Source organism: Nicotiana tabacum, chromosome 1, assembly GCF_000715075.1.
Source record: "Nicotiana tabacum cultivar K326 chromosome 1, ASM71507v2, whole genome shotgun sequence".
NCBI classification, from domain to species: domain Eukaryota; kingdom Viridiplantae; phylum Streptophyta; class Magnoliopsida; order Solanales; family Solanaceae; genus Nicotiana; species Nicotiana tabacum.
Genome location: NC_134080.1, coordinates 180,696,715 through 180,768,803, shown reverse-complemented (window position 1 = coordinate 180,768,803; position 72,089 = coordinate 180,696,715). Strand labels below are relative to the sequence as shown.

General features: G+C 40.2%; 1 pseudogene; it reads right to left on the bottom strand.

Annotated features, from left to right (window-relative positions):
• Positions 1–20,668: 20,668 nt before the first annotated feature.
• On the bottom strand, positions 20,669–47,808 carry LOC107765534 (very-long-chain aldehyde decarbonylase CER1-like; annotated as a pseudogene).
• Positions 47,809–72,089: the final 24,281 nt, after the last annotated feature.

Sequence of the window (72,089 nt, the reverse complement as noted above, 5' to 3'; positions counted from 1 at the left end):
TCAAGTTAGAACCTCCGATCTGATTCCCACTGAAAAGATGTCATTCCCCAAGGAATGGAATACGAAACGTAAGTATAGACCTATCAAGCATGTTTTTTTACTTAGACTTTTTCTTTTTCATTTGAACTAACTACCTTTTGATGATGAAGCCATTGATTGGTATCCAGGTGTGGTTGTGGACCTCCCGAGCTGGGTTTGGCAACTAGCTTCTACTCTCACATATGCCGAGCACATTTGGAGCGATTTGGTCAAAGGACGATGGGAGGCCAAAACCCACGGTGAGTCCATGTTATTTGCATATTCAAATCCCTTAGCGAAATACTCCTCAACAATAAACTTATCTTTACGCTTGTGCAGGCCTCGGAGATGTTGTTTCGATAAGGCCACCCCCACCTGGCGAGGGAGAGACCAAAAAACCTGCCAAGGACAAGAAACAAAGGATAGGGTCGCCGGCGAAGTCCCCGTAGCCAAAAAAGACCAAGCTTCGAAAACCTAGGGCATGTACGGTGGCCTTGACTCCGAAAGTTGTTGTACATCTTCCTGATGAGGATGAAAAGGCCGAGGACGAAGATTTTTGCCCGATAAAAACATGAAGAAGAGGAGTCACCGATCCTTCAAAGGATGTTGAGCCGGAGGCCACCGAAGTGCTTCATCCTTAAACTGAGGAAGTTCCCGAGGGGAGTTTGAGCAAGGTTCTCGAACCTACTAGTGACCGGGAAGTGCCCCACCCTGAAGGGCACTTGGTCGATGAACTCAGCGAACCCAGCACCCAGTTTGCTCGAAGGCGAGAGAAGGCCCCGATAGAGTCAATCAGGGTGACTGATGTAGATGACTCTCCGCCTGGCCCATCACTTTCTGACGGGAAAATAAGGGATGCCCAAGATATGAAGACTTCTGATATAGGAGCATCCCAAGGGGAAAAGGACATCTTCAACGAATATCTTACCGGGATTGAAGAAAGCCCCGATTTTGATTCCTCGTTCATCATCAAAGAGGCTGAGAAACTTCAAAACCAGGTAAATTTTGACTTAACAACTACATTCAGAGTTTGATTCTTGATTTTCTGACTTCTTTCCTTTTGTGTTTAGTTTGCAATACTCTTCGATCAGGCCTTTTCCAAGTCTCGAACTGAGCTTTCCCGATGTGAAGATGAGCTCAGGAAGCTTACGTCAGAAATGGACGAACTCAAGGTTCTCTATGCCAAAAGAGAAAGGGGAACTCAATGATCTTCAAGGTAGTTCTATGAAGGCTTCCCAAGAGTGGGCCGAGCTCATTGGAAAGGTAATATAGCCTTCGTGTGCGTATTTTGTACTTATTTGTTTTGGCATCTTATGTTCCACCTTTGTAGTTCCAGGAAAAAGCTAACCTGGTAGAGCAGCTCCGGGATGAGATTAAGAACAAATAGGTTGAAACCTTCAAGTGGAAATGATATATGGATCACTTGTCCTCTGAAAAAGACAGTCTTCGGGAATAGCTGGCCTCAAACGAGAGTCATCTTCGGAGTGCAAAGGAGAAGGGTCGTAAATTTAAGGAGCTTCATACTGAGACGACCACTGAGTTATCTAAGGTTAAGTCCGAAGTCTATGTATTCGTGTGTTCATACTGAACCGATGATGCAGCTACCAATGCTCGAGCTAGGGAGGTATCTGCTGTAGCTGAGCTTAAGTTATCCTACACCATCAATCATGCTCTACTGGAATCTCGAAGGCATACTCTCGAGGAAGTGCATACCAAAGGCTTTGATCTTTCTGCAAAAATTGAGAAGCTGAAGGTTTTGGAAGAAGATGCAGTTGCACTGCTCTCTACTGACGAGGATTCTGGCAACGGCTCCGAGAGTAGGGAGGATGAAGATGGAGTCCCCAAAGAGGAAAAGGCCCCCAAAGATCAGGATACTGAAAATCAAGTTGCCGAAGTTCAGACCATCGAAGATGTAATTCCAGTAAATCCTACCTTTGAACGAGTGACCCCGACAATAGACCAGGTCCTCTTTAATTTCTTTGTTTTATGTAAGGGCTCCATGGGGATGTTTTGTAAATGTGCTTTGTGAATATCAAGGAACTTTTGTTTTGACCTTGGTTTGTGACGAATCTCATTTTTCTTTTTTTTATAGAAAATTCTCTTGTACAACCTAAATTATCAACTTGACTGTTCGTCCGAACTTAGAACGCAATGAACTCCTAGGTTCTTTACTGGTTAATACGATGCCTCTTGAGGTCTTAGGTAATTATCGAGCTTAGATCGAGGTTGCAATGATGCGACCCTTGGACCCAAGTTGAATGAGAAAGAGGTTTTGACCCCTATTTTCTTGACCTTCGTCCGTTTCGACCCCACGTTTCTTAGAGTAAGAAATAATTTGGACCTCGATTTTTCTGAGCCTCTTAGAATGATGTCATACTCATGACATAGGCACTTGAACTGACCAGAAATGTCATGTCAACGCTCTTCCCCAGAACATCAAATGCGTACCAGTGTCGGTCGGCCACTTAAGCCGCCGAAATTATCACCGCCTTCTATAAATATGAGGTTATCCGATTTGAACAAAGACTATGTTCATTCACCATTTTTACTCTGGTTCTTTCCCCTCTTTATTTTTTCATCTAATCATCTGCTTCTATGATTCAAAAACCTGCAAGCTCCTGGTCACATGGTAGCAACTTTAGCAGTTGCGCCAAGGCTTTTCTTTTTGAAGTTTTGATTTGAAGCAATGAAAAGGGGGCGCAAAACCCTTCCCGTATTAGGAGATATGCCATGTCGCTTATCTCTCTTAACTTCAACCTGGTGTGGCACTTCACTCCTTTTTCTTTCCATGGTGTGAGTTGTTTCTACCATCCACTAACTTTTACATCCCACACCGGTATAACGTCTCAAGGAGTGGCTTTAGAATAGTTGTGCTGACAAGACCCATACTTGCCAAGTTTTTTACCATGCCACAATTTTCTCCGCTTGTTAAAAGTTTTTGCTCTTTGATAGGCTATAGCCTTTTTTCATCTATTGCTATCTCGGAGGAGGTTCCCATAGGCGCCGCTCTCGAGGATGTGGCCCTAAAAGTAGATTAGGTTCTTGGCTATTTTTTGCTTTCTTGTTCCTCTATAAGGACCCTTCGAGGAAGTTGTAAATATATTTTGTAACTTTCTCTTGGGAATACAAAAGGATTTTATTTTTGTCTTATATTTGGCATGTATTGAATCTTGTTCATATTTGTTGTAAATTTGATCCCATAATTTAAATGACCGGTTCGAGTTTTGGTTTGGGTCATGACGGCCCTTAGTTTTCTAACTGATCAATGTAATACTCCTTGAGGCCTTCGTTAACCCTTGAGCTAAGCTTAAATTGATGTGAGTAGGAATTTTTGGGTCCAATTTGAGCGAGAGCAAGGTCTCGAATTTGACATAAAGTTATCCCTTAGACTTCGTGGCAAGTCCCCGAGTGAGAATTTTCTCAAACTCGGGTAGCCTTTGGGCTTAGTGGTCGAGTGAGTATTTGCTCGAATTCGAAATAAAGTTAGCCCTTAGGCTTCGTAGATGGTCCTCGAGTGGGAATTTTGTCAAACTTGGGTAGCCCTTGGGCTTGGTGGTCGAGTGAGTACTTGTTCGAACTCGAAGTAAAGTTAGCCCTTAGGCTTTTTGGATAGTCACCGAGTGAGAATTTTCTCGAACTCGGGTAGCCCTTAGGCTAGGTTGTCGAGTGAGTACTTGCTCAAACTTCAAATAAAGTTAGCCCTCTGGCTTTTTTATATTGGCCCATAGGCTCTTTAAGTTGGGGCGATTCGGCCTCCAAAAATACCTATAATATTTCCCTCTTTTCGGCTAAAAGACTTAGTGAAAATTTTGTATGACTTAGCATGTGGTTTTTGTACCCCTTTGGGTTTTTCGAAGGTTCGATTGATTGGAACCTCGTTTATAATTTGATATGCCACGTTAGTCGAATACCTTTTAAGGTTTTTTCGAAGGCTGATGTTATTGAAGCCTTCACATTATTCAAGGGTTGATTATATCGAAGCCCCCTATAATATTCTTTTGCCGAGGGTAGCCTGATTTAACCGGTTTTTCAAAGTATATGAAGGCCTTTTAGTTTTATGGCGGAAGTCGGACGTCTCCGAGCCATATTATTTCGGCCATAGCCTTTTCATATGACCGTAGTCTTTTGTATGGCCATAGCCTTTAGTCCCCGAGCGTGATGGCATTGGCCTTAATATCGAGGGGATGCCTCTTTGAGGTCTTGCGAGCTCGTGTGTGCCTCTTTAAGGTCATATAAGTTCAAGTGTGCCTCGTTGAGGTCTTATAAGTTCGAGTGTGTCTCTTTGATGTCTTATAAGTTCGAGTGTTCGATGACTCGATGTGTCGATTGTTGATGAAAGTCCCCGAGTATTCGGGTGCATTTGGAGTTTTGTCCCTTGAGCCGTTAAATGTGAAAATAGTACACTTCTTCGAGGCACAAAGTGTTTTGATATAATAAGAATGCTTCTTCAAATAATTGATACATGTGTACATCCTTTACCACTGGGGGCTCGATTATTCTACATGGACAGGGTTCGTTTGACCATTTGGACCATTACAACATTCCCTTATCGAGGCCCTTCTTGGCATGAATTACTTTATTCAAGAATGCGTTCTCCGAGGGTGATGCCACCTAGTGTTTGAGGTTGATTGAAAAGAAACCTTGAATACTAGTTGAATATTCCTTAGTTAGCATATAGGTGTTGTCTCGTTAAAAAACCTTTCCGGTAAAATCCATTTGGGATAAAACCCGATCTAAGGGAAAAGAGTGCAACACATGCTTTAAAACCCAAGGTCTTGGAGCTGAAAGGGGCCTCGACGTTTCCAATTGAACATCTGCAAGGAGTTAGTTTTAAATATAAATGGAAAAGGGGAGAAGGTCATACCTCAGCAGTAATAGCGTTTGAGCAACGATACATTCCAATTGTTTGATAGTTGCTCGCCTTCCATTGTGCTAAGTTTGTAGGATCCTTACGACTCCGAGGACACGGCACGGTCCTTCCTAGTTTCCCTTTGTTTGGGTCTCGAGTATTGAGAGTGACTTTTCTTAGGACTAAATCCCTAACTCCGAAATATCGAAGGTTTGTCCTTCTATTGTAATAACTTTTGATTCTTTGTTTTTGGGTAACCATTCGAATTAATGCGGCATCACGTTTTTCATCTAGTAGTTTGAGAGAAGTGTTCATAGCTTCGTGATTTGAGTCCTCAGTGGTATGCTGAAACCTGACGCTAGGTTCCTTAACTTCGACTAGGATCAATACTTCGGATCCGTATAACAAAGAAAATGGGGCCTCCCCCGTGCTTGATTTTGACGTCGTTCCATATGCCCATAGCACCTTGGGCAATACTTCTTTCCAATATGCAATATACTTCGATGGGTAGTTATCTCCGGTGGGATTCCTATCATATCTAAGTGGGACCAGGCAAAGCAATCAATGTTATCGATAAGAAATTAAATGAGTTTTTTCTTGAGTTTGGGGGTAAATCCCATCCCCAGGTATACTTTTCATTCGGGAAGATGCTCGATCAATATGGCCTACTCGAGTTTTTCGACCGTGTACTTCATCGCATCCAATTCTTCGGGGGCAATGAAGGCTCGAGGGGTGAGTAAATCTTCTTTTTCATCCTCCACCATCTGTTCATCGGCCACCTGTCCCTGGGGCTCAACCAAGGGTATGGGTTGTGATTGCTATTTGGAGACCTAATTGTCCTTTGGCTTCTCCGATGTGGATGGTGTCGATACCGGTGCCAAGTCGTGTATTGCAAACATCTCCTTAGCTGTGTGCTACTCTCCATATATTGTTTTCACGCCATCCTTTGTTAGGAACTTCATCATTTGATGAAGGGTTGATGGCACTGCCCTCATGCTGTGGATCCATGGCCTTCCAAATAAAGCATTATACCTTATATCTCCTTCGATGACATGAAACTTGGTGTCTTGTATAGTTCCGGCCACGTTGACTGGGAGGATGATTTCCCCCTTCGTCGTTTCACTAGCCATGTTGAATCCATTCAAGACTCGAGAGGCAGGTATGATTTGGTCAAGCAGTCCGAGCTGCTCCACGACCCTTGATCTGATTATATTTGCTGGACTCCTGGATCCATGAGAACACGTTTAACTTGAACTTTAATTAAAAGGATAGAAATTACTAGTGCATCGTTGTGAGGCTGAGATAAGGCCTCAATGTCTTCCTCGCTGAATGTGAGGGTGTCCTTGGGCATGTAGTCCCGAGTCCATTTCTCTTTTGTGATAGATACTTTGATACATTTGAATATAGGTCCCTGTGGGACGTCGACTCCACCGATGATCATGTGAATGACATGTTGAAGTTCTTTAGGTTCATTCTTCCTATTTGCATCTCTTTCTCGGAAATGGTTCTTGGCCCGGTCGCTGCGAAATTCACGAAGATGTCCCTCATTGAACAACTGGCCAACCTTCTCTCTAAGCTGCCTGCAATCCTCGGTCCTATGCCCGTGAGTACCATGATACTTGCACAAGTTGGGGTACCTCTGAGAAGGATCGGTTTGTATAGGCTTGGGCCATATAGTATCCCTAATTTTGCCAATGTCTGAGATGATGCTTGAGGAATCGATGCTGAAGTTGTACTCCAATAATCGGGGTGCCTCCGCCGGTCCCAAGTGCTTATCAAACCCGGTTTTGCTCATGAGTCCCCGGGAACTTTGACCCCAATCTACTCTTCAATCATTCCGAGGTATGTTACACCTTGAAATGTTCCTTCAATCCTCGGCATATGACCAATATCTTTCTTTATTCGACCTTGGCTCCCTGTCGGCATTTACTGACTCCTTTGCTAGTAACCTGCTTGGATAAACTGAGCCCTAGAGGGCTCCCAACTGGTCATCCTCGACCCTAATTTTTTATTGGTACCTGTTATGCACATCCTCTCAAGTCACAGCGGGATACTCGATCAAGTTTTGCTTCAGCTGCTTCGAAGCTATCAAACCTCATTCATTCAACCCCTGAGTAAAGGCTTGTAAGGCCCATTCATCGGAGACTGGTGGTAATTCCATTTGTTCTGACTGGAAACGGGACACAAACTCCCTCAGTATCTCGTTCCCCCTTTGCTTTATTTTGAATACATCGGACTTCCTTGTTGCAGCCTTTATGGCACCGGCGTGTGCCTTTACAAATGAGTCTGCCAACATGGCAAACAAACCAATAGACTTCGGGGGTAAGTTATGGTACCAAATCATGGCACCTTTAGATAGAGTTTCCCCAAACATTTTTAGCAAAACAGACTCAATCACATCATCTTCCAAATCATTCCTTTTATGCCCTAAGTATATGCGGTGATGTTCTCGTTGGGAGTGGTTCCATTGTATTTTGGGATATCTAGCATTCAAAACTTCTTCGGTATGGGCTTCGGAGCCGCACTTTGGGGAAAGGTTTTTGCACATACTTCTTCGAGTCGAGTCTTTTCAAAATCGGAGGTGCTCCCGGTATATGGTCGACCCTAGAGTTGTATGTCTCCACCTTTTTGTCATTTTCTTCAATCTTCTTTTCTCCGGTCTTGATCTTTTTGGCGAGCACTTCGAGAATTCTCATAACCGTGGGGTCAATCCCCGAGCCGCTTTCAGCGGGCCTTTCAAGCGCTTGTTCAGCACGCCGAGTGTTCTCTGGTTCGGTGGTGTTTGGAGTTCTATTCTGACTCTGAAGTTGAGCGATGGCGACTTGCTGAGCTTGCACCATCTTGAATATCACTTGGAGGCTGACTCCCCCTTTTTCCATTCCTGGCGTTCCTTGGTCCCCTGGTCGGGCTTCCCTGTGTGCATTCCTTACGGGGTCGGTGCCTGCGTCCGTTTTTAGAGCGTTATGTGAACTGATATTAACTGGCTCTATATTTGGCACTCCCTCAGGGTTTATGGGTGGTACACCGACCCCTATACCATTGTTTCTCCAAGTCCCTTATTGTCATGAGCAGGTGTGTTTTGTGTACTAGACATATCTTAGCCTGAGATCAAAGAATCTTTGACAAGAAAAAGTGTGAATTATTAGAAAACTGGTACTAAAATAATCACTATTATCTTTAGCCCCATGGTGGGTGCCAAACTATTTACCTCGGAAAATGTGAGTAACAATTAAAGATAATTTGTGGTTTTAAATATATGTAATTTATTCCAATACTAGTGAATATACAAGTAATATTAGGTTTAAGCAAGAAGAATTGATGAACCAAACCAATGTTGCTGGAGCAGCGGGGACCTCGAGCTCGATAATCTCGGGGGCCTCGAGGTAAGCTAAGAACCAATAAAGTATGAACAATAAATTAAAAATAATAAAGCTGAAGAACAATTGTTGAGCAAGGTAAACGGGAAAAGCAGAGTAGATTATTCTATTGCAGTGAATGAGATATCTTTTACAAAGATTGGGGTCCCCTTTATATAGAAGGGGAAAACACTAATATGGTATATTTCCAATTATGGCAAAGAATTCTATTTGCACAGCTGTATAACAACGTAGTACGGACTTCTACTATTTCGTACAGATCTTATCCCTTAATTTATACCCTGACCCACATGTTCTTGAGAAATTCTCGCTCTTTCTTGAGTGTCATCAAAAATGTACTGCCCTCGAGGCAGATCATGGCGGGTCTTCGATTTGCTCCCCCGAAGTATGCATTTTCCAGCTAGATATGGTCTTTACTTTGTGCTACCCCGAACTCGAGCTCGAGGTTCCATTCGGTCCTCAAAATCGGGCTTTATGATCTCGACCGTATATAGATTTAATAAAAAAATGAAGAAAGTGAGTCTGCAGTTTCAGGTAAACTGAATCTCAGAGAATACTCAAATTCAAATGGTAACTGGAGTCGGATGGTAGGGATATGTCAGAGTATTGAAGGTTTTGACATAACAATGAAAGACGGGGCAAATGCTATGTTAAAATTACATTGGAGGAAGTTAAAGATGAAATTGATTACTATAAATCAAATATAATGTGCTACATTCTAGGATCTAATCCTCCCCAGCCAGCTATGGATGGCTATTTTTGCAGAGTGTAGGGAGCTATGGGGATAGATAAAATAGCCTAGGCAAACAGGGAAGTATTTATTGTGCAATTCCATTCAGTTGAGAACAAAGAATAAGTGGTAAAAAAGGGGATTAAAATATTTCACGAAAAGCCGATTGTAGTTAAACCATGGAGACCAGCCACAGAGTTTGACAATCAAGTGGTTGATAAAACTCATGTATGGATATGTCTAATAAAGTTAGATATAAAATACTAGGGGATAAAAAACTCTACCAAAATAGCAAGTATGATTGGGGGCCTCTAAAGGTTGATAGGGCAACCACGCAGAAAGAGATATTGCAATTTGCGAGAATTTTGGTAGAACTATCACCAAATTAGGAGTATCCAAGCACGATTTTATTTGAGATTGAATGTGGGAAGATAATAGAAAAAGAAGTCAAGTATGAACAAAAACCAGTCTTTTGCCCTAAGCGTGGGAACTTTGGACAAAATATGAAGGAGTGTAGAAAGAAAGCAAAGGAAGGAAAAGTGAACAGAGCAGAAGAAGAATGCAGAAATGGGAGGATAAGCTTAAGGGAACCAATGCCAATGATACTAAGGAGAAAATGAAGCAACAACATAATAAGGAGGAAGTAGCCAACAAAGAAATGAATATTAAGAACAATCATCAAAAGGTGGAGAATCCATAAAAAGAGCAACCAAATGAAATGAGCAACATACAAGGAAGGTAGACATGGAGGAAGAATAGTCCAATGATTGGCAAGTAGTTAAAGGGAGAAAGGCAGAAAAAAGGAAATGGAATAACTCAAACACATATGAAGCATTAATACAAAGAAACAATGAGGAAACAGAAGGGGAGGGTACAAATACTGGCTCTAGATGTGAATCCAAATAGTGAGGATAGCAAAGGAGGGAAGGATGGGGAATAAACCCCTTTCCCCCTCATAGATAACATCGGATTATATAATGCAGTGGTCTGAATGGGTCAACTAAATAGAAGGAGATGAACTTATTTATGCATGATCAACATGTTGGACTATTTGGACTCTCTGAAACAAAGATTGAGAGAGCTCATGCAATTAAAGCTTCTCTTAATCTTTGTACATAATGTTTATATGTTATAAACCACTCAAAACATCATGCAGGTAGAGTTTGGTTATTATGGAAACCTCAGTTTACATTGGGTCAATAACTGATCAATTTATTCATAGTGAGATAACTCATCTGAGCACAGATATGGTCTTCAGTGTGACCATGGTATATTGTTTAATGGTCAAGCATTAAGAAGACATTGTGGATAAATATAGAAGGTATAGTAGACAAGTTGAAGGGGCATGGGCTATAATGGATGATTTTAATTCTAACCTTAATCAAGAGAAGATAATTGGAAGGAAGATCAGTTTCTCTTAAATAAAGGATTTTAGAGAATGTGTGGCCTACCGTGAATTGGCAGAAACGAAATCATTTGGTTGCTTCTATACATGGAATAAAAAACAAGAAGGGCTAGATAAAGTTATGAGCAGGATTGATAGGATATTGATAAATGCAGAATTGGTAAATAACATTTTGTTGGTATTACTGTGTTCAAAATCAGAAAATCAGAAAAATAGAACTTAGAACAAAAAATGCAAAAATAATTTCGAGCCCACTAAATACACAGTGTGTCCTTAAGAAATTTAATCCCCTCATTATTGCCCAAGGTATACGGATTAATTCCTCCCAAGATAGAACGGAATAACTATTCTGTGATAGCGGCACTTCAAATCACAAAACTTCAGCAAACTCAACAAATGGAGCAAATCACACTTGACACTTATATTTATTTAGAAAATAATGCAACAATACAGAAAAGAGGGGAGAAGATTTCAGATTTTTCATGTCTCAATAATGAGGCCAAGCCTCTAAATTTATAGACAAAGGAAGGGTGAGATGGAGAGGTGCAATCCAAAAGGTGCCTCTTCCATTTTCCATTCACACCCCTTAATAAAAAATGCAACAATCCCCCACATGAATGGGGAATGAGCATATGTGTAAAAAACATGCATGAAAATATAGTGTCATTCGCAATAAAGGATTAATCACATCTGGATAAGTAGGTTTCCCTTTGAACTTTCCGTAGTGAACTTATGTCGGATATACTCGGTCAATCGGTAAATTTGATAACTTTGAACCGTCGAGCTTGGTGTATACCTAAACAATCATAAGTCACGCAATCAATCCTTAACCGTCTTTGGTTCTCACGGTTGTGTTTGTTTCAGCCATGTACACTGCCTGGTTTCATGAGTGCTTAGAGAACGGGCCTTTACTTTCATTCTCCTTAAAGCGGCTTACACTTTACACTCACATAGGTGATTTCTAAACGTGTAATCTTATAGACACACTATCTGGTCATATCCTGCCAGACTTAGCAAATCATTAAAAAGCTTTAAGCTTTATTGACTCATAAAAAAAACCTTAATGATTTACCTTGATTTCTGAACATTGTCTTCATCACGAGAATGGGTTGAGTTATTTGACAATGTTGAACCGTCATTCATAACTTTGTTTGATCTCTTTGAACCTAGCTCTTGGGATCTCCAGTCTGCTAGGTAGAGTTACCGCCATGATGACTTATCCTAGGCCTTAGCCCTATTCCCTTCGATGATCTTTCAACTACCTCTCTAGATAGGCCTTTTGTAAGTGGATCTGACACGTTATCTCTTGACTTTACGTAGTCAATTGCGATAACACCACTAGAGAGTAGTTGTCTAACGGTATTGTATCTCCATTGAATGTGACGAGATTTTTCGTTATACATAATGCTCCCTACCCTTCCTATTGCCGCTTAACTATCACAATGTATACATATAGGTGCCAATGGTTTGGGCCAAAATTGAATATCTTCCAAGAAATTTCGGAGCCATTCAGCTTCTTCACCGGTCTTGTCTAAGGCTGTAAACTCAGCCTCCGCTGTAGAGCAGTCAATGCACATTTGTTTGGACAATTTCCAAGACATCGCTCCTCCACCGACTGTTTAGAATCGGTTGAACCAGTGGTCTAATTTGCATCACTATACCCCGTTATTATCGTGGGATACTTATTATAGTGCAAAGCATAATCATGAATATATTTTAAATATTCCAAAACTCATTTTATTCTCCTGACAGTTCAATGCAAACTTTCTTATATCATAGACTAATACGTCTCAACATTCTATTGCATATTAGATTATTGACTACACTTAATGTAGCAATAATATATTATAACAATAGCTGTAATGATTGACATCAGTTGTGGCCACAACCTTATAATATATAACATACTTCGCAATCATCCGCCATGTGGCCACAACCTTATAATATATAACATACTTCGCAATCATCCGCCATTTTTCAAGCATTTGTATGTTATTTATTCATACGCCTATATGATATGCAAATTATAGTACCTCCATTCATGAAACAAATCCAACTTGCAATGGATTTTGGTCATGTTCATCGGTTGGTTCACCTCATTATAGACCAACATATTAATCCATTCGTTCATGAATGGTCATGTCCATACAAAAACATACAGACATATCTTTCTATGAAAAAGCACTAACCTTCAAAGTGATATCATTTCATAAAAGAACTAAATAATATAAATTTTTCAATAAAGAAAATGATCTTTCGAGAAAGGCACATGACCAACTTCTGAATTAGTAGTTTCATCAACTAGTCTTTATTAAGACTAAACAATTGATGAATTTACCAACTACCATATCAATGGGGTTCAAAAATTATATCATTTAGACATTACGTCTAACATTGGCTTTTGTCATGCATAAGCTAAAGGCCCCCACATTTTAAATATTTCATCAACATATAATCAAATAATGACTATATGATTTGACGTATTCTTAACGTAAACACATTAATTTTTTGAAACCATTTGACAATATTATTTGGTCAAATCCCGCATGCCATTGTTTGGGTGCTTGTCTTAGTCTGTAAAGTGACTTAACAAGTCGACACACTTACTTTTCTTTTCCAAGAACCACGAACCCTTCAGGTTGTTCCATATAAATTTCTTCCTCGAAATCTCCATTTAAGAAGGTTGTCTTTAAGTTCATCTGATGGATTTTAAGATCATACACGGCGACTAACGCTATTTACACCCGAGTAGATGTAATCCTCATTACCGGCGAGTATATATCAAAATAATCAAGACCTTCTTGTTGTCTAAATTATTTGACAACTAATCTTGCCTTATATTTGTCAATAGTACCATCAACTTTCATTTCCTTTATGAAAATCCACGTAGAACGCAAAGGTTTATTTCCTGGAGGAGTTCAACCAATTCCCAAGTATGATTACATAATATGGATTCTATCTCACTATTGACTGCCTCTTATCAATATTGTGCTTCCGAAGAAGACAATATTTCTTTAAACATTTGAGGCTCATTTTCCAACAAGAATGTTAGAAAATCCTGTCCAAAGGAAGTAGTTATCCTTTGACGTTTACTAAGTCTTGGGTTTTTTTCTAATTCAACATACTTTCCTTTGCTTCTTCCCGAGTTCGCTTAGATATTTCACTAGACGACTCACATTCCTTTTTATATGGATAAATATTCTCAAAGAATTCAGCATTATCTGGTTTGATTAAGTTGAAGCTCCTGAACTTGGATTCCCACAGTTTTGTTGTCTATCATTTTATAGTCTAGAAACTTGGCAACCACGAACTTCTTCAAGCATGCATCTTCTGTCTTGTACTTCTTCTCAATATTTAGGAACTTGCACTTTAGCGAAACAACCCCCACACTTTAAAATATTTAAGTTGGGCTTCCTTCCATTCCATTTTTCATATGGAATAGATTGCGTCTTGCTATGAGAAACTTGACTGAGTATTCGGTTAGTTGTAAGAACAACTTTCCCCCCCACAAGTTCTGGGGTAAACCAGAACTTATCAACAAGACGTTCATCATCTCCTTTAATGTTTTACTCTTTCTTTCCGCAATTCCATTAGATTGCGGTGACTAAGGGGCCGTCGTTTGATAAATAATACCACATTCCAAACATATTTCTTCAAAAGGAGATTCATATTCGACGCCCCTATTACATTGTTGAGCCAACCACAAGAACAATTGTTTGTGTCACGATAGAGTTAGACTTAATAAATGATGAAGTTTTTAATCTTCAAACCAATCTGACACATTCAGAATTAATACACGGTGAAGTTTTTAATCTTCAAATCGAGTAACATCTGATACAACTAGATCTAATACACGGTTAAGTTTTTAATCTTCAAACAGAATAATATGTGACACTATTAAATTTAATAAACTGTGAAGTTTTTAATCTTCAAACCGAATAATAAATTGGAGTAGAATATCACTAAGATTTTAATCTCCAAAACGAGTATAAAGTCACTTAGACTTTAATTTCCGACAAATGAGTAGAAAGTCACGAAGACTTTAATCTCAACGAACGAGTAAAAAATCACGCAGATTTTGATCTCGAAGTAGGAGTAGAAAATCATGAAGATTTTATTCTCCATAATGGGCGTAGAAAATTACAAGAATTTTAATTCCCTTTCCAAATGGTTTTTCAACTAAACCATTACAACACTTTAACTAGTTTGACCTCTTTCTCTAATCAAACATATATATATGTCCATCTTTATATATTATATGATCTCAAAGTATATTTTCAAGTATTACCTTACTCATGTCTTACAACCTTAAAGATACCATGCATACCACCAAATTGTATATCAACAACTAATAGCTTTTCCATTTGGTCAAAGAAATAACAAACTTAACGGTAAACGCATGTTATTTCTGCTCATGCATACAATTCTATATATATAAAATTATCACATAATAAACATCTACTCTAATATTTGTAGCAACTCGATCATAAATTACTAGAGTAGGAAATAATAAACAGATTATAAGCCAGAGTAAGAAGAACAGAACCCGGTTTTCATTTGTTGCCACTTTCTTTTTGGTTCGCCCCGTTGACGATATAGTTTTCCTTTGGGAGAACAATTTTGAGTCATAAACTACTGATAAGTGAATGGTCAAGTCCAAAATCCCTCACGATTTCAAGATGCAAGTAAGGCTTCCACCCATTGATACATGCTCTATAAAGAAATAGTATTTATGCCCTCTAATAACTCTCTCTTTTTCAGAGGAATCTGGTGCCATTTCTTTAGTTTGAATAAAGAGAAACGGCACTATCACTTCGTCTGTGACATTTCCATATAGATTTCAAAATTGCGACTGTTCGAAGAAAAATATTTTTCAAACTTCGACGCTCTAGAAACGGGTACTAAATTTTGCCAATTTGGCAGAAAGTTCATCAACTGGTAATTGCCAACCCAAAGGATCAAGTGTCATGCCATTTTCTTTCATGACTTGGGTGTATATTGAGAGTTTCTGCAATGACATTTCTTCCTTGTAGAAACATCCTCAATCACGAATCGTTGCACCGTTATCACGGTGACATGGAAACAAAGACAACCAAAATCTTTTCCTTTGCAGATTCAAAATCAAAATTGTTGCAGTGATGGAAATACTTACTGGAAAATCACGAAACTTTTTCCCCAACAAGAAAAATTAACCCAAAAAAAATAAAATCTGAAACTTATCTTAAAGTTTCTTCCTTGATGAGTTCCTCTCTGAATTTTTCTCTTTCTTGTTTAGTCTCCAACAAATAGATGTTAAGACAAACACAGAAAATAAATATTAAATTCCTTAAGATTGTTGGTATTACTGTGTTCAAAATCAGAAAAATAGAACTTAGAACAAAAAGTGCAAAAATAATTTCGAGCTCACTGAATACACAGTGTGTCCTTAAGGAATTTAATCCTCTCACTATTGCCCAAGGTATACGGATTAATTCCTCCCAAGATAGAACGGAATAACTATTCTGTGATAGCGGCACTTCAAATCACAAAACTTCAGCAAACTCAACAAACGGAGCAAATCACACTTGACACTTATATTTATTTAGAAAATAATGCAACAATATAGAAAAGAGGGGAGAAGATTTCAGATTTTCCATGTCTCAATAATAAGGTCAAGCCTCTAAATTTATAGACAAAGGAAGGGTGAGATGGAGAGGTGCAATCCAAAGGTGCCTCTTCCATTTCCCATTCACACCCCTTAATAAAAATGCAACACATTTTTGTATCAGAATTACCCTATATGCAGAAAGGTCTATTTGATTATAGCCCTACAATCAGGGGCGGATTTAGGGGGGCGCAAGGGGGTTCACCCTTCGTCGAAAAATTACACAGTTTATATAAGGCAAAATCTGTTTTTTACCTCTATATATTAAGTTTTGAACCCCCTTAACATAATCCAAAAGTATAGTTTAGTGGTCAAGGAGGTTCAAAATCTACATAAGGTCATGGGTTTAATTCCCACTAGCTACAAATTTTTTTTTTGAACCCCCTTCGTGGAGATCCTACCTCCACCACTGACTACAAATTTGTGGGTAAATTGAACCGGCTAAAGAAGTTATTGCAGAAGATCTTTATCTTACCAAAGAAGGCATGAAAAGTATTGTGGCCATTTGTAGAAACTACTTGTGGGATGGTAAAGCTATCACAAATAAAACCCCTCTGGTAGCATGAGATCTAAAAGGGGAGACTGGATTGCATGATATGGAATAAAGCTGCTCTAGCCAAATGTGTATGGAATATATAGCTCAGAAAAGTGACTCATTATGGGTGAAATGGGTAGACCGTATATATTTGAAAGGAACATAATGGTATCAATACAAACCACTACAAGGCTGTGCATGGTATTGGAAGAAAATATGTGATATCAAGACCAAGTTTGCTCCTAGTTTTTATCAGAATGGAGGCTTAATCAAAGCAACAAGTATATCGTGAAGAAGGAATATGAGTAGCGGAGAGAAAAGTTGGATCAATGGCCTTACAAAAGATGGATATAGAATAAAAACAATGTTGCTAAATATAGTTTTATATGTTGGTTAGTGTCACACCGGCAATTTCTGTCCGCCGAAATGCTGCCCGATGTGCGGCAGTCAAGTCCCCACTTGACCTCAGCCTTACCCAATTTTCGTTTGGTTCCGAGGTTCAACACTTAGAATAATTTAAAGGCAACAAGAAAAACAAAGGCAACACAGATTTACGGGAACCCTTTCCCAACCTTTTATAATAAATCAAATTACAAAGGAAAATCTCGAGTTAGGCAAGGTGCTGCCACCCTTGGCAGGCACCAACTCACAAAAATGGCCTACACTTGCACGAATTAGTCCTATAAAAGCCCCTGCCTAAGACTACTCGTACTGCCACTCGTTTGGCAAGGCAATGGCACATATTTTGCCATGCTCAAGCCACAAAATAGACAACCCTATGTCTATCTTTCAGACATTTCCCTCCCTAGGTACTTAGCCCGTTTTTAAGGCTGCTAACACACATATATATAGTGTAGTCAGCCCAAAGTGTTCCCTATGTTCAGTTGACATCCCCCAACTGATAGGAAGTGATCCCCATGATCAAAACGTGGGGAACATGTCTCTAACATGCCCCCAAAAACGTGCAAAGACTCAGCCTATAATCAGCAACTCTTGGACATGGGTAGTTGTAACCACCAACTGCTTGGCATGTGCACAGCACACTTGAAAACCACTTCATGTGCACTGCATGTGCGTGTTTCTTGGCCAGCTGCTGCACGTCTAAGGCTGACTTTGCGCCCAGCCTTAGCCTTTGACACTGCTCCCGCTCAATGCCATCGCCACAGCTCGTCACCCTTGACTTAGCCGCACGCCAATCCGCTGCCACAGTTGATTGTTCTTGTCAAGTCGCCCCTACTTGATCAAGTCTGCCCATTGTCAATGCTGATTTTAGCATCAAGTCACCAAGCCTTGATGCCCTTCCCTTTGCCAAGTCGTTTGCCCACAATTAACTTAGGTGCCAGCCCGCTCACCTAAGTCATGGCAACATCACATTGCCAATGCCACTGCCTTGGCACTAAGCTGCCTCACTTTAGCGCCGAGGTCTTTCCCGTTTTGGCTTGTCAAGCTCCCATCCAGCCCGCCTAGTTCCGTCAAGGTCTTGGCCTTGCTTGTACGCAGCCCACTCTTGCTTTGGTGTAGTCCGTCGCACCTTAGCCCTCAAATACAAGTGTAGTCCGTCTCACTTGCTTAGCAACAGTTTGTTGCCATTGACAACACCCCCGCATTGTCTTGCATGTTGATTTTCCCTCGCACATAGGCCAATGGCAAGGCCATCATGCCAAATCCTCGCCACTGCCGTGCCGCTTGCCGATCAGCTTTGTCAGGGGTCTAACAGTTAGTCATTCGACAAAGATTTCTCACATTAGATAGGCTAAATATGTTTGGCATTTGCCAAAGACATCACAAGTTCAGCATCCCTTTTGAGAATTACGTTGTCCTTGCCCTCAAGTGCAACGTTTTTGTTTTCTCATTGCATTTCTTGTCCGTCGTTCCCACAGCAAAACCAGCACGCCAACTGACTGATTTGAAAGAACCCACACTGATTTTTGGCACCCTCAAACTCGAAATTTCTGCATCACTGCCTTCCTTGCCTTTTCTGAATTTCTAAGCCAAGACAGTTCCTTCCACGAACAAGCACACTGACCCCTTGTCTTGCAGTCTTGTCCATGGCCATCTTGACCTCATCACGAACCAAACCAAACCAAGCCTAACCTGGCTTGCTCTGATACCAATTGTCACACCGGCAATTTCTGTCCGCCGAAATGTTGCCCGATGTGCGGCAGTCAAGTCCCCACTTGACCTCAGCCTTACCCAATTTTCGTTTGGTTCCGAGGTTCAACACTTAGAATAATTTAAAGGCAACAAGAAAAACAAAGGCAACACAGATTTACGGGAACCCTTTCCCAACCTTTTATAATAAATCAAATTACAAAGGAAAATCTCGAGTTAGGCAAGGTGCTGCCACCCTTGGCAGGCACCAACTCACAAAAATGGCCTACACTTGCACGAATTAGTCCTATAAAAGCCCCTGCCTAAGACTACTCGTACTGCCACTCGTTTGGCAAGGCAATGGCACATATTTTGCCATGCTCAAGCCACAAAATAGACAACCCTATGTCTATCTTTCAGACATTTCCCTCCCTAGGTACTTAGCCCGTTTTTAAGGCTGCTAACACACATATATATAGTGTAGTCAGCCCAAAGTGTTCCCTATGTTCAGTTGACATCCCCCAACTGATAGGAAGTGATCCCCATGATCAAAACGTGGGGAACATGTCTCTAACATGCCCCCAAAAACGTGCAAAGACTCAGCCTATAATCAGCAACTCTTGGACATGGGTAGTTGTAACCACCAACTGCTTGGCATGTGCACAGCACACTTGAAAACCACTTCATGTGCACTGCATGTGCGTGTTTCTTGGCCAGCTGCTGCACGTCTAAGGCTGACTTTGCGCCCAGCCTTAGCCTTTGACACTGCTCCCGCTCAATGCCATCGCCACAGCTCGTCACCCTTGACTTAGCCGCACGCCAATCCGCTGCCACAGTTGATTGTTCTTGTCAAGTCGCCCCTACTTGATCAAGTCTGCCCATTGTCAATGCTGATTTTAGCATCAAGTCACCAAGCCTTGATGCCCTTCCCTTTGCCAAGTCGTTTGCCCACAATTAACTTAGGTGCCAGCCCGCTCACCTAAGTCATGGCAACATCACATTGCCAATGCCACTGCCTTGGCACTAAGCTGCCTCACTTTAGCGCCGAGGTCTTTCCCGTTTTGGCTTGTCAAGCTCCCATCCAGCCCGCCTAGTTCCGTCAAGGTCTTGGCCTTGCTTGTACGCAGCCCACTCTTGCTTTGGTGTAGTCCGTCGCACCTTAGCCCTCAAATACAAGTGTAGTCCGTCTCACTTGCTTAGCAACAGTTTGTTGCCATTGACAACACCCCCGCATTGTCTTGCATGTTGATTTTCCCTCGCACATAGGCCAATGGCAAGGCCATCATGCCAAATCCTCGCCACTGCCGTGCCGCTTGCCGATCAGCTTTGTCAGGGGTCTAACAGTTAGTCATTCGACAAAGATTTCTCACATTAGATAGGCTAAATATGTTTGGCATTTGCCAAGAGAAAGCATGTCTATTATGTGGCATACAAGATGAACCACTGGAGCACTTACTCTTTGTATGCCATTTTTTCAGAACATGCATTGAGGCAAATACTTCAGTGGTTGGAAATAAGGCTGAGACAAATTGAATACATGGTATATGGAAGAAAATCAGTAGGGAAATCAAGGGGAAAATAATTAGAGCCTTTGTGATATCAGTTCTGGTAGCCATAGTATATGGGATTTGAAGAGCCAGGAATGAAGCACAAAGTACCATGGCCTTCCAAAGTATGTAGGTTTGAAATGAGAATGCACAACAGACACCGTAGAAAAGAAATAGGATGGATATAGAACTTGTACATATAGGTTTATAGAACAAATTAGAAAAATAGATTTAGAGATTCTTGTAGCTACTACCTGGGCAGATCTACCTGGTAGGGATTTCCAGGGGAGTTAGCAAACGAAAAATTTGCAAGTTTTGTTCTGGTTTTGTAAGTTTTTTTTTCGAGTGATGATGAATAAAATTTTCTTTCACGAAAAAAGACTTGACAATCATGTAACTAAGAAACATTAAGATAAAATTTCATTATAGATAGCCGAATGCGTTCGAAGAACAAGCAAATACATACCTCAACTATAAAGAAATGGATTCACTGATATATAGCATCCTTATAATGTTATAAGATTGTAACCCGAGCTAGCAGAACCAGAATTAATAGAGGTTAAATAACAAGTGTTAAAATCCAAACAAATTAAACTAAAAAGTCTTACATGTTACTAATAACTTGTAAATAACAACTGGTCAATTATACCAAGGATCGGAAAACGATTTAAGCCATTGATTCAGTGGCAGAAGTCAAGGTTAATGGGCGAAAACCATGATCAAGACTGGCTTTATACGCTTTCTCAATATCAAACATCTTGTCCCCACACTCGTGCTCACTCCATCCTTCCAATGCATGTAAAATCCCAGCTATTCTCCATGCACTCATAACTCTTCTCGGAAGCCAATTCTAGCGTTACAATAAATATGGAACACAAATATTGATATATTAGAATAAGTATGCAAATATTGAACAACAATAAAGAGGACTACCAAAATACGCTAGGTGATTTTCTTCTCATCTGTTTAAGTGCCCTTGGTCAAGGGCGGAGCCAATGTTCTGGTTACGGGTTCAGTGAACCTAGTAACTTTGATTCAAACCTTGTATTTGTCTTGAACAATTCATTGATTATTTACAATTTAATAATTTAGAACCCAGTAACATAAAATGCTTAGAATTCCGAACCCACAAGCTTGAAATCCTAGCTCCTCCTCTGCCCTTGATGGGCAGAGTTGACGATATATGCGCTGGTGGGAGATGGTAAATAACTGGTGGAATAGTCGAGGTGTGCTCATGCTAACCCAGATACTATTGTTTTCAAAAATAAAAAATAAGGGAGAGATCAAGTTTAAACTATTTCCAACCTCACAAGAGTCAACATTTTCAAGATGCTTGGAAGCGATCATGGCCGGGGTGTGGAAGTAGAAGCAATCTTTGCGAGCTTTCCTTGGTGGGAATTGTGAGAATGGAATGAACAATGTTCCTTTTGGTGCCTTCAATTGTTGTTCTTCACTCAATCCATCCCCTACTAGCCATGTCTACAAAATAAGAGTAAAGTTAATAATATATAATCATATCATTTGAGAGTTAACTTTTGGCATGTTAGCTGAAGATTAGAGGTGGCAAAATCAACTCATACTTTAGTAATATGTGCAACTAAACTAAATTTAAATGGGTTGAGTTATGACTATATTGTTGACTATTGATCCGATGCATTGAACTCGAAATGATCCATTAAGCTATTGGATCAACACAAATCATAGTGTAACCAATAGGTCAGAATACAACCAAAATTCAAACGTACAAAATTAAATTGACAGATTGAAGACAATGTAAAATTTGAAGAATTTAAGCTAAGGATTTCAGAAAGAAGCATTAACTTTCACATTTTGTTTTATCAATAAGCAAAATAAAAAATGAGAGGAGGTTGGTTCACATAGAGGGTTGGGTTATGAGTTATGACCCGTTGACCAATTTGGCCCAAACGAAATTGAAATAATTGAATCATGGTCTGTCTTAACCCGCATAAGTTTGACTCTGTTAGGAATAAACCCCCACAGAAATAATATTCACGGTAATAAAAGCGGAATAATAATGTAGCACCGAGATACGGTAATTAACAAGAATAAAAGAGTAACAACAACATCAAGATTTTTACGTGGAAAACCCTTTTAATAAGGGAAAAAACCACGGCCCCGAGAGGAGCAACTGATACCACTATAGTAAGAAATTTTACACTTTGTAGGTCCGAGTAAAATACTCCAAAGACTACTAAAACACTCAAAAGAAATAACCTTTCTTTTGATATTCTCACCTCACTACAATATCGCTCACACTCTATTTTCCTCATAGACTATTTTCTTATACCCTATCTATGAAACCTCACTCTTTCCTTCTCTCTTTGTTGGTGTGAAGAAATGAGAGTTGAAGCTCTCCTTTTATAGCTAAAGCTTCCCTCTCTAAAGCCTACAATATTTGACAATTTACACACACTTTTCACAATTCAACAAAGTTGGCTACCAAACCAAAGAAATTCATCAAGGTTGGCTACCAAACCAAACTAATTCAACAAGGTTGGCTACCAAACCAAACTAATTCAACAAGGTTGGCTACCTAACCAAACCAAGTCAACAAGGTTGGCTACCACACTAAAGAAACTTTTATTAGGCATATGCCTAATACTTCTTCAATGAGATGGACATCATCAATCTCCCCCTCCAGTCTCATTCATCTAGAGGAGGTAGCACTGTCTTCTAGTTTGAGTGCATGCCGACAAGTTCTTTACATAGCTCGAACTTGTTCCTTGGTACCACCTTGGTCAGCATATCTGCGGGATTCTCACTTGTAGAAATCTTCAAGACTTTTAGAGATTCATCATCTACCATTTCTCGAATCCAATGATATCTCACATCAATGTGTTTGGTCCTTGCATGGTACATAGAGTTCTTGCTAAGGTCTATTGCACTTTGATTGTCACAATAGATGACATACTCTATCTGATGCAATCCAAGTTCTTGAAGGAACCGTTTAAGCCATATCATCTCCTTGCCAGTTTCTGTAGCGGCAATGTACTCTGCTTCAGTTGTTGAAAGTGCAACACACTTCTGCAACTTAGACTGCCATGAGATAGTTCCCCCTAAAATTGTAAACAAATATCCAGTAGTGGATTTTCTGTTGTCAATGTCACCTGCCATATCAACATATGTATAGCCTTCAAGATTGGATCAGATCCTCCAAATCACAAACAATCTCCCGTGGTACCTCTCAGGTACCTGAGTATCCACTTGACTGCTTCTCAATGTTCCTTTCCAGGATTTTCAAGAAACCTGCTGACAACACCAACTGCTTGAGCAATATTAGGTCTAGTACATACCATTGCATGCATCAAGCTTCCGACTACTGAAGAATAAGGAACTCTAGCCATGTTCCCTTTCTCTTCCACTGTTGTAGGACACATCCTTTTGCTCAACTTTAGATGACTAGCAAGAGGTGTGCTGACTGGCTTAGCATTTTTCATATTGAAGCGTTCTAGTACTCGTTCAATGTACTTCTCCTAAGATAGCCACAACTTTCTACTTGTTCTCTCTCGAACTATCTTCATCCCTAGAATTTGTTGTGCTGGGCCCAAGTCCTTCATATCAAATGACTTGGACAAATCTCCCTTCAACTTTGTCATCCACATACAACAACAATATAATAAAGTTATTCTCAGAAAATCTTTTGAAGTATACACATGGATCAGAATAGGTCTTTAGGTATGTTTGACTTTTCATGAATGAGTCAAACTTCATGTACCACTGCCTTGGTGCCTACTTCAATACATAAAGACTCTTATTCAATTTGCACACCATGTGTTTCTTTACAGCTACTTCAAATCCTTTTATCTGCTCTATATAAATCTCCTCTTCCAAATCTCCATGAAGAAATGCAGTTTTCACATCCAACTGCTCCACTTCAAGATCTACGCTAGCTGCTAAGCTCAACATTGTTCGAATAGAAGTCATTTTGACAACAGATGAGACAATTTTGTCAAAATCAATACCTTTCTTTTATTCGAAGCCTTTAGCCACCAATCGAGCTTTGTATCTGACCAACTTGCCATTTCCATCTTTCTTGAGTTTAAAGACCCATTTGCATTTGAGTGGTCTTTTACCCTTTGGAAGTTCAACCAGCTTGTAAGTGCCATTTTTCTGTAGAGATTCCATCTCTTCTTGCATAGCTTTCATCCACTGGTTCTTTTCTGGATGGGACAGCACCTCCTTAAGACTTTCTGGCTCCCCCTCATCACTGATGAGGACATACTCTATGGAAGGGTACCTGCATGACTCTACCCTTGGCCTCTCTGATCTCCTCAGAGGTTGAGGTTGTTCTTCTCCCTGAGTGGGGTGCTCCACTTCCTCGACACCTTCATCAAGTTGCTCCCCCTGCTCAATAACCTCACCAAGTTTCTCCCCCTGCTCGGCAACCTCGTCGGTCGTACTTTCTGCATTTGTGGGATTGTCAGAAGTAGAAGGAATAGTAAAAAGGTTAGAAATTATACCATTCTTCGCCTTTTCTAACATATCGGCAGCAGTTCCAACTTTACTTTCTCGGAAGACTACATCTCTGCTTCTAATGACCTTCTTCTTTACAGGAGCCCACAATCTGTACCCGAAATCTTCATCTCCATATCCAATAAATATGTAGGGAACAGATTTATCATCCAGCTTTGTTCTCTGCTCTTTTCGTACATGTGCAAAAGCTCTGCAACCGAACACCTTCAGATGCGAGTAGGACACCTCATTGTTGGTCCAAACTCTCTCTGGGATGTCAAACGCCAACAGAACTGATGGACTCCTATTGATCAGGTAACAGGTTGTCTGAACTGCTTCACCCCAGAATGACTTAGGTAGTTTAGCCATTCTAAGCATGCTTCTCACCTTCTCCACAATGGTGCGGTTCATCCTCTCGGCTATGCCATTGTGCTGCGGGGTTCCAGGAACTGTCTTTTCATGTCTGATCTCATGACTTGAACAAAACTCTTCAAATTCCCTTGAAGTGTACTCACCTCCATTATCACTTCGGAGACGCTTTAGCTTTCGACCCATCTATATTTCTACTAAAGCATGAAACTTCTGGAAAACATGCAACACCTGATCTTTGGTTTTCAAAATATAAAACCATAATTTTCGTGAAGCATCATCAATAAAAGTAACAAATATTTGTTACCACCCATTGATTCAATTTCCATTGGGCCACAAACATCAGAATATACTGAATCAAGTATATTCAATTTTCTTTCAGACGATGTCTCAAATGAGACTCTATGTTGCTTACCAAATAAACAGTAGTCACAAGGTTTTACCGTTGTACCTTTGGCATAAGAAATAAGTGATTTCTTAGTAAGAATCTGCAATCCCTTCTCGCTCATATGACCCATTCTTTTATGCCACAAATTTGCAGAAATCTCATCTTGTGCCGCGTTCAATTCACCTTGGCATATTTCTGCATTTGTCTTGTACAACGTGCCACGAGCAACTCCCTTTGCAATCACCAATGATCCCTTAGTGAGTCTCCACTTTTGATTTGCAAAATAGCTCTCGTATCCATCTCGGTGTAACGACCCGATCGATTATTTTGAGCTTTTGCATTTTGATCGCCAGTTCTCGGGAATGACTAACCCCATGTTGTGTATTATGACTTATGTAAATCAATGGTGTTGGGTTTCAGGTTAATCAGAATGAATTTGGATGAATAATTTTCAGTTGAAGCTTGAAATTTGAAAGGTTTGACCAAGATTTGACTTGTTTGTATTTGATCTCAGATTTGAATTTTTATGGTTTGGTTAGCTCCGTTAGGTGATTTGGGACTTAGGAGCGTGATCGGAATGCATTTTGGAAGTCCGTGGAAGGTTTAGGCTTGAATTGGCGAAATTGAGATTTCGGCGTTTTCCGGTTGATAGGCGGTATTTTGATATAGGGGTCAGAATGGAATTCCTGAAGTTGCAGTAGCTTCATTATGTCATTTGGGATGTGTGTGCAAAAGTTCAAGTCATTCGAACGAGGTTTGATAGACTGTTTGCTCGAATTTGGAATTTGGAAGTTTTGGAATTCTTAGGCTTGAATCCGGGGGTGATTCGATGTTTTAATGTTGTTTTCAGCATTCCAAAGGCTGGAACAAGTTTGAATGATGTCATGGGGTGTTTTAGCATGTTTGGTTGGGGTCCCATGAAGCTCATATAAGTTTTGAAAGAGTTTTTGAAAGATTTTGCCGTTTTGAGCATAAGCATGTAATGATCCAAAGGTCCATTTTTAGTTCTAGAGATCGAAATTTGATTTCGAGACTTCCGGAATTTTGATAATGAATTATAGGACTGATCTAGAAAGTTTGGTCTAATTTCATCAAGTCCCGATTGGGTTTTTGACACGAAATATGAGTTAATTGTTTAACGAGCGAAATGGGTATTGGACTGAGCAAATGAGCTCCGAATTGAGTTTTGACTAAAGGGCTATCTTCGTATTATTATTTGTGACTCATAGGAACAAGAATCATCAAATTCTGAGTTCGTATGATGGAGTTAGAGCCTTTTTAGTGAAAAGAAAAGCTGCTGCAATTTTCTGGGCAGATTCTGCATTTTTCGCACGTGTGAACAGTAACCACACCTGCGTGAACAGTATTCGTGTACAGTAAAATACGTGAACAGTACCCCATATATAGTACCCATGAACAGTACCGTGAATAGTACCCATGAACAGTAAAATGCGTGAACAGTAACCACTGAAGTTCTAGACAGAATGTTGAGTTCTGAATCCCATTTTCCATTTTTACCAAATTGGAGCTCGGGGAGAGGCGATTTTTGGGAGATTTTCAAAGAAAACAACGGGTTAAGTGTTATTAACTTAATTTTGGTTAGATTACCCGAACCTATTACTAGTTTTGGCATTTAATTGGTGATTTTAGTTGGGAAAATCTTGAAAACCCTCTTGGTTTAATTTGAAGATTTGAGGGTCGAGTTGATGTCGGATTTTAGTAAAATTGATATGGTTGGACTCGTGGTTGGATGAGGTTTCATATTCCGTAATTTTTGTCGGGTTCCGAGACGTGGACCCCACGGGCGAATTTTGAGTGCAATTTCGGATTTTTAATGGAAAATGTAGAATTTCATATGGAATTAATTTCTATAATTTTTATTAAATGAATCGAATTATTGTGGCTAGATTCGAGGCATTCGGAGGTCGATTTGAGAGACCAAGGGCATCGCTAGCTAGAGGATTAGCCGGTTCGAGGTGAGTAATGATTGTAAATGATGTCCTGAGGGTTTGAAACCCCGGATTTGCACATCGCAGTGCTATATTAAGGTAAGACACGCGCTGGATGATGAGCGCGAGGTCGGGATTGTGACTTGGTTCATCCCGATTGATGATTTTACCGCATATTTGATTGAAACTTATTTGTTATCATCATGATTTGGACTGATTTCCATACTTGGGCTTCGTGCCAATTATTTGAATCCTTTGGGAATTTTTATCACTATTTCCTCACTGTTTTGACTTATATTTAAACTCCGTCATGTTGATAATTATTGTTTTACAAACTCATCCGCTTTTATGCAGATTTGAAAACTCAAATGATATTTCTAAATGGTATTTTGGGTTGAGAACTACTGTTTTACAAATGCCCGAGGGGCTTATGATGATTTCCGGACTGAGTGAGGCCGAGGGCCATATGTGAGGATATGCTGAGTGATATGAGGCCGAGGGCCTGAGATACTATTTATGCCATGAAGTGGCTTGAGTGATGTGAGGCCGAGTGGTATGAGGCCGAGGGCCTGAGATACTATTTATGCCACGAGGTGGCTTGAGTGATGTGAGGCCGAGTGATATGAGGCCGAGGGCCTGAGATACTTTATATGCCACGTGGTGGCTTGAGTGATGTGAGGATATGATGAGTGATGATGCCACGAGGTGGCTTGATATAGCGCTTGGGCCGTAAGGGGCCCCTCCGAAGTCTACACACCCACAGTAAGCGCGGGTACCCATTGTTCGGAGTGATTGATACTATGCCCGAGGGGCTGATATGAGTGATTGTGAGGTAGCCCGAGGGGCTGATATGAGTAATTGTGAGGTAGCCCGAGGGGCTGATATTATTCTGAGAGTGAGCCGTGGGGCTGTTACTGTTCTGCTATTGAGCCCGAGGGGCTGGCACTATTCTGATATTGAGCCCGAGGGGCTGGTTTTGTTGATATTATGCCCGAGGGGCGGTTTTTTGTACATGTTTTGACCTAGGGGCTGTTTACATTTCTATCATTTTTGTTACTCACTTGTAAACTACTTGCTTTACTTGTTGGAAAAAAGAAGAAGGGATTTTCACTTGATTTCTCACTGCTTTACTATTTAAAGTGATTTTACTGCTTCAGTATGGAATACCTTGTGTTTTTGCGTGATTTCTTACCTTCAGTCTTTATTTATTATTATTACTCACTGAGTCGGAGTACTCACATTAGTCCATGCACCTTGTGTGCAGATTCAGGTATGTTTTGGCTGATCGAAGGCAGAGTCATCAGGGTTTAGCAAGGTAGCTGCCGGCGTTCGCAGCACTGCTTTTCTCTCTCCTCATTTCATTAGTCTGTATTTGTACCCTTCAGGCTTTCAGTTGTATTTATACCCTAGTAGATGCGCATGACTTGTGACATCTCGGTTAGGGCTGTGTCGGGTTGTGCTTCCGTTAATTATATCATTAAATCATATTTAAACTGTTTATTAATGTTTAACTATTTTTGAAAAGGCGATATGGGTTTGTTGGCTGGCTTTGTCTTCACGAGAGGCGCCATCACGACCGGAGCGGAGTTTGGATCGTGACAAGTTGGTATCAGAGCCTAGGTTTCATAGGTCTCACGAGTCATGAGCAGGTTTAGTAGAGTCTCGCGGATCGGTACGGAGACGTCTGTATTTATCCTCGAGAGGCTACAGAATCTTTAGGAAAACTTCACATTCTTGAATAATTATCGCGCGTCGTTTGATTCATCTTGAAATGTAACTCTTTGAATTCCTTCCACGCGTTCGTATGCGCGCATGAGCGCTCAGTATCAGATGTGCCTTGAAGGCTTGTGATTCCCCGATCGAGGGGCGAGATGTGATCTCTGTGAGTTTGATGTTGGGCCAGTCTGGAGGACTTGAGGCCGAATATTTGCCTATGGATTGAGCACCGAGGTGCTGATTGTGTGAGCAAGTATTTTTGAACTTATATGTTTGGTAGTGTCCCTATTAGTGGGAGTGATGACTGGATAACTATGTGATGAGTATGTTAGTACTGCGAGATGTATCCATCTTGATTTGAGGTATAACCCCGAGTTATAGGTGTGCAAAGAGCCTTTCCATATGTCCTAGTTAGGAGTGAAGTAAATTTCATGTTGCGGTATGAGTTCAGACTCAGGAAGACTAAGTGACTGCGTAATGGTTATGACGGTGGAAGGTATACATAAATGTTAGTTTAAGGTGAAGAAGGTGGGTTATCTCATGCGAAGTGTTCTGAGGTTGTACGATCCTTATGTGTCTGTTAGATTTGCGAGTGAAGGATATGTGTTGCAACTTAAATTGGGTCGCTTAGTGAGTGGGTGTAACTGTTGCGAGATTTGCAGAAGAGTTAAAATTCTAGATGATCTGTGTTTTCACAAGCTGATAAAAGATTTGAGTTTAATCTCCTTATGGTATCATGGCATCAATAGAGTATAATCGTTATGAGTTATTGAGCGTGTGTTGATCTATGGCTTCGAGCCAAGTGGGGGAATCCGCTATTGAATAGTTGATTGCACGGGTATATGCTCTAATGGTTCCAATTCGAGGCGTATTTGTAAATCAGTTGTGGCTCGAGTAAAGGAAATTTCAATAAAGGATATGTTATGCTTTATGGGTGTATGAGAATCGGGGAATGACTTGAGTTGTGGTTGGTAACGAATGCTCGGTGCATAGAGCAGGAAGTTGCTTGGTTATATTGGAATGAAGTCACATTCTACAGTGTCGGAGTGCAAATGAAGAACAGGTTGTTCGGTCCGTTTAATCAATCTAACTGCGGTTTGAGTAGTGTGGATAACTCTAGAGAATGGTCCTATTGTGTTCAAAACTCTACATGCAATAATTGGAGGCTTCTAAGTTGTACTTATGGATAGAAACTGAGTTTTCTGTGGAAGATGGCAAGACTTGTGGTATTTTCTATATTAATTATGGGATTCTATATATCAGTATCGGAAAGGTGAAGGTAATGGGTTTAGGGAACACTTAAAGAGTATTCAATGGCTTAGGAGCCTTAGACGGTGTAGATTTATGCTTGGGTTTTGTGTGATAAGCCTAGGTTGAGGGAATTGTGGTGCTACAACAAGAAGGAATATCAAGTTGAAAATGAATCCGAAGGAATTTAGATAGATGGGGTATCTTGATAGTAGACCAAATCGGTATGGTAAGGATATGATTAATTCCTTGTGTGTGTTCGAGGTAATGAGTTCCTACAGCTATTTTGCAACAATGCTCTTGGGTTTTGATGGCTTGCTTAGCTTGGTCTAGTTAGAAGGATTCAGTCCTAGCAGTTGAATTTGTGCAAATGGAATTGGGAGAGTTCTTATTGATTTCTACCGTGGTTGGAGAGGTGCAATTTCTCCGAGTGTGAGAAGCATAATATGTAATGATTTTTCTTCTAGATGGTATCAATGGAAGTTCTTGGCTAGATGAGTTACAGTTCAGTTCTGAAAGGAAGTTCATAAAACTCTTAGGCAGCGGGTAGCCTCAGATGATTAAGGAAATGGTACTGCTAATTGGAAATGATTTGACGAGAGTCTATGTTTTAGTAAAAGGGCAATGTTATTAAGTTGATAGCACTTCGGTAGTATTGTGGCACCTTCTTTTTAGATCGACTGGTGATATTCGGGTTTGCTTGGTGGCAAAGGGAAATTTTAGAGTATCTATAGTGGAATGATTGGGTATTAAAGGTGTGGCATATATTCAGACGGCGAAATTGGGATAGGATATGGTGATTCATGTGCCGTATGGACGTGGAGACGGAAATTCTCATATTCAGGCTATGTTGTGATTGTAGATCGTGTGTATCAGCACTGTTTAGTGACTACCAAGATTTGGAGTCCCGAGTGGATCTTTCTTTGCTTGGTATGTTAGATTTTGGATGTGATGTTGGGGATTTAGACTGATCGTCTCAGTGTTGGGTTATTCTGGACTATTGTGTTATGGGCTAGGTTGGAAATGCCAAAGGTTGAGTGGCGATGTGCGTCGTGTTATGTTCTAGTGGAGTGGTTTATATTGCATAGACCCAGCGGACAACTGGGAAGGATTGCTTTTCGTAATTGGGCCTTCGTGATGGATGTCAGTGCAGAGGTTTCTACCATTGATTCAGTTCTGGTGTTGAGGGACTTTCCGAAAGCGTTTCTTGTGGTCGGGCATGTCGTCGGGCGAGGTTGTGAATTTCGATATTTATGTGATGTCGGGCACCGTATCGTATGGCTCCAGCATGAGTTATGGTAGTTGAAGGAGCAGCTTTAGGCTTCCTTGGTAAGGAGTTCGTTGGCAGGCCAATGTGGATGCGTGTTCTAGCTCGAGTCGGCTTGGTTGGCCCCGAATTGTATTGTTGAGGGATAGGTTGATTCGACCGTTATTGAGCTTATTAGTGATCTGGGGAGATGTATGAGTTGCCTTTCTGTGTTTCGAGACATTATGATTTATTGGTTATGGGCACATATGGTGCGGTTCTAATCGGAGTTTCATAATAGAAGTCGAGCGGGAAGAGTAATTTGGTGTTGCTCGGTGAACGGTGTATCGGTTATGTCCTATCGGGTGTGCATGGTGTATGTTATTTGCTTCACCGTGAGTATGATGAATTGCTTTGGTTCCAGATATCAAATTGTGCGTGGTTGTCAATTTCGAGCATAGTGACTTAAGGTGGTTCCATATGGAGCAGTGTTTAAATAAGGTCGCGCATTGCAGTGAATATATGTGGAGGTATGACCTTGCAGGTTAGATTCGTGCGTTCTGTTCCTATGATGTGAGACGGGTTCTCAGTCCTGCGTTGTGGTGGTACTGGTGAGCTTGAGGTACAACTCTTTCATTTGAATCATTTTCATGATTTGAGTATGTTCGGACCGTTGCTTATTGGTGCACGTATTATGCTAGATGTGGCTTAGGCCTCTATTGGTGTGACATGTCACCAGGGTAGTGTGTTGGGTAAGAGGAGATCGTTGGGATCATTAATGAAAATAAACGGATTCGATTTCAGCATGTTTGATGGGTAAACATCAAGGTTCGGTTCAAAAAAAAAATTTGCTATGGTAATTTCCAAAGGAGAAATGGCTTCATGAATGGTTGATCTGAGAAATGGTTATGGTTTATTGCGTGTTTCATTTATCGTTGGCAATATATGAAAGTGTTTGAATGAGACTTTAGTTGATAAGAGGTTTTCTATCGGTATTTGGTTGTTATGGGCAGCTGCTGTGAATAGAAGTTATTGCTGCGAGCGTTAGAGTTATATGGTATATCATGGGATTGCTCCCGAGGTTGCAGGCATGGGTTACTACAGCTAGTTTGGGTTTATTCAGAGTATAGGTGTGAGGTTTTGATCGTATCGATGGTTTCAGAAATGAAAAGGTGGTTCTATGGCTTATAGGCATGATTGGATTGTGCAATTTCAGTTGCAATGTGTTATCGGACCTATATGAGATAGGGTGACGTGGGGTCACCCCCGGGCATATGCATGGTAAGGTTATTCAGCTATGGGTTGGCTTCTAGAACAACTCTGTGTACATTTGAGGACGAACGTGTGTTTAAGTGGGGGAGGATGTAACGACCCGACCGGTCATTTTGAGCTTTTGCACTTTGATCGCCAGTTCTCGGGCATGCCTTGCCCCATGTGGTGTATTATGACTTATGTAAATCGTTGGTGTTGGGTTTCAGGTTAATCATAATGAATTTGGATGAACAGTTCTCAGTTGAAGCTTGAAATTTGAAAGGTTTGACCAAGATTTGACTTGTTTGTATTTGATCTCAGATTTAAATTTTTATGGGTTGGTTAGCTCCGTTAGGTGATTTGGGACTTAGGAGCGTGATCGGAATGCATTTTGGAAGTCCGTGGAAGGTTTAGGCTTGAATTGGCGAAATTGAGATTTCAGCGTTTTTCGGTTGATAGGCGATATTTTGATATAGGGGTCGGAATGAAATTCCTTAAGTTTTCAGTAGCTTCATTATGTCATTTGGGATGTGTGTGCAAAAGTTCAAGTCATTCGGACGAGGTTTGATAGACTGTTTGCTCGAATTTGGAATTTGGATGTTTTGGAATTCTTAGGCTTAAATCCGAGGGTGATTCGATGTTTTAATGTTGTTTTCAGCATTCCGAAGGCTGGAACAAGTTTGAATGATGTCATGAGGTGTGTTAGCATGTTTGGTCGGGGTCCCATGAAGCTTGTATAAGTTTTGAAAGAGTTTTTGGAAGATTTTGTCGTTTTTAGCATAAGCATGTAATGATCCAAATGTCCATTTTTAGTTCTAGAGATCGAAATTTGATTTCGAGACTTCTGAAATTTTGATAATGAATTATAGGACTGATTTGGAAAGTTTGGTCTAATTTCATCAAGTTCCGATTGGGTTTTTGACACGAAACATGAGTTAATTGTTTAATGAGCGAAATGGGTATTGGACTGAGCAAATGAGCTCCGAATTGAGTTTTGACTGAAGGGCTATGTTCGTATTATTATTTGTGACTCATAGGAACAAGAATCATCGAATTCCGAGTTCGCATGATGGAGTTAGAGCCTTTTTAGTGAAAAGAAAAGCTGCTGCAATTTTCTGGGCGGATTCTGCATTTTTCGCACGTGTGAACAGTAACCGCACCTGCGTGAACAGTATCCGTGTACAGTATCATGTACAGTAAACAAGAATAGTATCCGTGTACAGTACCCATGTACAGTACTTATGAACAGTACCCCGTATACAGTACCCATGAACAGTAAAATGCGTGAAAAGTAACCACGGAAATTCTGGACAGAACGTTGAGTTCTGAATCCCATTTTCCATTTTTACCAAATTGGAGCTCGGGGAGAGGCGATTTTCGGGAGATTTTCAGAGAAAACAACGGGGTAAGTGTTCTTAACTTAATTTTGGTTAGATTACCCGAACCTGTTACTAGTTTTGACATTTAATTGGTGATTTTAGTTGGGAAAATCTTGAAAACCCTCTTGGTTTAATTTGAAGATTTGAGGGTCGAGTTGATGTCGGATTTTAGTAAAATTGATATGGTTGGACTCTTGGTTGGATGAGATTTCATATTCCGTAATTTTTGTCGGGTTCCGAGACGTGGACCCCACGGGTGAATTTTGAGTGCAATTTCGGATTTTTAATAGAAAATGTAGAATTTCATATGGAATTAATTTCTATAATTTTTATTAACTGAATCGAATTATTGTGGCTAGATTCGAGGCATTCGGAGGTCGATTTGAAAGACCAAGGGCATCGCTAGCTAGAGGATTAGCCGGTTCGAGGTAAGTAATGATTGTAAATGATGTCCTGAGGGTTTGAAACCCCGGATTTGCACATCGTAGTGCTATATTGAGGTGAGACACGCGCTGGATGATGAGCGCGAGGTCAGGATTGTGACTTGGTCCATCCCGATTGATGATTTTACAGCATATTTGATTGAAACTTATTTGTTATCATCATGATTTGGGCTGATTGTCATACATGGGCTTCGTGCCAATTATTTGAATCTTTTGAGAATTTTTATCATTATTTCTCACTGTTTTGACTTGTATTTAAAATCAGTCCTGTTGATAATTATTGTTTTACAAACTCATCCGCTTTTATGCAGATTTGAAAACTCAAATGATATTTCTAAATGGTATTTTGGGCTGAGAACTATTATTTTACAAATGCCCGATGGGCTTATGATGATTTCCGGACTGAGTGAGGCCGAGGGCCATATGTGAGGATATGCTGAGTGATATGAGGCTGAGGGCTTGAGATACTATTTATGCCACGAGGTGGCTTGAGTGATGTGAGGCCGAGTGGTATGAGGCCGAGGGCCTGAGATACTTTATATGCCACGCGGTGGCTTGAGTGATGTGAGGATATGCTGAGTGATGATGCCACGAGGTGGCTTGATATAGCGCTTGGGCCGTAAGGGGCCCCTCCGGAGTCTGCACACCCACAGTGAGCACGGGTACCCATTGTTTTGAGTGATTGATACTATGCCCCAGGGGCTGATATGAGTGATTGTGAGGTAGCCCGAGGGGCTGATACTATTCTGAGAGTGAGCCGTGGGGCTGTTACCGTTCTAATATTGAGCCCAAGGGGCTGGCACTATTCTGATATTGAGCTCGAGGGGCTGGTTTTGTTGATATTATGCCCGAGGGGCTGTTTACATTTCTATCATTTTTGTTACTCACTTGTAAACTACTTGCTTTACTTGTTGGAAAAAAGAAAAAGGGATTTTCACTTGATTTCTCACTACTTTACTATTTAAAGTGATTTTACTGCTTCAGTATGGAATACCTTGTGTTTTTGCATGATTTCTTGCCTTCAGTCTTTATTTATTATTATTACTCACCGAGTCGGAGTACTCACATTACTCCATGCACCTTGTGTGTAGATTCAGGTATGTTTTGGCTGATCGGAGGCAGTGTCATCAGGGTTTAGCAAGGTAACTGCCGGCGTTCGCAGCACTGCTTTTCTCTCTCATCATTTCATTAGTCTGTATTTGTACACTTCAGGCTTTCAGTTGTATTTATACCCTAGTAGATGCGCGTGACTTGTGACACCTCGGTTAGGGCTGTGTCGGGTTGTGCTTCCGTTAATTATATTATTAAATCATATTTAAACTGTTTATTAATGTTTAACTATTTTTGAAAAGGCGATACGGGTTTGTTGGCTGGCCTTGTCTTCACGAGAGGCGCCATCACGACCGGAGCGGGGTTTGGATCATGACACTCGGTCTAAAGCAATTCCTGAGATCAAGTTCATCCGCAAATCAGGTACATGCCGCACATCCTTTAGAACCAATGTGCATCCGACATTTGTCTTGATACAAATGTCACCAATCCCCGCAATCTTTGAGTAACTTGTGTTACCCATTCTCACTGTGCCGAAATCACCTGCTACATATCTGCAAAAAAGATCTCTTACCGGTGTGGCATGGTAAGATGCCGCTGTGTTAACCACCCATTCCGACTCTGGACCTGACAAGTGCATGCATTCCTCTTCCTCGTTTATAAGAGGACAACATTATCATTGTTTTGCACCATGACGGTTGTGTTGTCATCATTCTTCTGGCCACTGGTTTCACCTTTGCCCTTCTTTGGATTTGGGCAATCTCTTTTGAAGTGACCTGGTTGATCACAGTTGTAGCAATTTCTGGCTCTTTGTTTGGATGGGTTCTTTGACTTCCCACGAGCTCCGGATCTACCATAGTTGTTCGAACTCCTTTGATAACTCCTGTATCTACCTTCTGTGATGAGAGCATGTCCTTGATTTTCGGGCTTCTTTCTCATCTTCTCATTGAGTAAAAGAGCCGATGTGACATCTTTCAACTCAATAGTAGTCTTACCGTGCAGGATGATTGTTGCCAAATTATCGTACGAAGATGGCAACGAGTTCAATAGCAAGATGACTTTATCTTCTTCCTCAATTTTCCATCCGAGGTTGGCAAGCTGTGTGATTAGCCCGTTAAACACATTTAAATGTGACAAAAAATTCATACCTTCACCCATGTGTAGGGCGTATAACTGCTTCTTCAGGTACAATTTATTTGTCAGCATTTTGGACATGTATAGGCTTTCCAACCTTGTCCAAATTCCACCTGTAGTGTCTTCATCAATGATGTTATTTACCACATCATCTAATAAGTGCAACCTGATTGCACTAGCAGCTCTTTCATCCAAGTCAGCCCAATCCTCAGCTTTCATGATACCAGGCTTTTTGGCATCAGCATCTAGTACCTTGTGTAATCCTTGTTGGATGAGCAGATCCCTCATCCTTCTTTGCCATGTTGAGAAACCGTTATCTCCGTTGAATTTTGCTACCTCGTACTTTACTCCGGACATTTTTATTTTTCACCGAGTATAGTACTACCGATAGTGAATACCATTTCAGTAAATGAGCAGAACCTGTGCTCTGATACCAGTTGTTGGGAATAAACCCCTACAGAATAATATTCACGGTAATAAAAGCAGAATAATAATGTAGCACCGAGATACGGTAATTAACAAAAATAAAAGAGTAACAACGACACCAAGATTTTTACGTGGAAAACCTTTTTAATAAGGGAAAAAACAACGGCCCCGAGAGGAGCAACTGATATCACTATAGTGAGGAATTTTACACTTTGTAGGTCCGAGTAAAATACTCTAAAGACTACTACAACACTCAAAAGAAATTACCTTCTTTTGATATTCCCACCTCACTACAATATTGCTCACTCTCTATTTTCCTCGTAGACTATTTTCTTATACTCTATCTATGAAACCTCACTCTTTCTTTCTCTCTTTGTTGGTGTGAAGAAATGAGAGTTGAAGCTCTCCTTTTATAGCCAAAGCTTCACTCTCTAAAGCCTACAATATTTGACAATTTACACACACTTTTCACAATTCAACAAAGTTGGTTACCAAACCAAAGTAATTCAACAAGGTTGGCTACCAAACCAAACTAATTCAACAAGGTTGACTACCTAACCAAACCAAGTCAATAAGGTTGGCTATCACACTAAAGAAACTTTTATAGGCACATGCCTAATACTTCTTCAATGAGATGGACATCATCAGACTCAACCCGCATATTCACCATCTCTAGTTTTGGATGATCAAAGTACAAGATTGAAAAGAATGAATTCCATTGTTTTTTTGTTTGTACATACCTTTGAAGTAAAAGTTATTGAAGTGACCAGATTAGTTGCAGCCTCAGGAGTAAGCCTTGCTTTAAGCATGTTGTAATCACTCTCACACAATGTGATAACCTATAACAATTACAGCAATATAAGTGAAACGGAAGTTGTTGGAGAAAATTATGCAATTTAGTGACTGAATATTAATTAATGATACCTGAATTCCATCATTGCACAAAGCAAGGGCAATGGAATAAGCTACTTTTGATAAATGGCCACCAAGAACTACTTGGGTAGTTCCTTTAGGAATTGAGTTTAGAACCACAGCAACTGCTAGGCTACTTCCATCAACCAACTTCACTTTAAGTTCTGGATACCTTTTTATGTATTGTTCACCATTCACATTTAGTAGCTCCTGTCAAATTTCATGTACAAATGCATTAGCTCAAGTAACTCATGACTTTCTCTAGCCAATATTTAGTGAATTACCTGCAGATAGAGGTGGCAAACGGGCGGGTTGGGCCGGATATGGTTCGGGTCGAAAACGGGTAATGCTAAAATGGATAAATTATCCGACCCGACCCATATTTAATACGGATAAGAAATGAGTTAACCGACGGATAATATGGGTAATCATATTACCATGACTTCTTGAATATGATCACTTTGGGGAGAATTCCTAGTATCTCAAACTTGAGGAACCCGCTTTACAAATGTAAAAATTAAACACATTAGTTATCCATTGGTTATCCATTTTCTAAATGGATAATATGATTCCTATTCATATTTGATCCGTTTTTAAAAAGTTCATTAACCAACCCATTTTTTAGCGGATAATATGAGTGAATAACTGTTTTCTTTTAACCATTTTACCACCACTAGCTGCAGATTATGGAATATCAGAGAATAAATTATTTTTTCTGATGATAGACAATTGATAACAGCAAACAAAATTTGAAGTGCAAACAAGCATCATTTGAATGAGTTTAAGTTTTATCGCACTGATGGGTGGAAAATATTCAGGCAATCAAGTCATTGATAAGGTAATTATATGTAAATCTTCATAATAAATATTAACTAATAACGTAACCTGCTATCACATGTTAAATTTATTGATAGCGTAGAAAAATCTATATAACTTAAATTCCATTTGAATCATTGACTTATTTTTTAACTTACCTGATTTAAAAGTCCTAGAGTCAAAACCTTTACGCCTTTCTGATCTGCTTCTATGATGGCTTTCTCCATCAAATTGCTAATAGACTCTCTTTGCCATGGCATAAAGTACTGCAACAAAATCAAGGAAAATGCAACAAATTTAGTTATCAAATTTATAATATACATGTTTAAGACTATAAATTCCAAATATCTTTTTTTCTTTCTTAAACTGTGTTCAATCAAACTACGCTGCATAAACGAAACAAAGGGAGTATGCAGTGCAAATTCTTACTTGTACGCGATATTTTGGGACGATCCAAGTTTGCAATTTGAGATTCTTGAATATGTTTCTCTCAACAATAAATGCATGGCCATAAAACCATGTAACCATCGTAGACCACAAAGTGATTGGCCACATTATTGGAAAATACCATTTTGAGGTGTGAGGTTCTGAGGCCAAGGATGCAAATCCTAGGCGGAGATGGTAGATGGATTCTGCAGTTGTTAGATGTGTTAAGTGCACCACATCGGGCGATTCGCCTACCCTCTCTAGTGATTTTTCATATAATGTATCTGAAGATTTGTCCAGTGTGTTGTAAATGTAGTCATACATTGGCATGAAAAGTGAGTAGTTTGTTCTGAATTGCGTGTGATGCAGTGAGTGGTACCTGTGTCATCAAAGAATTGAATTCATTCTGTGAAAATTGAAATTCTTCTAAGCTAAGAATTATTTTGTGATTAATTTCCTATATATCTAGCAAATCTTCAATAGAACCTTTTGTTTGTTGTTGGGATGGGCTAAAGTTTAAAGCAAAGTCTAATCTATGCTTTTTCTGGTTTAACTATCGGGTATCTAATTAATATTCATTAGTCGAACTAATTAGGATTTGTGCCATGTAGGGTTCATTAAAGTTTCTCCATTCCTACTGCTCTAAATAGCTATGAGTAACAAGTATACCTTTAAATGTGTTCAACTCACATCTTGGGGTCCCATAACCGTGGGGAGAACGTAAAGTTCATGGAAATAACTCGTGAAAAGATTACAACTTTTTGTACAGTACTAGTGTTTCTCTTAAATTTCAAAATTTAGAATGGAGTATTATATTTTCTCATTCTCAGTTAAGGAAAAGAGAGTTCATTTGTTTGCACAAATAGTTTTTAACTGAACACTAATTACTAGGCGTCAAATATTAACCAAGAGCATGCTACCTAAACAGTACTTTTAAATTTTCAAAATTCTCATCACCTTTTTACCGTAAGTTGAAAGGCATACAGAATTTCAATATCAAACTTCAAAAAAAAAAGAAATTCTTACATATATACTTTCAAGGTGATCCAAATTATAAGGGATAAAATAAATGAGTATAACGCAGCTGGAAAGAATGTGTCCATATCACCTTGTCCATGAATTGATAAGGTAGGCACGACAAGCATTCATTAATTCATGAAGATAAGTTGTTATCAACAAGATAACAAATTCCTTCCACCTTCATTGTATTCTATTATTTTTTCATCTTATCATTTGGACCACCATGAATGCATGTAAGGATTTGTTTTTTCATTTGGTATTGAAATTTTGTACGATCAAATGAAAAGTATTTTTTTTAAGAGAACGTTGGATTAGTTTGGTTGGTTTTTGGGAGGTGATAGACAATTGTTGGGGGGGGGGGGGGGGTCTGTAAAAGCTCAGCCCACTAGTGATATTGTTTGCTCTGGGTCTAAGCCCAGAGCCCTCATGGCCGATGTAGGACTCTGTCCAAAGTCTGGGGTGTTACATACACCCCTCTTATGAACTCAGCGTCCTAGACTCAGCTTTGAGGTTTACCCCGCCTAAACTCTTATCCATCATTAGCAAGGCTGACACAAAAGTGGCTCTAATAGTACCATCAGCAGCAGCCGAGCCCACTAGTGATATTGTCCGTTCTCGGCCTAGGCCCTCACGGGTTTAGAATGCGTCACTAGGGTCTAAAGTTTGTTAACTTATATATCAAGCATCCCTCGTGTTTTGTCGACGTGAGACTCTGTCTGGTTTCTTCACCTTTCTTTTTACTTCATAAATTCTAACTGCATTATGAGCAATAAGATTCTTGAAACCCTGAAAGAGATCTATTGAAACTCAGCTTAGGTACGATCATATATGTAATAATGTAAATGTGAGTCAAACAATAAGCGGAAAAGAACTAGTGTGGAATGCACAAGCACATATAACTAGTCAAATCTTGTTAAGGTAAATAAAACAAATTAAGAACTTTATTTATCATCTATCTGACATCTGCTCATTATTTTGAATTGGACGAATACTAGATAAGAATCTATTTGTACTTAATTGGTCTTGATAAAAGTAAGAAGGAAGGTGAAGAGACTTACGAGGGCGTATACATCAAGTACTTGAGAGGTGGAAAGACAGAGAGGAATAAGTTCAAAGTTGCAGTGTCCCAAGTTGTTCATAAAATCAATGTAAGTGATGTAACCCCCAAGTGCCACTATAGAAGCAGTCCCAGTAAGGATTGCTGTGAGCATTGGGATGGCAAACAGCGCGAAATACGCTACATGCTCTGCAAATGGATGAATCACAGCTGCCAAAAACAAGAATATTTATCAAACACATAGCTAACTAAATTACTCTCCCTCATCTTATATTAATAATCATGGTTACTAAAAATAGTTGTCTCAAATTATTTGTCATTTTAAAAGTTTAAGACAAAATTAATTATTTTTTTTTCTTTCTTACCCTTAATAATAATTGTTCTTGAAGATGGAGATAACATATAAATAGAATAAATATTCAATAAAAAGAGATTATATCTTAAGACATAAATAAGGATAGAATAGTCCAATCTTTTTTCTAATTAATATTTCTTAAGAGGCATGTAAAAGAGAAATACGACACATAATATGCGACAGCGAGGAAGTACTACTAGTAATATGATTTGCATTTAAGATATGTACAGTAACAGTTTAAAGATTATTATACTATGAAGTTTAATATGTAATATAGTAGGTTCAATGACGCATGCATGACTTTTCTTAAGCGTGCCAATTAAGACTAGTTCCTCCTGTGGTTATTAATGACGTATTTTTCACAGATATCCTAGGAACTACAAATCAAAGACTAATTTTAACTTGTAATAATACTAGCACTGAAACCTTTGCTTGATACTGTATTTTGACTGGGGATAAAAGTCACCCAAGGGCATGTATTAATGCAAACGCTTAATTTTTTTTAAAGGGACAAGCAATAACATATTTTATAATTATACCAAATAATTTATTTTGCATATTATCTATATGTACATATTTAGTAGAAAATTTCGACGAAGCGGTGTCATGTGACACTGCTTGGGGAAAGGTAGTACTATTATCAGTAGAAAATAAATTATGTACATAATTTATTTTGCATATTATCTATACCTAAGCAGGTTAGTACTATTTTTACCAAGTTACTAATTAATGCTTATAGTTGTATAAATATTTTTACATTATCAGCACTCGTAACATAAACTCATATGAAGAATTTCTAGAAAAATTATACTACCAGTGCAGTTTAATATATTATAATAGGTTAGTTTCAAATTTTATCAGATTTCTGTAAATGATGATCATAGAGATTTATCTATAAATTATCTTACAAGCTATATTGTTCGAATTCTTCAAAAATATGACGGGGTGGATCCTCCAAGGCAACGCAGGAGAATTCGATCAACATAACTTACAAATGACGTGGTTATGTGAAGATATTTATTAGACTCAGTACATAGAACCTAAACCCGTCTGGTTTATTTGCCTAGTTTGCGGGACAAGTGCCTGAAGAAGGACCACCGCTGCCTTTATAACATGGTATTCCTGCTCAAATGGGCCAAAGTCTCCCGACAAATTAAAGGCCCCCCAGCATTAGGTACTAATCCACAGGACAGCCAAAGCAAATAGTTAAATGAAACCCCAAGGTTGTCACGTCCAGCTGATATGCAGTTGAAAACATTTAAGAAGGATATGTAGTTTTCAATCACTATATATCTCATTGTCATGTGTGTTTGTCGGATCAATTTACTCCTAAAATATGTTCTGTTGTTGCGTATAGATTCAATCTATCTGGTGGGGTGCAGTTCAAGCTGGAAATTAAAGTTGGCCACCTATGATGGCTAGCTAGCTAGCTAGCAGGCAGGTCTTACTACTAATAATGGCATCTTAAAATATTATCATTGGAGGCCGATTCAGTAATTTAAATTTAATGAGTTTAACGTTCGGGTTCTTACTATTAAATCCACTACATTTTTAAAATTACGAGTTCAACGTTTACTATTTTCCTAAAAAAATATGATTATTTATTTGTGTACACACATTATTTCGAAAATACTAGTTTAGTTGAACCCGTTACCTATATACTACATACATCATTGGTTATACCTTTAGTCTTAGGAGTCTTATAACTTCTGGCACTAACAATGCATAACAATTTACGCCATTAGATAACACGATCTATTGCAATGGATAGTTCACCTGATTTAGTAATTTAGAAAATAAGGTAAATAACCTACTATAATGAGTTAAAATGCATTGAAAAGGTAAACACATACTATTTCATTCCACCATCAATGTATATAAGTTCAATATATTTTCAGTTAAACAGAAGTAGGAAATGGGAGATGGCTTACAAGTTATGGGCTCAGTGACAATAGAGGAATGGTGATGAGAGTGATAGCGAGAGTAAAGGAAATGATGGTGCAAAGCTCTGTGAAGCCAATAATAGAGAAATTCCACAGGACCAATATGAATCAAAGCTGTCAAAATTATCCCATCAGTCCTCCAAAATGGAATATGGTGAGACTGCTCCAACTTCATGTATCCATAATAGAATAAGAGACCATTAAATATGATCTGATCATCCCTGCAACACATAAGATCGATAGACAATAATCATATTCTTTGCACTTCAATTTGCATTTAGATTTTTTTTTTGGAGCTAAAAAGAATATAAATTGTATACACTCCTTGACATATGGAAAAAAAAGTGTAATGGCAAATATGGGCAAAAATTGATTTAAGTTGTAATTAAGTTCAAAATCCTTTTTTTTTTTTTTTTTTTTTGTGTAGGAGAAATAGGGGAGGGATGATAAGATTGGGAATCAAATCCTCATCAACAAGGTGAAAGTTTAGAGGTACCTAACCAACTGAGCTAATAAAATTCCCCATAAATAAGTTCAAATCTTAGGTATTTGTCATTTGTGTGTTTTCTAAAAATCCTTTGTTAAAATTTTTTATTCCGCTGCATTTAAAAAAAAAAAATCAAAATCGGTTCAGCGCCAAGCTGTATGTATAAGATATATTTCTCTATAACAAGGTATAGGCATGCCCCCCTCGATATTTTAAGAGGATACTCCTAAACTGTTGGATCATAAATTTCATGCTCAAAAAGGTCTTATAACCATCTCTAACCACTTAAATTATAAATAATCAACGGATATATAATATATATATAATTAATATATGCCGGATAAAATAGTAAACAGTGAATTTGATTGGCTACATGGAAAAAGATCCCATTTAATTATACACCGCCAGAGTAGATATCTTCCTCCTTACCGGCGGAAGGAGGCCAAAATGACGTACCACCCATTCCTAAATGTTAACAACTTAATAGTAGGATCTACTCGCAAAATTAGGGCCATCGTATACAAGTATTTATGATCAAATAAAACATAGAAAATAATTGTAGACATTGTCGCCGAGACATTATCAAGAACTGAATAAAAGATTTTTTTTTTTTTTTTTTTTTTTTTCTTTTCATGCATGCTAGGAGGAGGACCAGGGGAGAGTGGGTAAAGCAGAGAGGGACAGCGACAGATGCAATAATATAGTTCGAACGGAGTATAATTTATTATTACTAGAATATCAAAAACTACTAAATTACGTGCTCCTAATTGTAAAAGTGTAATAAATCAAATGACGAGAATATAAATATTTAAATCCCGAATCCTTTTTGAGAGAGGGTACAGGTGCTTACCAATTTCTTTCTCTATCAACTTGGTCAAATTCAATGCTCTTATCAACAATCCGATTATCTCCCTTGGCAGTTCTGTAACGAGATAAAGATATCCATATTTGATTGTGAATCATTCTTGAGAGTAGAAATGGGAATATAATAAAGTTTACAATGTCCCTCTGCTTTTCATCTTTGCTCAAGAAGAACGAGTGTATGCTATGAGCCACGAATGGTGCCAAAACCACATACTTCAGTCAGAAAAAATAACAAGCTGTTAGGAGTATGAAAAATTATTATTAATTACATGTATAATTCATGCTAGCATTTACTTTCCGAAAAGAATTGAAAAGAAGAAACAAGTTAGAATAGAGTCACAAAATTGAAAATGACAAGACATTGTATCACGTGCTATACATATATATATAACTAATAAGTTGCTTGTTCTCGTTGTGTAGTAGTGGAAAGATGGGGTTAAGTATGACACAAAACCGATGGAGCCTTTTCAGTACTGAATTAGATATTTTCTAACACAAAGCATAAATATATGAAGTATACGAAATAACACTCAAATAATATTAATAATATTAAATTTTAAATCCATAATTTAAGAAGTTCAATAAATTTATTGATAAGAACTTAAAAGTTGAACTTATCAAATTTGAATAATGAATCGTCCCCTCCACAAATATATCTCTATCAATTTGTTTGATGCATTGAAGGAACATATTTTCCTTACAGTAGAGGAGGAGAAGGAGAAGGAGAAGGAGAAGGAGGAGATTCATTAACATAAACGTAATTGTGCTCTAATATAATAAAAGAGAAATACATACAGGACTTTAAGAAAAACTATGAAAAATGAAGTTATACCTTGAAGTTGCCAAGCCATGTCCATGGCCATTCAGTGAGAATGCCTGGTTTAGATGCCATGGATTTTTGTTTTTGTTTTGCTACCTTATCTTGTAAAGAAAGTAACTAGTACAACTTCTTTCAGCTAGCTTGCTTCTTCGCCTCCTCTCCTCTAAAAGTCTCTGATTGGGCTGCACTTTATAGAACCCTATAATGGAGCCCATCCCAGCATATTCAATATTTTACACCGTCTCAAAATTCTTTACTTATCACAAACCGCCATGTGTCCCTATCACATCACTTTTTTCTCTAAAATATTCAACACCCGATGTTTTATTTTTTTGGGTAATTAACAAACTTTTATTTACCAGTAATATTTACAATGCTGTGCTCAAGCTTAATTTGGACATAAGCCATTGAATTCACTGTCCTCGTGACCAACTACCATACTACTAGGTATGACATCTAAGTGCACATTAGGATAGTAGTTAAGCTCCATCAATCTTTGTTGTAGTCGCAACTTAGTAGCTCCTCGACCATGCACATCTTGTGTTATTATTTTACTTAGCACTACTGCTAATCGCTGCTTTTCTTGAAAAATTCTGCCATTCCTCTCTTGCCATATATAGTACAGACTGCCTGCAAGAGTTAGTTTATATAGTTCAGCTGTTGTGTTCTTCCCCTTGTATTGTCTTTCAGCCCACTCGATCTCACTTGTCCATGTCATCGCTTGTCTATGAATCCTTTGCTATTGTAGCATTGATGTTCATACTCTTGAAGAATAAGAGCAGTTAAAAAATAAGTGATCAATAGTTTCCTTTTCAGTGTTACAGAGTGCACAAATTGTATCTTCCACATAGCCTCATCCCCTCAATCTATCTTTAGTTAACAGCCTTCTATGTGCAGCCAGAAATACTGTGAAAATCCACTTTGGCAACCCAGCATTATTGCATACCAGTTTCCTCCATGACACTCTAGCAAATTCACCTCTAATCTTCACATACATGGTCTTGATGGAGAACTTTCTCATTCCCTCTACATCCTCCTCTGTATAACCAGCTTCCTCAAAGTATTGTTTGGCTTTCAGCACCTTCTGTACAATCCATGAGGCTTGCTTTGGGTCAATGCTCCACAGTGATTCTGTTTCTTGTAGTATACATGTATCCATTGAACCCACATCTTATCTTTTTTCTTGGGTCAATGTTCCATAGAAGCTTGCATATAGTTGCCTTATTCCATGCCTCCATATCAAGCAAATTTAGGCCACCTGCTGCTTTAGGCTGGCACAACTTGTCCCATGATAATAATGCTTTCTTTGATACTTCCACACCTTCAGTCCATAGAAATGTTCGACACACACTTTCAATAAACTGGATCAGCTTCTTTGGCAACAGAAACACCTGGGACTAGAATACTTGAATAGAGAAAAGTACACTCTTAATTAGTTGAATTCTTCGTGCATAGGATAGAAACCTTGAGGTCCGTGACTGAATGCTTCCTAGCATCTTTTCAATTAGAGGCTGGCACTGTACCAATGGTAATCTCTTGGAACTGAGTGACACTACCAAGTATCTGACTGGTAGTGTCACTTTTACAAAGCCTAGGACTTGTAAAATCTCCTGGTGCTTGTCATCATGCACTCCACCAAACAATATAGAGTTTTTGTCAGCATAAGCCACTAAACCTGATGCCTTTGAAAAATCATGAAAACACGGATACAGTAGCTAGATAGATATAGTATCTCCTCGGCAGAACATCAATAAGTCATCAACAAAACTCAGCTGCACTATGTTCATTTTGCCACATTTAGGATGGTTTGAAATTAGGATCCCTCTTGAGTGTCTTCAGTAGTCTAGTTAGATACTCCATAGCCAATACAAATATATAAGGAGATAGGGGATCTCCCTGTCTCAGTCCTTTCCGATGTTTATACTATTAAAATAATTTAACTTGGTCTTAAAATTAAATTATTTGGTTTAAAATAAACATCATGCGCAATAAGTATATTTCTTTTTACTATCATTTAATTACTACCGCATTTCACTCGCCTGTGAACCAAACCAAGTTAATTTAGATATATACTTTCTCTCCATTTTATTTTGTATCTTAGTTTGATTATGCATGAAATTTAAGAATATGTAGAAAACTTTTTAATTTTGGAATCTTAAATTAAACGTGCATATAGTAATATACTGAAGGTACTCTTTGAATATTATGGTCTAAACATGCCATTGCATTCCTATAATTAGGGGTGTATATGAACCGGGTTGGTTTGGTTTTGATAAAAACCAAACAAAACCAACTATATCGGTTTGGATTGGTTCGGTTTTATCGAGTTTTTGGGGTTTTCGGATTTTTTTGTTACATGAATATTATTTCAATCTTACTTTGTTAAAATTATAGATAAAGCTTTGATAAGTGAATATATGTTTAGTAAATATGGAAAAAATTAACAAACATATGATCTATTAAAATATTTAATGGGAGAATTTTTTTAGTAACACATGATAGTTATTTTCTTTGTTAACAATAATTTTTCGTTAATTTGCGCTTTCAAGGTTAATACATGAGAGGATCCCAAATATTTCTACATTTTCTAAAGAAAATTCACTATAAAATTTTTAAAATATAAATAAAATTTATTTTTACTCAATACCAAACCAAATCAAACCAAACCTAGTCGGTTTTTTTAATCAGTTTGGTTTGATTTTTCGGTTTGGTGCGGTTTTCCGGTTCGGTTTGAACACCCCTACCTATAATTAAGAGACGATGTGTCAATAAAGTTAAATAAAAATAATACTAGAATTAAAAACTTATATAAAAAAATATTGTTCCTTTTTAAACAAACAAAGTAGTAAACAAGAAACTAATTAAGACACATAAACTAAATATGAAGAATAATTGAAGGTGCAGACACTAAACAATTGGTAATTAATATGGCTCAATGGTAAAATGTTTATGTTGAAAACATATGTGATGCATAGATTGATAAAAACAAATATCAGGTGCAATGATTTTACCTAAAAGTATTAATCAACGGATTCAACAATTGTGGTCTTGGAACTTTATTACTGTAAGAGCTACATCACGTTGCAGCCGCGACTCCATTAATTTAAAGATAGACTAGACCCATGAGGTTCAACATAAGTAATTAATGTGTCACACCTAACAAATATTCGATCAATATTATGTGTGCTGGATACAATGTATGTTATACAAAGTGCGAAAAATCAGCACCCAAGCATACTAATATTATCTCTCACTTCAACCTGCAATAATATAAGAGGAAAACGTCCGTCTTTCAAATATATTTTTTTTAACTTTAACTTCAAATAATTTTTTTAAACTTGGATTAAATACTGTTCAAACACCTGCTAAACATTTCAAATCTTTTTAATACACTAGAAAAAAGGGATATACAAATTATGCAAACACGGTCATCGTATAAGAAGAGCTGATGCGGAATAATGCAAACACGGTCATAACTTTTGCAAGTTAAAATGGTATAAAAAAAACTTATCTTTTGTAATGCCAAGTTAAGTTAACGAAATGTCTAAGCATCACCAAAAGTTACCAATATAAAGTGTACTTTAACCTTCTAGATATTTCAATGGAAGTCCCACCGGCGAGGTTGGATTGCGACTCGTTTTTGTTCAACTCGTTTTCCATCTGGCCCGACTTGCCCATTCGTCTCCATTATTTTTCTCTATTACAACAATAATAATGACTACTACTCAATTTTAATAGCCTATTTGGCCAAACATCAAAAGTATTTTGTTGCCAAATGTGTTTTTATATAAAGTTAAAGTTTTGGCCAAACTTTTAGAAAGGAAAAAAAAATGTGTTTTTATATAAAGTTAAAGTTTTGGCCAAACTTTTAGAAAGGAAAAGAAATGTATTTTTGAGCAAAAGTAGAAGCATTTTTTTAGAACTGAAAAAAAATAGTTTCTCCGAAAAAGCTCTTTTCAAAAAATACATTTCAGAAATAGACACTTAAAAGTATTTTTTTAAAGTTTGATTAAACATTAATTATTATTCAAAAATAATTTTAAAGTAATTAGTCAAATATAAATTATTTCTCATCAAAAATACTTTTTGAAAAACACTTTTTAAAAATACTTTTGAAATAAATTAAATTTAAAAACTTGGCCAAACAGGCTATACGCTTGTTGAGTCACTTTTTTCTTCTAATTGTTTACATTTTCCGTCAGAAGCGTTTGTGCACATATATGTATAGATTTGTATTAAAATTTTTAATTTGTAAATATTAAATTCCTCGTGGTTGTAAATCTACGCATGGGTAAAATAAAGACACGAAGATGCACTTTCAATGTCAAAATTTCTGGACAAATTGTGAACAGAGGAGTCCCTATTAAAGCAGCCTTTGTTTGGAAAACTTTGATTGATGTATTTATGAGTCTCACCAGCAAAAGAAATAGGGGAGCTTTAACACAGGTATCTTGGTAGGGGTATGTCACTTATTTATTGGTACAGCAATAGAAGTACCGAGAAGCAAAAACAACCACTAGCTACACTGTCCTACTGACCAATTGCAATTCCATCGAACGTTTCGTACTTCACATATCATGTCTTTAGTGCCTATTAATTCTTGTATATCGTGCAGCCATGAAAATTACTTCCTCTATTTCAAAAAAAGATTATTTTAGTTTAACTTATACACCAACTTTAATAAAGAAAGTAAGACTTTTAAAATATATGATCTTAAATATGTCGTAACATTAGTGTGGCCGTAAAACTTTTAAAATTTATGGTCTAAAATCTACCATAGCATTTGTATGACCATAAATACTTTTTATTAAACAAATATTGGAAGGTGCCAAACTTTTTGAAACAAACTAATAACGCAATATTGTCCGTCTTTTTTAAACAAAAGGAGTATTATATGGTGTCATTGACTGGTCAACGAATTCAGTTAAGAATCATGAAAAATTTTCGATTTAAATTTCTTGCATAAATTCTATTGTACGTTAATTCTTTCTATTTATCCCAGCCTTAATAGATATAATTAACTGATTTTTATGTGTCACGATCCGGATTTCCCACCCTCGGGAGTCGTGATGCCGCATACTAATGAGAGCTAGGCAAGCCAACCCTTAACTATCTAATTCCTTACCAAATTACTTCCTTTTAACAATTATGAGCAATAACATAAAAACAACAGAACTTTAAATAATTAAGCGGAAGATAACCATGAAATATCTGAAGGCTACGTCTATTACAACTTTTAAACCCTCAAATACCCCAAAACCTGGTGTCATAGTGTCACAAACTATCTAAGAGTTTCTACATACAAAGTCTGAAGAAATGCAATACACTGTTTCTGAACAAAGGAAATAAAACAGGAAATAGAGATAGAGGGAGACGCCAGGGTCTGCGGACGCCTACAGGTATACCTTGGTTCTCCAGATGGACTGAAGGAAGCCCTCCAACTATTGTCCGAAAGCTGCTCCGGGATCTGCACACAGTGCAGAGTGTAGTATCAGCACAACCGACCCCATGTGCTGGTAACTGCCTGGTCTAACCCCGGTGACGTAGTGATGAGGCTAGGACCAGACTCCAGATAAACCAGTGCAGTTATATAACATATGGCGGAAAAGTAACAAGTAATAAGCAATTTAAAGCTGGGGAAGGGGAACATGCTTCGGGGGTAGCTGACAAAACAAAATAACAAGAAATAACAAGGAAGCTAAAAATATATCTTCTAACATAGATAAAGAGAAGTAAAGACAGCTTTCACTTTCAGTTTCCATCTTGTTGCAGGCGTGCAACCCGATCCCATTTCTCATATCTTTTGGTAGGCGTACCACCCGCTCCCATTTCATCATATCTTGTGGTAGGCGTACCACCCGCTCCTATTTTATAATATCTTGTGGGAGGCGTACCACCCGCTCCCATTTCATAATATCTTGTGGTAGGCGTACCACCCACTCCCATTTCATAATATCTCGTGGTAGGCGCATACCACCCGCTCCCTTTTAGAGTTCATCACACAATCACAAGAAATCCTGGCAAGGGAACATAAGTGAAATAATAACTTCCCGGCAAGGGAACAAAAGCAATATAATAATTTCCCGGCAAGGGAACAACAATATCGAAATAGTCATCACGGCAAGGGAGAATCAGCTATAACCAATCTCACTTAGTTGGTACTCAGTTCAATTAATGGAAATGCTCAATCATAGAAGATCATTAATTAAATCATACAAAGTGTCATTCAAGAACACAACAACTTTCAATTTAAGACCCACGGTCATGCTTGACACCAATGTATAGATACTCGTCACCATGTCTATACGTCGTACTCAACAAGAAGCAAGTAGCAAGTATGACTCAACTCCTAATCCCTAAAACTAGGGTTAGACCAAATACTTACCTCGAAGCTTTGAACACCACTCAAGCCTCAATTATAGCTTTACCCCTTGATTCCACCACCAATCCATTCGAATCTAGTCACAAGTTACTTAGTTACATCAATAAGTGCTAAATGAATCAACCCCAATGCATGAAAATGAGTTTTTCTAAAGTTTTACCCAAAAAGTCAAAATCACCCCCGGGCCCACGTGGTCGAAACCCGAGGTTCGGACCAAAACCCGATTACCCATTCCCCCACGAATCCAAATATATAATTTGTTTTGAAATGGGACCTCATATTGAGATCCAAATCCCCAATTTAGAAAAAACCTAGGTTCTACCCAAAACACCCAAATTCCCCCATGAAAATCTTTGATTTGAAGTTGAAATCATGTTAAATGATGTTAAGGAGTGAAGAAAATTTAGAAATCACTTACCAACATTTTGGAGAAGAAAGGTTGTTTGAAAAATCGCCTCTTATGTTTTTGGGATTTTGAAAAGTGAAAAATAGCTGAAATTCCCGTTTATTTATACCCCTTTCAGACCCCCTGTGCGGACCGTATAACATGGACCGCGGCCGCACAGGCCTTCCTGAAGACCTACAGTTCAGCACCCTGTGCGGACCGCACAAAGGCGACTGCGGTCGCACAACCTCCACCGTGCTCCGCACAAAGGCGACCGCGGCCGTGCTGGCCCCTCCACGGTCGTACGCGATTTCTCACGGATCGCACTAAAGGGTTCATAGACCTGCAACTTCTTGAACCTGCAATATCTGACTTTCTAAGCCTAAGGTATCCCGGAACCTACTCGAAACTCACCCGAGCCCTCAAAACTCCAACCCAAGTATACACACAACCTCAAAAACATCCTACGGACATATTTGTGTAATCAAATTACCAAAATAACATCACGAGCATCGAATTAAACCTCGAGATCAATGAAATTTCTCAAAACTCTTTTAAACATCATATTTCTCAATTAAGGCCTAGATCGCGTCAAACGACGTCCGATTTTAACATAAAATTTAACAAGAATGACTCAAGTCATATATAAGACCTGTACTGGGCGCCGGAACCAAAATACGGGCCCGATACCATTGCTTTCTAATCAGTTTTCATTACAAATTTTCTTAAACAATTTCACTTAAAAATTTATTTCTCAGGCTTGGGACCTCGGAATTCGATTCTGGGCATATGCCCAAGTCCCATATTTTCCTACGGACCCTCCGGGACCGTCAAATGACGGGTCCGGGTCCGTCAAATGACAGGTCCGGGTCTGTTTACCCAAAACATTGACAGAAGTCAAATTAGCTCATTCTATAATCGAAACTTATCGTTTTTCACAGATTATCATATTTAAGCTTTCCAACTACGCGCTCGGACTGCAAACGCAAATCGAGGCAACTTTAATGAGGTTTTCAAGGCTCGAAGACATAGAAATCAACTGAAAGCAAGTGATGACCCCTTGGGTCGTCACATTCTCCACCTCTAAAACAATCATTCGTCCTCGAACGGATAGAAGAAGGAAGTACCTGAGTCGGGGAAAAGATGAGGATAACGGCTACGCATATTGGACTCGGACTCCCAGGTCGATGCCTCAAGAGGCTGACCTCTCCACTGAACACGAACAGAAGGAAAACTCTTCGACCTCAACTATCGAACTTGCTGGTCTAGAATAGCTTCCGACTCATCCTCATAAGACAAGTCCTTGTCCAACTGGACAGTGCTGAAATCTAACATGTGGGTAGATCGCCGTGATATTTCCGAAGCATAGACACATGAAACACTGGATGCACAGCTGATAAACTCGGCAACAGCGCAAGTCTATAAGCCACCTCTCCCACTCGATCAAGAATCTCAAACGGTTCAATGAACCTAGGTCTAAGCTTGCCCTTCTTCCCAAATCTCATCACGCCCTTCATAGGCGACACTCACAGCAATACCCGCTCACCAACCATAAAAGCCACATCTCGAACCTTGCGGTTTGCATAACTCTTCTACCTAGATTGAGCTGTACGAAGCCTATCCTGAATGATCCTGACCTTGTCCAAGGCCTCCTGAACCATATCCGTACCCAACAACCGAGCCTCTCCCGGCTCAAATCACCCAACCGGAGATCGACATCGCCTACCATACAAAGCCTCATAAGGTGTCATCTGGATACTCGACTGGTAGCTGTTATTGTAGGCAAACTCTGCTAAAGGCAAGAACTGATCCCACGAGCCTCCAAAGTCAATAACATAAGCTCGGAGCATATCCTCCAATATTTGAATAGTCCACTCGGATTGCCCGTCCGTCTGAGGATGAAATGTTGTACTCAACTCAACCTGGGTGCCCAACTCTCGCTGAACTGCTTTCCAGAAGCGCGAGGTAAACTGCGTACCACGGTCCGAAATGATAGATACCGGCACACCATGAAGACAAACAATCTCCTGGATATAAATCTCAGCTAACCTCTCAAATGAATAGGAGACTGCCACAGGAATGAAATACGCTGACTTGGTCAGCCTATCAACAATGACCCAAACTGCGGCGAACTTCTTCCGAGTCCGCGGGTGTCCAACAATGAAGTCCATAGTAATCCGCTCCCACTTCCACTCGGGAAGCTCAATCCTCTGAAACAGTCTACCAGGCCTCTAATGCTCGTACTTAACCTGTTTAAAATTTAAACATCGAGCCACATATGCAACAATATCCTTCTTCATTCTACGCCACCAATAATGCTGCCGCAAATCCTGATGCATCTTCGCGGCGCCCGGATGAATAGAGTACCGGGAGCTATGGGCCTCCTCTAAAATCAACTATTGAAGCCCATCCACATTAGGCACACAAACTCGACCTTGCAATCTTAAAACTCCATCATCACCTAAGGTAACCTACTTAGCACCTCCATGCTGCATCGTGTCTCTAAGGACACACAAATGGGGATCATCAAACTGTCGATCACGGATACGCTCCAATAATGAAGAACGAGCGACCGTGCAAGCTAATACTCAGCTAGTCTCAGAGATATCCAATCTCACAAATCGATTGGCCAAAGCCTGAACATCCAACGCAAGCGGCCTATCACCGATCGGAATATAAGCAAGACTGCCCATGCTGGCTGACTTTCTACTCAAAGCATCGGCCACCACATTGGCCTTTCCCGGGTGATATAAGATGGTGATGTCATAATCCTTCAACAACTCCAACCACCTTCTTTGCCTAAAATTCAACTCATTTTGCTTGAATAAATACTAAAGACTCTTATGATCCGTGAACACCTCACACGCCACACCATACAGATAGTGCCTCCAAATCTTCAATGCATGAACAATGGTTGCCAACTCTAAATCATGAACCATATAGTTCTTCTCGTGAATCTTCAACTGCCTTGAAACTTAGGCAATGACCTTGCCATCCTGCATCAACACTGCGCCAAGCCTAATATGGGAAGCATCACAATAAACTGTGTAAGGCCCTGAACCAGTGGGCAGAACTAACACTGGTGCCGTAGTCAGAGCTGTCTTGAGCTTCTAAAAGCTCGCCTCACACTCGTCCGACCATCTGAACTGGGCACCCTTCTGGGTCAACCTGGTCATCGGGGCTGCAATAGATGAGAACCCCTTCATGAACCGATGGTAGTAGCCTGCCAATCCCAAGAAACTCCGAATCTCTGAAGCTGATTGCCACACCCTAACCTCGGGAGGCGCGACCGGTGCTCAATCGAGGAAACCCAACTGAGCAAGTCTTATCAAACACTTCCTACCCAACTCGATACGAATAAGGAATCCATGCTTTCATTCATTTGTTTAGACGAGAAAAGATAGTACATTCTACAAGGTTAGTTTATTTAAAATCACAACATTAATCCGTAATTAAGTTCCCAAGATTACATACAATTATACTTTAGCAAAACGAGAATTTGAATTACATCATAGTTCGTAGACCCATCCAATGCCCGTACATAACCCACACATATGTCTACGGAGCCTCTAAGGATACCCAAAACAGTGATAACAACGCCAACGACAATGCCCCGGCTATACCTCAAAATAGACATCTATACCAAAAGGTATATCACAAAACCCCTTGAAGGAGGAAGGGGCTCACCAAGAGTTTGAGAAGAGGATGCTCCGCTACACGCGATCGGCACTATCCGCTATGGAGCCACCTACATTCATTTAAAAATGTAGCGCCCCTGGCAAAAGGGACGTTAGTACCATGGAATAGTACTAGTATGTATAACTAAACACCATCTACTTAGAAAGAACTTTCATACAAGAATAAGAAATCACAAGTATAACTCAAAACTTTAAACGATCACCACATTATCAAATAAAACAATCATACAACTTTCACATCATTTTCCCATAGATTTAGTTTGGGGCATTTCACACTATTCATTATTTGTTCACAATATCACCGCTATCTTGAGCGGAGTTCGATCTTGACTCGATCGTCTAGGTTGCCTCAATTGAGACATACGCTTCAATCACAATCTCATTTTCCTTCTTTTCCGAAATTCATTCACAATACCTTTCCAATACCACCGCTATCTTGAGCGGAGTCCGATCTCGACCCGATCGGCTAGGTCACCTCATCAAGGCATTGTTCCCTTCTCATAAATCAATTCATTTCAAATATATCATTTCATAGGCACTTGAAGCCACGACTTATCAAATCATTCTTGGAACTAGGCCGCATTTTACATCGTTCCCAATTTTCAATATTAGCTTTGCCAGTTAGGACAGTAGGTGCACACAAGAGTAATTTAAATTGTATACATAGGATAAGATTTCACATAGATAGAACAATATATTCAGCTGCAATCTCAATTTAAGGTCTAAACATTTCCAATACATAATTCATACCTTTGCCCCTTTCAAGCTGTCAAGATAGTACGTTGATTATGTTGGGACACATTTTTCACACACATAAGGTTACAACACCAACTCATGTAAAACAACAACCAATGCAACAATTCATCTTTAATCTTGCCATGCCCACACAATCACCGATGAAGCTCAATTTTTAAAAGACGGGGTTTTGGCCATACATACCTCAACTGAGCTTTCCTTAATCCTATAACGTTCCGGAATGTTCGCACCTCAATCTATTTAAGCAATATAGCACAATTTAACTCATAATCAAGAAAAGATCATAATCTAATCTCTCTTGAGCATTTTACCGAGCAATTAGTGTTCATTAAGGCCTTAGGGTTCTTTTTATGCAAGATTACACTAGCCCATTACCCATGCCTTCTCTTATATAATTCCTCATACTCTTCAAGAACACATGCATGCAATGCAAACCCCCTTATCCCCATGAATTACCTCACTAATGACCCTTTGTAGCTATGTGTAAAAATGAGAGCTGAGGTGATGAAGCCTTACCTCTTGGGATGAAGGTTTAGGTCCCTCACTTGATTATCTTCAATGATTCAACAAGGATTTTTGGATCAATATTGGTGAAAGTCACTTCCCCTCTCTAAAACCCTCTCTCTCTCTCTCTCTCTAAAAGCATCAGAAAAACAAGCTCAAATGAGCTATTACACCGTATATAACGATAGGGGGTCAGGTTTAAAATTTAGAAAATTGGAGCCCCGAGTCGGATCTGCGATCGAAAAGCTGACATGCGGTCCGCATAATGGACCGCAAAAATGGTCCCCAAGACCTGAACACACTGCCTGGGTATGCAGCAGTTCTGCGGTCGCATAATGCACTGTAGAACAGCCCTTCACAAAATCCTAAGGGAAATATGCTACGACTATGCAGTCCGCATATCGGTTATGCGATCGCATACTTGACCGCATAGTTGACCTCAAATTTGACCAATACATTGAATCACTTTGTGGCGATTATGCGGTCCGCATACCTGATATGTGACCGCATTCTCGACCGCAGAATCGTATTTTCTGGAAAACATTATTTCTTGAATTTTTATAGCATAGATCAGTCCAAAAAGGTCTGAACCGCGGCAAGCTAGCTCATCGCAAAGAATTTTACGCATCTCTAACACATCATCCTAATTGCCACTACGAGCTTTTGGGTTTAGGGTGGAAATTTTTCACGGGGCCTCACATCCTCCACCACTTAAGATCATTCATCCTCGAATGAGGATCAAGGTTTGCTTATTAGCGATCTCTAGGCAACCTACTGCTTACATACTATTAGTCTCCAAATTTGGTCAACTCCCTGAATTTCCGAAAATTTCGCCAGAGTTTCCTTTGTCTCTAAGCCTTATCCACCTGTCAGAGATCCCTAGAACATATCCTAACAGCATGACCATATTTCATAATCGTAACATAACTTGTACAATCATCAACCATGGCCATATATGCAATATTTTACCAAAAAAGGGACAATTTTACATAGATCAAGTCTAAAGATAAGAGTTCATAGGAGCTAAATGCATAAAAGCTATTACATGACTATTCAAATAGACGTGGATACTTCCTTTTCATTTCATCCTTGGCTTCCTAAGTGGCTTCCTCAACTTGCTGGTTCCGCCATAATATTTTCACGAATGTAATTTCCTTATTTCTCAATTTCCGAACCTGCCTATCAAGAATGGCAACTGGAACTTCTTCATATGACAGTTTTTCATTTACCTCAATAGTTTCAACTAGCACAATAGAGGACGGATCTCCCACTACCTTCCTCAACATGGACACATGAAAGGCCGGGTGTACTAATGACATTTCGGGCGGCACCTCGAGCTTGTATGCCACTGACCAATCCTCTGAATGATTTTGTATGGTCCGCCATACCTCAGACTCAATTTTCCCTTCTTTCCAAATCGCATGACACACTTTATAGGGGAAACCTTCAAAAATACCCAATCATCTTCTTTGAACTCCAAATCTCTGAGACGAACATCCGAGTAAGACTTTTGGCGACTCTGAGCAGTTTTCAACCTCTCCTTAATAATCTTGACTTTCTCCATGCACGAGGTCTGACCCTATAAATTCCGCTTCTCCAACATCGAACCACCCAATGGGAGACCTACATCTCCTACCATACAGTGCCTCGAATGGTGACATTTGGATACTAGCATGGAAGCTGTTGTTGTAAGCAAATTCTATGAGTGGCAAATGGTCATCCCAACTACCCTTGAAATCAAGAGTACAAGCACACAACATGTCCTCAAGCGTCTGAATAGTCCGCTCTGCTTGCCTATCGGTTTGTGGATGAAAAGTTGTGCTAAGATTTACCTGTATACCCAAACCTTGCTGAAACTTCTTCCAAAAGTTGGCTGTGAACTGAGCCCCTCGATCTGAAATGATTGAGACTGGAGTGCCATGTAACCTGACTATTTCTTTGATATACAACTGAGCATACCGTTCCGCTGTGTCGGTAGATTTGACTGGCAGGAAGTGCGCTGACTTTGTGAGTCGATCAACAATAACCCAAATTGAGTCGAACTTGCACGGAGTGCGTGGTAACCCTACCACAAAATCCATGTTGATCATCTCCCATTTCCACATTGGAATTTCTATGCTTTGAGCCAATCTACCGGGCCTTTGGTGTTCGGCCTTTACTTGCCTGACAATTCGAACATTTTGCCACAAAGTATGCCACATCGTTTTTCATGTTATTCCACCAATAAATTTCCTTGAGATCATGATACATTTTCGTGGAACCTGGGTGCACGGAATACCTAGAAGTGTGAGCTTCTGCCATGATCCTTTCCCGAAGACCGTCAATATCAGGAACACATAGGCGGTCTTGGTACCGTAGGGTACCATCATTCATGCCAAAGGAAAAAGCTGTGGTTTTGTGTTTGAGAATCCCCTCTTTCAGTTGTGCTAACAACGGATCCACGAATTGCTTCTCTTTCACCTATGCCACAAGCAATGATTTAGCCCTATTATGCATAATTACCCCTCTTTCATTAGAGTCCACAAGGCGAACTCCCAAACTAGCCAACTGGTGAACCTCCCTGGCCAACAGCCTCTGATGGGCCTCCAAGTGAGCTAAACTTCCCATGGTTTTCGACTAAGTGCATCTACCACAACATTATCCTTTCCCGAGTGACAGAGAATATCAAAGTCATAGTCCTTGAGTAACTCTAGCCATCTTCTTTGCCTCAGATTCAACTCTTTCTGCTTGAAAATATATTGAAGGCTCTTATGATCCGTAAATACATCCATATGGACCCCATACAAATAATGTCGCCAAATCTTTAGTACAAGCACCACTGCTGCCAACTCTAAGTCATGGGTTGTATAGTTATTCTCATGATTCTTGAGTTGCCTAGAAGCATAGGCTATAAACTTGCCGTGTTGCATTAACACACACCCAAGCCCGATACTCGAAGCATCGCAATACACTACAAACCCCTCTGTACCCTCTAGTAGGGCTAACACCAGTGTTGTTGTTAATCTTGACTTCAATTCTTGGAATCTCTTTTCACAAGCATCAGACCACTGGAATTTAACTGCTTTCTACGTCAATTTAGTCAATGGAGAGGCAAGAGTAGAAAACCCCTCCACAGACCTCCGGTAGTACCTAGCCAAGCCTAAGAAACTACGAATCTCAGTTGGAGTGGTAGGTCTAGGCCAATTCTTCACTGCTGCAATCTTTTGAGGATCAACCAGAATTCCTTCCCTGGAAATGACATGGCCCAAGAACGCGACAGATTCAAGCCAGAATTCACATTTCAAAAATTTTGCATACAATTGATGTTGCTGAAGAGTCTGCAAAACTGCCCTGAGATGGGCAGCATGGTCCTCCCGACTTCGAGAATACATAAGGATATCATCAATAAACACTATTACAAAGGAGTCTAGAAAGGGTTTGAAGACTCGATTCATAAGATCCATGAAAGCTACTGGGGCATTTGTTAGCCCAAAAGACATTACCATAAATTCAAAGTGCCCATACCGAGTTCTGAAGGTTGTTTTTGGAATATCTTGCTCCCTTATCTTCAATTGATGGTACCCGGACCGCAAGTCAATCTTTGAGAAACATGTAGCACCTTGCAATTGATCAAATAAGTCATCTATTCTAGGCAGAGGATATTTGTTTTTGATTGTGACCTTGTTGAGTTGCCGGTAGTCAATACACATCCACAACGATCCATCTTTCTTTCTTACAAACAAGACTGGTGTGCCCTATGGCAACACACTCGGCCGGATGAAACCCTTCTCTAGCAAATCCTTCAATTGTTCCTTTAGCTCTTTCAATTCTACCGGTGCCATTCTGTAAGGTGGAATTGATATAGGTTGCGTGCCTGGTATCACATCGATCCCAAAATCAATCTCCGTGTCCGGTGGACTCCCAAGGAGTTCATCTGGAAAGACGTCCGAAAATTCATTCACCACTGGTATAGACTCAAGGCTAAGCACCTCGGTATTGGTGTCCGTGACCTGAACTAGATGATAGATACACCCCTTCTTGATCATTATTGCGGCATTAAGGTAGGAAATAAACCGACCTCTAGGCACTACATTATCTCCCTTCCATTTAATAATGAGCTCATTAGGAAATTCAAGCTTAATGGTTCTAGTCCGACAATCAAGTTTGGCAAAGCATGAATAAAGCCAATCCATTCCCATTATTAGATCAAAGTCGACCATCCCTAACTTAATAAGATCAGCCGCGGTATCCCTACCCCGTACCGTAACAACACATCCCCTATAAACTCGAGCAGCTGTAATAGACTCACCAACTGGGGTAGACACCAAAAAGGGCTCATGAAGCTGATCCGGCTCTATCCCGAATCCCATAGCAACAAAAGGGGTAACATAGGACAAGGTGGAACCAGGGTCAATAAGTGCATACACATCATGAGATTGGACAGTCAGAATACCTGTAACAACATCTGGAGAAGCCTCTACAGTCTGGCGACCACTCATAGCATAAAACCGGCTGGGTCCTCCTGAACTCTGCCCACCACCCCTAGCTGCACCATGCCCTATGGGTGCTGGGGTACCTCAAGTTGGAGAGGGGGATGAGGATGTAGCATCTGCTGGACTGGATGGCTGATTTGTTCCCCTACCCGCTCCCTGGCGGGATACATTATAATGTCTCTGAATATGACCCCTCATCCCACATCCATAGCATATATGTAACTCAATATAGCAAATTCCTGAGTGCATCTTCCCGCACCTGGGGCACGGGGACCTTTGCTGCTGGTGGAACCTCCCTCCTAACCGACCCCGTTGATGGGATCCCTCGTTGCCCTGACCGGGCCTGAAACGACTCCACTGCTGCTGGCTGGGCCTTGATGGTGTTGCACTGGATGAAGACTATGCAACAGACTGGGAAGGCCCTGATGATCCTCCCCTGAAAGCTGATCTTCCCCCACCTAGTGACTCTCTCATGTTGCCCGTAGACCGGGCCTTGATATTACCCTCTCTCTCTATTCTGTTCTTCAATTTACGGTTCTCTGTGGCCTGAGCAAATGCTACTATCTTCCCATAATTCATGTCAAAATTCAATGCAGCCGTAGAAACCTCATTAATTGTCAAAGAATTAAGGCCCTAAACAAACCGACGCACCTTGGCTTCCATTTTGGGCAACATATGAATGGCATACTTGGACAAGCGAGCAAACTCCATGGGGTACTCCCACACACTTCTGTTACCTTGCCTCAAATTCTCAAATTCTGCTGCCCGGGCTACCCTTGTCTCAGCGGGCAGGAAATGATCAATGAAGGCATCAACAAACTCGCTCCACCTCGCCGGAGAGCTCCCCTCCCCACGTGAATCTTCCCACAACTCAAACCATGAATAGGCCACCCCTTTCAGACGGTAGGCAGCCAACTCTACTCCCTCTGTCTCAGTCGCACGGGTCTTGTGCATCTCATCAATAAAATCCTAAGGGTCTTCTTCTGGATTGGCACCCGTAAACACTGGAGGGTCTAATTGAAGAAACATGTTCACCCTGGAACTAGTAGAATCCCCTTGCTGGCTGGATGAATTGGGCGCAACATTTGACCTCTGAGCCTGAGAGGCCACTAGCTGGGTCAACATCTGAATGGCTCCCCTAAGATCCCCATCAGAAATACCAGAAACGGAAGCTGGGGCTAGAGGCGGGGTAGAAGTATCAATGGGAGGGATAGTGGTACCCTCCTCAGGTGTAGGAACTGGGGCAGTCTACTCCGGAGTAGAAGAATCCGGTAGAGCAATAGCATGGTGGCTACCCTCACCCGCATCATCAAGCAGGGAATCATCAGTCACTCCTGAGGTGGCATTAGCATTGGTCTCCTGGCCAATTCTTGCTTTCTTCTTAGGTGTCATGCACTGAAAGATAGAACAACACACTTAATTAGAGAGGGAACAGTTTCACCGTAAGATCCAGAATATTAAAGAAAGGTGTTATTCCTAAATGCCCAAATAGCCCCCAACTTATGGATGTGGTCAACTTCACACCGATAAGAAAGACTCTACTAGACACGGCTCCGAGACATCCTAGGACACTTTAAAACCTTAGGCTCTGATACCAAGTTTGTCATGCCCCAACCTCGGGAGGCGCGACCGGCGCTCAATCGAGTAAACCCAACTGAGCAAGCCTTATCAAACACTTCCTACCCAACTCGATACGAATAAGGAAACCATGCTTTCATTCATTTGTTTAGACGAGGAAAGATAGTGCATTCTACAAGGTTAGATCATTTTAAATCACAACATTAATCCATAACTAAGTTCCCAAGATTACATACAATTATACTTTAGCAAAACAAGAATTTGAATTACATCATAGTTCGTAGACCCATCCAACGCCCGTACATAACCTACACATATGTCTACGAAGCCTCTAATGATACCCAAGACAGTGATAACAATGCCGGCGACAAGGCCCCGGCTATACCTCAAAATAGACATCTATAAATAAAGGCATATCAAAAAACCCCTTGAAGGAGGAAGGGGCTCACCAAGAGTATGAGAAGAGGATGCTCCACTACACACGATCGACACTATCCGCTATGGAGCCACCTACATTCATTTAAAAATGTAGCGCCCTCGGCAAAAGGGACGTTAGTACCATGGAATAGTACTAGTATGTATAACTAAATGCCATCTACTTAGAAAGAACTTTCATAAAAGAATAAGAAATCACAAGTATAACTCAAAACTTTAAACGATCACCACATTATCTAATAAAAGAATCATACAACTTTCACATCATTTTCCCATAGCTTTTAGTTTGGGGCATTTCACACTATTTATTATTTGTTCGCAATACCACCGCTATCTTGAGCGGAGTCCGATCTCGACCCGACCAGCTAGGTTGCCTCATTTGAGACATATGCTTCAATCACAATCTCATTTTCCTTCTTTTCCGGAATTCATTCACAATACCTTTTCAATACCACCGCTATCTTGAGCGGAGTCCGATCTCGACCCGATTGGCTGGGTCGCCTCATCAAGGCATTGTTCCCTTCTTATAAATCAATTCATTTCACATATATCATTTCATAGGCACTTGGGGCCACGACTTATCAAATCATTCTTGGCACTAGGCCGCATTTTACATCATTCCTAATTTTCAATATTAGCTTTGCCAGTTAGGACAGTAGGTGCAAACAAGAGCAATTTAAATTGTAAACATAGATAAGATTTCACGTAGATAGCACAATATATTCAGCTGCAATTTCAATTTAAGGTCTAAACATTTACAATACATAATTCATACCTTTTCCCCTTTCAAGCTGTCCAGATAGCACGTTGATTATGTTGGGACACATTTTTCACACACATAAGGTTACAACACCAACTCATGTAAAACAACAAGCAATGCAACAATTCAACTTTAATCTTGCTATGCCCACACAATCACCGATGAAGCTCAATTTCTAAAAGACGGGGTTTTAGCCATACATACCTCAACCGAGCTTTCCTTAATCCTATAACGCTCCGGAATGTTCGCACCTCAATCTATTTAAGCAATATAGCACAATTTAACTCATAATCAAGAAAAGATCATAATCTAAGCTCTCTTGAGCATTTTACCGAGCAATTAGTGTTCATTAAGGCCTTAGGGTTCTTTTTATGCAAGATTACACTAGCCCATTACCCATGCCTCCTCTTATATAATTCCTCATACTCTTCAAGAACACATGCATGCAATGCAAACCCCCTTATCCCCATGAATTACCTCACTAATGACCCTTTGTAGCTATGTGTAAAAATAAGAGCTGAGGTGATGAAGCCTTACCTCTTGGGATGAAGGTTTAGGTCCCTCACTTGATTATCTTCAATGATTCAACAAGGATTTTTGGATCAATATTGGTGAAAGTCACTTCCCCTCTCTAAAACCCTCTTTCTCTCTCTAAAAGCATCAGAAAAACAAGCTCAAATGAGCTATTACACCGTATATAAAGATAGGGGGTCAGGTTTAAAACTTAGAAAATTGGAGCCCCGAGTCGGATCTACGATCACATTTGCGATCGCAAAGCTGACATGCGGTCCGCATAATGGACTGAAAAAATGTTCCCCAAGACCTGAACACACTGCCTGGGTATGTAGCAGAAATGCGGTCCGCATACCGTTCTGCGGTCGCATAATGCACCGCAGAATTGCCCCTCACAAAATCCCAAGGAAAATATGCGATCACTATGCGGTCTACATATTGGTTATGCGATCACCTACTTGACCGCATAGTTGACCTCAAATTTGACCAACACACTGACTCACTTTGCGGCGATTATGCGGTCCGCATACCTGATATGCGACCGCATTCTTGACCGCAGAATCGCATTTTCTGGAAAACATTATTTCCTGACTTTTTATAGCATAGATCAGTCCAAAAAGGTCCGATGCCTAACACATGATCCTATTTGCCACTACGAGCTTTTGGGTTTAGGGTGGAAATTTTTCACGGGGCCTCACACTGATGCTGGTCTAGGCCAGTTCTTGACTGCCTCAATCTTCTTCGGATCAACCTGAATACCCTATGCTGATACGACATGACCGAGGAATGCAACTGAACTCAACCAGAACTCACACTTCGTGAAATTAGCATATAACTAACTCTCCTTCAGAGTCTGAAGAACCACTCTGAGATGCTGCTCATGCTCCTCCTGGCTGCGGGAATATATCAAGATATCATCAATGAATACTATCATGAACGAGTCCAAATAAGGCCTGAACACTCGGTTCATCAAATCCATAAAAGCTGCTGGGGCATTTGTCAACCCGAATGACATAACCAAGAACTCATAATGCCCGTACCGAGTGCGGAAAGCTGTCTTAGGGACATCAGATGCCCTAATCCTCAACTGATGGCAGCTAGATCTCAAGTCAATCTTTGAAAATACCTTGGCACCCTGAAGCTGATCGAACAAATCATCAATCCTCGGTAGTGGATACTTATCCTTGATGGTGACCTTGTTCAACTGCCGGTAATCAATACACATTCTCATCGAACTATCCTTTTTCTTAACAAACAAAACCGCCGCACCCCAAGGCGAAACGCTAGGTGTAATGAAACCCTTCTCAAGCAAGTCCTGAAAACTGCTCCTTTAACTCTTTCAACTCTGGCGGGGCCATGTGATACGGCGGAATAGAAATGGGCTGAGTGCCCGGAGCCAAATCAATGCAAAAGTCAATATCCCTGTCGGGCGGAATACTCGGCAGGTCTGAAGGGAATACCTCAGGAAACTCGTGAATAATGGGCACAGAATCAATAGAGAGAACCTCCATACTAGAATCACGAACGTAAGCTAAATAGGCCAAACACCCCTTCTCGACCATACGCCGAGCCTTCATATAAGAAATAACGCTACGGGTAGAATGAGCAGGAGTTCCTCTTCACTCTAGCATACCTGGTAAAGCTAAGGTCACAGTCTTGGCATGACAGTCCAAGATAGCATGGTAATGTGATAACCAGTCCATTCCTAATATATCATCGAAGTCGACCATGTCTAGAAGCAACAAATCCACACGAGCCTCAAGACCCCCAATCACAACTACATAAGAGCGATGGACTCGGTCTACCACAATAGAATCACCCACGGTATAGACACATAAACAAGAATACTTAACGAATCACTAGGCATGACTAGATACGGTGCAAAATAAGATGATAAATATGAGTATATAGACCCTGGATCAAATAACACTGAAGCATCTCTATCACAAACCAGAACTGTACCTGTAATAACTGCATCTGAAGCATCAGCCTCAGGCCTGGCTGGGAGAGCATAACATTGGGGCTGGGCCCTACCACCCTGAACTACCTCTCTGGGACGACCTGCAGTTGGCTGGCCTCCACCTCTGGTGGCCTGAGCTCCACCTCTAGGACCTCTACCTCCACCTCTAGCACCTCTACCCCACCTTTAGCTGGCTGGGCAGGTTGTGGAACATCTGGTGCCTAAACCATAGCACGGGAACCGTGATTCGGAGAACTGCTCGAAGCTCTAGGGCAATACCTAGCAATGTGCCTCGTGTCACCACAAGTAAAAGAAGCCCTCGGCTGCTGGGGCTGACGACCCTGAAAAATCTGAAACGGTGAGGCATTAATAAGTGTTGGTGGTGCACTGAAGGACTGCTAATCAGAATACTGCATCGGAGGACCACGGCCACCTGAAGCACCGTGAGAAACCAGAATAGCTGACTGAAAGGGCCTAGGAGGATGGCCTCTACCATATGAATCTCTACCTCCAGACGAGGTACCACTGAATCTGCCTGAATTGTGGGGCCTTTTATCCAACCCATGACCCCCTCCCTACGATAGAACCATCTCAACTTTGCGGGCCACATTGGTCGCCTCCTGAAAAGTGATCTCACTCCCGGCCTCCTTGGCCATCTGAAGATGAATCGGCTGAATAACACCGTCGATAAACCTCCTCACCCTCTCTCTCTCGGTAGGAAGTATGATAAGAGCATGGCGAGCGCAGTCGATGAACCTGGTCTCATACTGGGTGACCGTTATGGAACCCTGCTGGAGGCGCTCAAACTGCCTTCGATAGGCCTCTGTCTGAGTAACGGGGAGAAACTTCTCCAGAAATAATACTGTAAACTGCTCCCAATTCAAAGATGGCGATCCGACTGGCCTAGCTAAGCAATAATCCCTCCACTAAGCCTTGGCTGATCCAGACAAGCGAAATGTAGAAAAATTGACCCCATTGGTCTCAACAATGCCCATGTTCCTGATAACCTCGTGGCAGCTATATAGGAAATCCTGGGGATCCTCAGAAGAAGCACCGCTAAAAGTAGTAGTAAAGAGCTTGGTGAACATATCCAGCCTCCACAAAGCATCGGCATACTTTGCTGCTCCATCGCCGGTCTTAGCTGTGACACCCGGCTGAACTGCTCCAACTGGCTGAACCGCTGGAGTCTGAATCTGGGGAGCTACCTGCTCCAGAGTGTGTGTAGCAGGAGTTTGAGCCCCTCCTCCAGCCTGAGAGATGGCTGGTCCTACAGGAAGCAAGTTTGCCCGGGTGACACTCTCCATGAGGGCACTAATCGGACCAAAGCATCCTGAAGAACTGGGGTAGCAATAAACCCCTCTGGGACCTGAGCTGGGCCCACTGGAACTGCTGGAGCCGGAACCTCCTCATCAAAATCAACTTGAGGCTCCGTCACTAGGGCTGCTGCTCGGGGCTAAGATCTGCCCCTACCTCGGCCTCTAACACGGCCTCGGCCTCGCCCTCTAACACGGCCTCAGCCTCGCCCTCTGCCCCTCATGGGAGCTGCTGCTGGGGGCTCGAGCTGCTGAGTGGTAGATAAGGAAGCGCGTGTTCTCGCCATCTGCGAAAGAACAGAGTAGAGATTCAATCAATGTTGGGAAGCAGAACCGTACGACAAGAGAGAGCAAATGTGAATTTTTCCTGACTCTGTAGCCCCTGGGGGATAAATACAAACGTCTCCATACCGATCCCTCAAACTCTACTAAGTTTGTCTGTGAACTGTGAGACCCATGTAACCTAGAGCTCTTATACCAACTTGTCACGACCCGAATTTCCCACCCCAGGGAGTCGTGATGGCGCCTACTAATGAGATCTAGGCAAGCCAACCCTTAACTATCTAATTCCTTACCAAATTACTTCTTTTTAACAATTACGAGCAACAACATAAAAACAGCAGAACTTTAAATAATTAAGCGGAAGATAACCATGAAATATCTGAAGGCTACGTCTATTACAACTTTTAAACCCTCAAATACCCCAAAATCTAGTGTCACAGTGTCCAGACTGTATAATAGTTTCTACATACAAGGTCTGAAGAAATGCAATACACTGTTTCTGAACAAAGGAAATGAAATAGGAAATAGAGATAGATGGAGACTCCAGGGCCTGCGGATGCCTACAGGTCTACCTTGGGTCTCCGAGTGGATTGAAGGAAGCCCTCCAACTACTGTCCGAAAGTTGCTTCGGGATCTGCACACAGTGCAGAGTGTAGTATTAGCACAACCGACCCCATGTGTTGGTAAGTGCCTGGTCTAACCCCGGTGACGTAGTGACGAGGCTAGGACCAGACTCCAGATAAACCTGTGCAGTTATATAACATATGGCGGAAAAGTAACAAGTAATAAGCAATTTAAAGCTGGGGAAGGGGAACATGCTTCGGGGGTAGCTAACAAAACAAAACAACAAGAAATAACAAGGAAGCGAACAATATAACTTCTAACACAGATAAAGAGAAGTAAAGACAGCTTTCACTTTCAGTTTCCATCTTGTTGCAGGCGTGCAACCCGATCCTATTTCTCATATCTTGTGATAGGGGTACCACCCGCTCTCATTTTATCATATCTTGTGGTAGGCGTACCACCCGCTCCCATTTCATAATATCTCGTGGTAGGCGTACCACCCGCTCCCATTTCATAATATCTTGTGGTAGGCGTACCACCCACTCCCATTTCATAATATCTTGTGGTAGGCATACCACCCGCTCCCTTTTAGAGTTCATCACACAATCACAAGAAATCCTGGCAAGGGAACATAAGTGAAATAATAACTTCCCGGCAAGGGAACAAAAGCAATATAATAATTTCCCGGCAAGGGAACAACAATATCGAAATAGTCATCACGGCAAGGGAGAATCAGCTATAACCAATCTCACTTAGTTGGTACTCAGTTCAATTAATGGAAATGCTCAATCATAGAAGATCATTAATTAAATCATACAAAGTGTCATTCAAGAACACAACAACTTTCAATTTAAGACCCACGGTCATGCTTGACACCAATGTATAGATACTCGTCACCATGTCTATACGTCGTACTCAACAAGAAGCAAGTAGCAAGTATGACTCAACTCCTAATCCCTAAAACTAGGGTTAGACCAAATACTTACCTCGAAGCTTTGAACACCACTCAAGACTCAATTATAGCTTTACCCCTTGATTCCACCACCAATCCACTCGAATCTAGTCTGAAGTAACTTAATTACATCAATAAGTGCTAAATGAATCAACTCCAATGCATGAAAATGAGTTTTCCCAAAGTTTTACCCAAAAAGTCAAAATCACCCCCGGGCCCACGTGGTCGAAACCCGAGGTTCAGACCAAAACCCGATTACCCATTCCCCCACGAATCCAAATATATAATTTGTTTTGAAATGGGACCTCAAATTGAGGTCCAAATCCCCAATTTAGAAAAAACCTAGGTTCTACCCAAAACACCCACTTTCCCCAATGAAAATCTTTGATTTGAAGTTGAAATCATGTTAAAAGATGTTAAGGAGTGAAGAAAATGAGTTAGAAATTATTTACCAATGTTTTGGAGAAGAAAGGTTATTTGAAAAATCGTCTCTTATGTTTTTGGGGTTTTGAAAAGTGAAAAATAGCTGAAATTCCCGTTTATTTATATCCCTCTCAGACCCCCTATGCGGACCGCATCAAATGGACCACGGCCGCACAGGCCTCCCGGAAGACCTGCAGTTCAGCACCCTATGCGGACCGTACAAAGGCGACTGCGGTCGCACAGCCTCCACCGAGCTCCGCACAAAGGCGACCGCGGCCGCACTAGCCCCTCCGCGGTCGCACGCGATTTCTTGAGGATCGCACTAAAGGGTTCATAGACCTGCAACTTCCTGAATCTGCAACATCTGACTTTCTAAGCCTAAGGCATCCCGGAACCTACTCGAAACTCACCCGAGCCCTCGAAACTCCAACCCAAGTACACACACAACTTCAAAAAAATCCTAAGTACATATTCGTGTAGTCAAATTACCAAAATAACATCACGAGCATTGAATTAAACCTCGAGATCAATGAAATTTCTCAAAACTCTTTTAAACATCAAATTTCTCAATTAAGGTATGGATCGCATCAAACGACGTTCGTTTTTAACCAAATTTCACAGGAATGACTCAAGTCATATATAAGACCTGTACCGGGCGCTGGAACCAAAATACGGGCCCGATACCATTACTTTCTAGTCAGTTTTCATTTCAAATTTCCTTAAACAATTTCACTTAAAAATTTATTTCTCGGGCTTGGGATCTCGGAATTCGATTCTGGGCATACGCCCAAGTCCCATATTTTCCTACGCACCCTCCGGGACCGTTAAATCACGGGTCCGGGTCCGTTTACCCAAAACATTGACCGAAGTCAAATTAGCTCATTCTATAATCGAAACTTATCGTTTTTCACAGATTATCATATTTAAGCTTTCCGGCTATGCGCCCAGACTGCACATGTAAATCGAGGCGACTCTAATGAGGTTTTCAAGGCCTCGGAGACACAGAAATCAACTGAAAGCAAGCGATGACCCCTTGGGTCATCACATTATACTGACAAAAATAACATATATTTCTTAAAATTATAGCTTATTTGGCCAAGCTTCTCCAAAGTCAAAAGCATTTTTTTTCAACAAAAGTGTTTTT